We start from the raw sequence: 58,373 nt of genomic DNA, 5'->3' as shown, positions 1-58,373 counted from the left end.
TTGTGTATTTACTAATTATATTTTCCTGCTTTTATATCAGATTAATAATATTAATATATGTTTAATGTAATATTTATATTTCTTATATTGTATGCTTGTTTTTCTTATATTGTATATTTACATATAAAGATATTTAAAAGTAATAAAAATATAAAAAATATAACAAAAATAAATAATAATTAAATATACAATAAAATATATAATATTAAAATTTTCAGATAAATGGTTAATGTAGTTTTCTATTTATTATATTGTATATTACTTATTATTTATTTTTTCTTATGCTGTATAATTAGTTATTTTAATTGTTATTATCTTATATCAAAATTGTAATATTAAAATAGATATTTAATGTAATATTTCTATTTTTCATCTTGTATATTTACTTATTATTTATTTTATTATATGTATATATACTTTTAATTTTTATTTTGTAATAATTTCACGTGTCATCTTTCGAGAGAAGTTTTTTTGGCTGATGTAGACGCTCTATGGAGCCTCAAAAGTCTTTTATTTTAGTATAGATTTTCACATAAATGTTTAATTTAGTTTTTCTATTTCTTATATTGTATATTTACTTATTATTTATATTTTCTTATGTTGTATAATTACTTATTCTAATTGTTTATATCAAAATTGTAATATTATGATAGATATTCAATGTAATATTTTTATTTATCATATTGTATATTTACTTATTATTTATTTTATTATACATTTTCGATTAATATTTAATGTATTTTTGTATTTTTTTATATTGAGTTATTAGGGATTGTTTGATCTTGGGACGACAATGAATCCCGTAAATCCATGTGTTGTATGCTTCCAGCTAGTAAGATTCACTCAATTTAATGAAAACACTAGATCTTGACCCGCGCAACCGCTCGAGTGTTTATTTTCATTTATTTTTATAGAAATATTTTATTTTTAATTCTACATTGGTATATATTAGTATAATATATATGAGATGTGTCTATCACTTTTTAAAACATAATAATTTTATAGTATATTTTTTTTATTGAATTGGTTGTTTTCAGATCACGTTTTTGACTTGGAAAAGATTGATAATTATTTAGTTCCTATAATGTAGTAGACATATTATTTAGTTCCTATAATCTAGAAAGTGAGTTATTTAAATCTATAATAATGATAAGATTATAAATTAACTGTAACATAATTTTCTAGTAATAGGTCCATTAAGTTAATTTTTAAAAAAATCACACATAAGTCAAAGTTGTGACTTCTCTTTTAATATATAAGATTAATTTTTTCTTGAAAATTTTGACCTTTTAGCTTGTCCGTTTAATACTCCATGTTTTCGGATGAATTTTACGTATACTGGAATTATAAAATGTCAACTGATGTAGATTCTATGCATTGTGCTCTTATCATAATCTGATTTTCCTTACTTGTGTACTCTTCTTAATTTACCTTCACACACATGTTTTTGGTTCATGTTAGCAGGTCTAGGAAGCAATAATGATTATGGCTCTGTCTTTTCTCTGATAATACAAATGACAGTTATTCTGCTTTTTTTTGACATGTCCTCCGTAAATATACACTTTCGATCTGACCTCTGTTGGTTGGCAAATACCAAAATTGCGCATGCAAAAACCCATCTCGAAACTATTTTTCCTTTTCTTTTTTACTCTGTTTCGTTCTCTCCACTGCTCTGACATGTGTTTTCTTTAAGCATGGCTTCTTTTCGAATAATGATTCTATAATGATGTGATTTAATGTAATGATAGTAATGATGCCACGTGGCTTTTTTCGAATAATGATTCTATAATGATGTGGACAGACGCTCTATGGAATCTCAAAAAGTCTTGTATATTACCTTTTTAATGTAGTATTTCTATTTTTTAATTGTGTATTTACTTTTTATTATTTTTTCATATATTATATATTTACATATTTAAATGTATATTTACTTGTATTTAATTTTTACATTTTAAGATGGGCAAATCTCCAAAATAGCACCTTTCTAAGTTTATATCACAAAAATAGCACTCAAAAACTAAAATGACAAAAATAACATTTTGGTGATGATTGGTTCGACTGTGGCTTTAAAGTTGTTACTGTAGACTTTTTCTGCAGAGACTTTTGCTGTAGTTAAATTTGTTGTAGCTGTAAGTTATAGGCTGTAGATATTTTAAAATAAAATATATGAAATATGTGTTGTATATATATAATTATTATTTTATATGAATTAAAATAATTTATATTAGTGTTTTTTTATAGATTATAAAAAATTATTGTAATTCAAAATGTGATATGTAAATAATATTTATATTATTTAAATATCTTAATAATTAAAAAACACTCAAATTCAAAATTAAAATATTTATAAAAGTTTTTATTATGATTATATAATTTATTTGATATTATAGATATTTTTTTTCATTTTACAGATTCTACAGCTTATAAAAAGATGATGTAGCATTTTTGCCTAAAATACATAAGAAAAAGTTTTGCTTTATTTTTTTTGCTGTAGCTTTAAAAATAAAGCTAAAACATGATTGGTAAAACTAAATAAAAACTTGATGTAGACTTTAATTTTTAAAAGTAAAGCTACAGCATGATTGGTAAAATTTAGTGATTTAAAAATAAATAAAGCTAAAGTATGGAGATAAAGCCCAACCAATCACCCCCTTTATCTTTTGAAAAATTTAAATTTTTTTATTTTTCAAAATTTGAAATCTTATCCCCAAAACCTCACTTCTCAACTCTAAACCCTAAAACCTAAACTCTAAACCCTAAACCCTAAATTATAAACCCTAAACCTCATCCCTTGAGTACTATTTTTGTGACTTTTGGCCTTGAATGCTAGTTTGGGAACAAAAACTTGATTTAGTGCTATTTTGGTCTTTTTCTCTTTTAAGATAGATGTTTAATGTAGTATTTCTATTTTTTAATTGTGTATTTACTTATTATTATTATTTTCGTATATTATATATTTACAAATTTAAATTTCCATTTACTTACATTTCGTATATTATATATTTATATATATAAATGTATATTTACTTATATTTCGTATATTATATATTTGTATATTTAAATGGTAATAATTTGATTTAATGTAATAATGTAATAATAGTAATGATGTCACGTAGCTTCTTTTCGAATAATGATTATATGCTTATGTGATAGAGTCTCAAAAGATCCATTTTATTAGTATATATTCATATATTATTATAATAAAATTATTAAATTATTGATAACAAAATTTTTAATGGGGGATTCTTAATATGTTTAAAATTTATAATTTTTTCTTGAAAATTCTATAATTTTTCTTGAAAATTCATTGCAATTTTTTTAAAATTAAAATATGAAGTTCTCAATTCTTGTTCAATATAATTTTTTAAATTAAGATATTTTTGTATTTTATATGGTATATGGTATATAGCTATATATAAAAGTATTTATAATGTTTATAGTATAGATTTATAAAACGCCACCTAGTTCACATAAACAATACATGTCATTTAGAGTTTCATATTTATACATTTTACTTTTACATAGATTACTTGTGTCCCAAATAAAGATTTCTCTACAACAGAACTAATACAACTATACAGAGTTTATATATTACGGAGAAAGAGACAGGCGATCGAGTTGTCAGATTTCATCTTCCATCACCATACATGATTGTGTGAGAAATGAACATTGAGTTGTTGGCAGGGGAAGAAAATACGGATGGTGGTGATGCTGATGAGATCCCTGAAGTGGAAGAAATTGCCAGGGAAGGTACTCCCATTAACACTGGCGTGGAAACTCCAATTCCGGGAGTATCTGGAGATAAATCAGGCAACATTTGGTGTCTGTTTATGTATTGCACCACTTGTTCCATTGATGGACGTGAATCAGGTACAATACTTGTACAGAGCAAGCCGAGTTTCAGAACCATTTCGACCTCCCCAGGTATGAATTTACCTCCCAATTTTCTATCTATAGCATGAACCAAAGAGCCCCTTTTCCAGCATTCAACAACCCATTTGACCAAATGTCTCTTCTCAACCGGCATCTGGGGATCAAATGGTCTCCTCCCACACGTTACTTCAAGCATGAATGCACCAAATGCATACACATCGGTTCTAGTTGAAGTTCCTGATGATGTTAGCTCGAGGGCCATGTAACCTATGGTTCCAACAGCTGCCGTTGCTGAGAGGTTAGCTCCACGGTCATCAAACCTAGCCATCCCAAAATCTCCTAAAAACGCTTGTAAGTTTCCATTTAACATGGCATTAGAAGCTTTGATATCTCGGTGCAAAACAACTTGACTAGCTCCCGTATGCAAGTAACATAGCGCAGATGCAATATCTCTCAAAATCGCAAGTCTTTGAGACCACGAAAGAGGTGGTTTATCATCTTGAAACAAATATTGGTCAACGCTACCTCCTTCCATGTACTTGGAGACCAGCAACAACTCGCCTTTTCGCCTGCAATACCCTAGAAGAGGAACCAAGTTCTTGTGCTGTAAACAACCCATCGTCACAACTTCAGCAACGAACTGTTTCATCCCTTGCTCAGCATCGTGTGATAGTCTCTTAACCGCTATATCTCCTACAAGAGGCATAGTTCCTTTAAAGACTTCTCCAAAGCCTCCTTTTCCAAGACGGCTATCTCTTTTAAACCCTCCTGTTGCTTTATATAAAGACTTGTATGTATAGCGAAGTGGACCGTATGGCTTTTCCCATGGCTCTTTGACTTCTGCATACTTCTTTCTCCTGTACACACAAACTCCCACGAGAACAGCCATTACTAGGAGGCCGAGTATAACCAGTAGAATAATAAGCAGAGAAGATGTTTTCTTCGGTATCTTAGGACGAGGGACCGTGGGAAGTTTAGAGAAGTCAAGGCTCTGTAATGAAACTCTGCTTGTGCTGAAACTCCATCCTAAGATGTACTGGTAACTGATCAGTGACCCAGTTGCTGCAGAGAACCCGACAAATGCTTTTCCATCCGGGAAAACTGATGTGAGATTGATGTTTCTTGACAAAAGAGGCTTACTTGGCTTCTCGTTTCTTAGAGGAGCTAATGTAACATTGAGTAGAGTATCTTCGTAGTCAATCCACACCTGGATAGGATCTCCACTCAAGAGTGTCAAGCTTTTGTTCGTTCCTTCTCTGTCGGAATAATAAGAAGCTGGAGCAGACACAACAGAGCGGAGATTGTTTGCGTCTATACCGACATGGTTTTTGTCGATGTCGTCAAACTCTGCGCTTTCGACGGTATCCAGCTCGATGGCTAGAATCTGAGAAGAAGGAGACCCATTAGTTGAGATGTTGAAGAGTCCTAAGTATTGAGTTGGGTCTGCTTGTGTGAGATCCTTTGAAGAGGATAGAACAAAGGCAACCCCGTGACCACCGTCAGCTCCTGGTTTAGGGACTAAAGCGCAAACGAAATGAGTCCAGAAAGATGGAGAAGCTGAACCAAAATCGAACGGACGGTTGAAGAAAGCGTGACCCTTTTGCTGAGCCGTGGCATCGGTTAGCTGCAAAAGTCCACCTGGGAGTTGAATTTTTGCAAGACCGTCAAGGAGAAGATCGCCTTGGCCTTGGTTAAAGCCGTTGTAGACGAAACTTAAGTCTTGTTGATTTGAACAGCGAATCAAATTAACAAACAAGATTATAGAGAGAAGAAGATGCAGTTTTTGAGCCATTGGTTAACGAGACACAAGAGGTAAGCCTTGTTTGATCAGGTCATATAATGCATAAGGGAGAGACTCAACTGACAGTTTCGACGTTCAAAGTTCAGGAAAAATATTCCCTCTAGGCATATATCAGAGAGTGGACTTTAGAATTTTTTTATATCTAACCGTGAGAGTTACTCTACAAATAATATACAAGTCTTCTTTGATTAAAAGAAAAAAAAAATCTACTAAAAACTAAAAAGTCATTAAGAAAAGTATTTGGTCTACTCTCATTTTAATAATATCAAATCGGAGTAAATTAAAGCGAAATACCCTCAAAGGAAACAATTATTGGGCATGAAACGTCTTGAAAAGACAAAGACTCTGCAGCTATACGACTTTTGTTAGAGACGAAGGTGTGTTGTGAACTTGTGAGTAGTTGAGTTGCGAGGCCAAGGGAAGAAGAAATGGTGATAACGTGCTTAAGAAGCATCCGGTAAAGGCCCTGATCTCTTTGTCAAACCCATGCTTGCAGTTAGGCCTGGGACTTTTATCCCAGAGATCCGATCCAAACCGAATCCGAATAGTAAAATGTTAGATTCGTCAAAACCGAATCCGGATCCGGATATCTTGATTTTTTAGTCCGGATATCCGATCCGTAAATTTTATTAATAATTATTTCAAAAATAGTAATATCTATATATAAAAACTAATTTTATTTAATAAATTTTCATTTTTATAATAGTATATATAAATTTTATGTAAATTTTGTAATATTATACATAGAAATAATTAAAAACATTATATATATTTTATTTTTAAAATTTTTCTAATATTTTATATATATATATATTAATATTATTTTTTATTTATTTTAAGGATCCAAATCCGGATCCGGATATCTGCCGGATATTATAATTTTTAAAAGGATATCCGACACCCAGATATCCGCGAACCTCAGATCCAGATAAAAATAGTAAAATTATGGATCCGCCGGATAAGGATCTGGATCTGAATATCTTAAAATTGCCCGGATACCCGATCCGTCCCAGACCTAGTTCTTATTTTATTATAGATTATATATTAATCTTTTATTTGTTAACATGGTTGGTCTTTTTGAGTGTTTATTCAGTTATTATGAGAGGTATTTTTACAATATAATGATTTACTTTGATTAATATAATATATAAAGTTGGGTTTAGGTTGAACATTTTTTTTGCTTTTGATTATTTGAGATTCTGTAGCTTTTGGTAATTGATTACAAATTAATAGAATAAAAAATTGTTTAAAGATAATAACCTATTTTAAAATAATAAAATATTGACATTGTCCAAAATAATGTTTTAAATTAATAAAAGATAAAAATTAAGAAATTTAAATATTCATAAAAATATTATAAAATTTAATGTTTTATTCAAAAAAATTGATCTTTAAGTTTAATAGTACATTTATTAATAAATATTTATAAAAGAATTTACCTAGTAAAAATTAAATATCAAGAAAAAGTGAAAAACTATTCTCGTGGGCTGACCTGATTCTAGTTAGGTGTTGGATCCAAACTTGGTCCCATATTGTTTAAAACATACACATGTAACATGTTATATTTGACAAAAAACTTGGTCCGATCTTACTTTTTGGCAAAAGAAAGTTATTTCGACTTTCAAGTTTTGGGCCCAAACATGGTCCAATCTTGCTTTAGCTACACTAACTATTTCAATAACTGGACTCTGAATTATTGTTGGGTCTACCTTGTACAAAAAAATAAATAGTGGAAAGTAAATAATTACTCTTAGAAAAACAAAACAAAACAAATTAAAAGAGTTAATAATAGGAAAGTTGACGATCCCTGAAGCTCTTAATAAGCACCGTTCCGTGTGTTACTCTCCTCCTTGTCCGCCGCTCCATGAGAGATGAAATTGGTGTCAGAGAGAGAGAAGAACAGTCTGAGCACGCTCTCCCTCCTTATGTGAGCTTAGCTGCGTGTGTTTGATTTCTGATTTCTCTCCCCTTATGGCAATGCCGGAGAAGAACGGTTCCACGATCGGGTACGTAGCCCGAAACTTGCTTCTTTGCCTATTCGTCTTCACAACGGTCCTCTTCGCTCTCTCTTGCTACTTTGTGTTGCGCTCCACCGCTCACAACCGCTTCCTTGGCTCCACATTCCAATCCAAATCATTCGTTCGCGATCCCGGCGCGAAGAAAGATGATTGCAGATGCGTTGAAGATGAGAAGAGAACAGGTCCTCTCAAGGTCTTCATGTACGACATGGATCCGGAGTTTCATTTCGGATTGCTAAATTGGAAGCCTGAGAGAAAGAGTGTATGGCCCGATGTTCACAAGTTCATACCTCCTTACCCTGGTGGCTTGAATTTGCAGCACAGCATTGAGTATTGGCTCACCTTGGATCTTCTTGCGTCCGAGTATCCAAACGGTGCTAGACCCATTGCTGCCAAAAGAGTTTATAACTCTACCGACGCTGATGTTATCTTTGTTCCCTTTTTCTCCTCCTTGAGTTACAATCGGTTTTCCAAGGTGAATCCTCACCAGAAAACAAGCAGAAACAAGGATTTGCAAGGAAAGCTTGTTGCTTTCTTGACTGCTCAGGAGGAGTGGAAGAGGTCAGGTGGTAGAGACCATGTGGTCCTTGCTCATCATCCCAATAGCATGTTGGATGCTAGAAACAAGCTCTTCCCTGCCATGTTTATACTCTCTGACTTCGGAAGGTACCCTCCTACTGTTGCAAACGTTGAGAAAGATGTCATTGCGCCTTATAAGCATGTCATCAAAACGTACGAAAACGATACCTCTGGTTTCGATAGCAGACCCATTCTGCTTTACTTTCAGGGTGCCATCTACAGGAAAGATGTGAGTTCTACTCCCTTTTACTTGCTGAGTTCTTAGATAGTCTTTTTGCTCATATGATGTGTCATATATATACATCTCAGGGTGGGTTTGTGCGTCAGGAGTTGTTCTACCTGTTGCAAGATGAGAAAGACGTGCATTTCTCGTTTGGGAGCGTGAGAAACGGAGGCATAAACAAAGCAAGCCAAGGAATGCACAACTCCAAGTTCTGCCTCAACATTGCCGGAGACACTCCTTCATCTAACCGTCTCTTTGACGCCATTGCAAGCCACTGCGTGCCTGTCATTATCAGTGACGACATTGAGCTTCCTTTCGAGGACGTTATTGATTACTCTGAGTTCTCCGTGTTTGTTCGCACCTCTGATGCCTTGAAAGACAACTTTCTGGTTAACTTGATTCGGGGAATCACCAAGGAGGAGTGGACAAGGATGTGGAATAGATTGAAGGAAGTGGAGAAGTTCTATGAGTTCCATTTCCCGTCAAGGGTTGATGATGCAGTCCAAATGATATGGCAAGCGATTGCACGCAAAGTTCCTGGCGTTAAAATGAGGATTCATAAGTCTCGGAGGTACTCTGGATCTGTTTCTGATGCAGGGAAGGAGTCAAGATGGTTGTCATTGATACCTCGGAGTTTCTGGTGAATAAAGATGAGATCCCTTTTTTGTTCTTCATTTTCTCAGAAGGCCTTGGCACTGACCTCAAATTGCTTCTTCTTTTTTTTTGTGTAGAGAGAAGTTTATGTTTGATTTCTCAACTTTTCTCCAAATCATAGGTTATATAGACAGAGAGATTAGTCGCTTTTCTCCAAAGAAAGATAATAATGTTGTAAGTTGATTTGTTAATTGTTAATTTTCATCTCTTTTTTACGGTAAGCCTAGTTTGTTTAGTACAACAGCATGTAAGTAGATGCATCAATCAGCAACGACATAGTTGGGTCAAGAGTTTAAGATCCAGAGCTTGGATTAGCTTCGTAGATCTAATCTTCCACGTCCGTCCAACAAACATAAAAAGATACATGAATTTCTTAGATTTGGACCCCAATGGCAGATGATGTTGAAACTGGTATAAAAGCCCCCACCATTCCTGGAGAATCCGGCCAGACAAGGGAGTCTCAGGTCTTGATTCTGGCATAGCACCACCCCCACCCCCAAATTTTAGAACCATCTTTGCCTTCTCAGGGGGGAGGGGGGGGGGGGATGGGGGGATTACTTGACAAGATTTTCATAAAAACGACTCCACATAGACAGTTTTGCAGCAGAGGTTGAGGTAGCAACTTCACCAAAAACTGAAATTCTAGAGTTGTCAATCTTTGGGAATTTTGGAAACAAAAAAAAATTTGGACCATTTCTCGATTTGTGCGTGTCATCCTTGTGCAGGGGCCATGCTAATCTTCTCTGTATCGTTCCAATTTTATCGGATGTCCCCGAAGGGACAATCATGTACAAGACTCGAGACCTATATAAACAGAGCTTCTTCTTCTTAGAATGGCGATGTGGGACGTTTCTTACCGTTTAAAGTATCTATCTAATGGGCTCGTTTACACTAAAAGGGGCTGGTGTCTCTTTGATTTCTCTCTGGGCCATTTAACACTGTTGTTGGACTCCTTCGAATAAGACAAGAATTTCGACGCATAGAAAAAGAGGCGACACTGATTAGTTTGAAAACTCTCAGGTTCTGTTTGCTTTAATCTAATTTACTAAGCATACTATGTTTCAGATGAATATGTTACGTGAATACATTGTTATTAGTAAGTGTACAATTTTTTGTACACCAAGAATGGAAACACACAGCAAACTCTACGAGCTCATGTACAAACAAATTCAAATAAACACATTGTTTCACGTCAACAAATACTACGAACAGAGACTTGTTCAAGCCTCACAAGCAAAAAAAGAGTTAACTATCATCTAATACATTCATGTCAACTGATGATCATCTACTAACATAAAAAAAGTTAACCAATATTATACGATCTTATAAACTCTTTTGGCCACTTTCTCACTTGAAAAAAACTATGCACACAAGATCACAGATACAATTATAACCGCCAACACCATTGTTTCTTGGGTAAATACATTTTAAGTAGCTCAAGACATTAGATGCAGAGCACACACAGTTTCATAAATATATCTCTCATCTACCACTCCCTCTCAGGATTGTATGAGTAACAAACATAGGTATTGATGTGCTCCTTGAATTGGAGGCACTAATGGTAGATGATGGTTCCATTGACACTGGCATAAACGCTCCAATACCTGGACTATTCAGCGAGAAATCTGGCAAGGGTAGGTCCAGGTTTAGGTACTGCACCACTTGTCCCATGGTAGGCCTTGCTTCTGGTATCGCATTTGTGCAGAGCAATCCAAGTTTAAGAACCATCTCAACTTCCTTGAATAAAGTTTCTCCTCCCAATCTTGGATCTATGGTGTCAAGTAAAGAAGCCTGTTTCCAGCATACACAGACCCATTTGATCAAGTATTGCTTTTCCACTGGCAGCTCCGGTTCCACAGGCCGCCTCCCACAACTTACTTCAAGAAGGAAAGCACCAAAGGCATAAACATCAGTTTCTGTAGAAGTTCCCATTGTGATTAGCTCAGGTGCCATGTAACCTATGGTTCCCACAGCGGCTGTTGCAGATAAGTTGGCTCTTGGGTCATGAAACCTGGCCATACCAAAATCTCCTAATCTTCCATTGAAATCAGAATCTAACATAACATTAGAAGATTTAATATCCCGGTGCAAAACAGCTTGCGTGGCTCCTGTATGAAGGTAATTTAGAGCCGAGGCGATGTCCTTAAGAATAGAAATCCTTTGCAACCATGAAGGAGATGGGTTTTGGTCATGAAACAAGTACTTGTCAAGACTGCCGTTGGGCATGTACTCAGAGACCAGAAGCAACTCGCCTTTCCTCCTACAATACCCGAGAAGAGGAACCAAGTTCCGGTGCTGTAAACTTCCCATAGTCACAACTTCAGCCACAAACTGTTTCATTCCTTGCTCTGCATTGTGTGACAGTCTTTTCACAGCTATATGCCTACTTAGGGGCAGAGTTCCTTTGTACACATCTCCAAACCCACCTTTCCCAACACAACAATCTTTTCCAAACCCATTTGTTGCTTTGTAGAGAGACTTGTAGGAGAATCTATGTGGACCGTATTCCTTTTCCCACGATTCTCTCACTTCCGCGTACTTGTTTCTCCTGTACCAATAAACTACTCCGAGAACCAGCAGCACTAGGATCACCGATAAGATGACCAAACCAATAAGCGGTGGAGACAGAAGAGGATGTTGTTTTTCTCTAGGAAGAGGAGCCTGAGGGAGCTTAGAGAGGTCCAGGTTCTGTAATAGTTCTTTGCTTCTACTGAAACTCCACCCAAGTATAAATTGGTTACTGGTCAATTGCCCTGTTGCTGCAGAGAACCCAACAAACATTTTATTTTGAAAAAATTCTGAAAGATTGATGGGCCTTGACATAAGAGGCTGATCTGGTTTCTGTATATCTATAGGGGCCAGAGTAACGTTAAGGGAGGCTCCATCGTAATCCACCCAAACCTGGATAGGCAGACCACTCAGGAGATTTATGCTTACATTCTTCCCTAAGGCATGGGAAAAGTAAGACGGGAGAGTGGATTCAATAGATGTTGGGCTGTTCAAATCAATCCCAACATGAGGCTTTTCCACCACATCAATTCCTAATGACTCAATGGTATCAAGCTCAATAGCTATCAGCTGAGGAGGGGAAGTTCCATTTGTGGGGTTGCTGAAGACGCCCAAGTACTGAGCTTGGAGTGCATGAGAGAGATCCATAGAAGGAGATAAAACAAAAGCCACCCCGTGTCCGCCACTAGTTCCCAGCTGAAGAGGCACCAACGCACACACAAAATGTGTATAGAAGGAGATGGTATAATATGGATCAAAATCAAATGGCATGTTGAAGAAAGCATGACCCATTTTAAACTGTGAATCATTTGTCAACTGCAAAATCCCACCAGGAAGGACTCTAGCGATTCCATCAATATGGAGATCTGCTTGATGGAAGCCATTGTAGACAAACCCGGTTTCTTGTTGACCTGACAGGGAAACCAGATGAAGGCAGCAGAACATGATCAAAACTAGATGAAGCCTGCTGCAAGCCGTTACTATTGAAAGAGTGTCTGAATTTAATGGTTCATATTTTTTCTCTTCTGTGAGAACCATCCTCCAAAGCTGCCAAAAAAAAAGACTGCTCATAAATTCAGGAGCTCAATTTTAAACATTCAATGTCTTGTACAATTTCTCCTAAGTAACTGTAGCCAGCCAACGCATATATATATTCCCAATATACAAAAGAAACAAAAGCATGACAAGTACAAGAAGCACTTACATCTAGCAGAAATCTGAAAATGCCTTGGGAGTAGAGCTAGTTATCAACCTCTACTCTAATTAATATCTCTGGTACTTCAGCAAATAACTTGGGCAGTCTCCCCTTTAGCATCTCAAGAGAGACAATAAACCAACTTTTCTTCCTCCACAAATTTTGGATAAGATACATTTAATTTTATGTTACTTTTCCAAGTAAATGAAACGCAAAGAACATAGAAGCTGACCAAGTCTCTCACAGCATGCAGAGTCACAATCACTTACTTAAACGGGACCAGTCTTCACATGGAACAGAGCAGTCCATATCTAAGACTATTCCTTAATTCATCATCCAATGAACATCTTTTTGTCGGTTGGTTACAACTTACAAGTGGTGGTGTTCAGTTAATCCCCCCAAAAAAAGAAAGAATGTACATTGAGTGGAAAAAAAGACAATAGTCACCAGATCACTAGAAAGTTTTCAAAAAAAAAAACATATGCTGAAATACAATGAAGAAGACCTGAAATTGAAACATTCACAAGTTATACATGAGTATCCTCAGCGAATGAACTCCCAATGAGATCATTCACCAATAAGCAGCACCTACGTGTTCAAATTAACATCCAATGGATACTTCATAAACTGTATCAGCAGCCACTGGTTGGCTTGGAGAGGCGAGCCTCGATGTCTTCTGATTCTGCAACTACGTTTAGAGAGTTCTTGGATTCCAATGGTTGCTCATGCTCCTCTGAGTTGTTGGCTGATGAAGAAGATGCCCAAGGAGCAGACCAGTTCCTTGAAGTGTATGTGCCTGTAAGAGAGGCTGCATCCACCACTACTGGAGTAAATGAGCCGATCCCAAGCGTATATGGCGAGAAATCCGGCAACGGCAGGTTCTCGTTTAAGTAAAGAACCACTTGTTCCATTGTTGGTCGTGATTCTGGCACGATGTTTGTACACAGCAACCCGATTTTCATAACCAACTCGACCTCCTCGGGTACGAATTCTCCTCCAAATCTGGGATCTCTAGCATCAAGCAAACAATCTTTCTTCCAGCATTCACAAACCCATTTGATGAGAAACCGTTTCTCAGCTTCCATCCCAGGCTCCACAGGTTTCCTTCCACACGCTACTTCAAGCATAAAAACACCAAATGCATAAACATCGGTTACAGTGGAAGCTCCCATTGTTATTAGCTCAGGAGCCATGTACCCTACAGTACCAACCGCTGCTGTCGTGGCTGCGTTGCCTCCATGGTCATGAAACCTAGCCATACCAAAATCTCCCAACCTGCCGTTCAGCTCAGCGTCTAACATAACATTGGAAGCTTTGATGTCTCGATGCAGCACGACTTGTTCAGCTCCCGTGTGGAGATAAAAGAGCGCAGAGGCTATACCTTTGAGAATGACAAGTCTTTGTGACCAAGAAAGAACAAGACTTTGGTCATCAAACAAGTGCTGGTCAAGACTCCCGTTGGGCATGAACTCGGAAACAAGCAAAAGCTCTCCTTTTCTCCTACAATACCCAAGAAGCGGAACGAGGTTCCTGTGTTTGAGACTTCTCATGCTCACGACTTCAGCCACAAACTGCTTCATCCCTTCCTCACCGTTATGAGAGACTCTCTTCACAGCTATAGGTTTGCTCTCAGGGAGATCTCCTCTGTACACTACTCCAAACCCACCTCTTCCTAGAAACCCATCCCTGTGGAACCCTCTCGTTGCTATGTATAAAGATTTGTATGAGAAGCGGTGTGTACCGTACTCCTCCTCCCAAGGCTCGCTCACTTCCGCAAACTTTTTCTTCCTGTGGTAATAAACTCCTGCAAGAAGAGCTATTACAATGATAGCAAGAGCAGCGGGGAGACCGACGATCAGAGCATACTGTTTCTTATGCTTAACTCTATGCCGAGGAACTCGAGGAAGCTTAGAGATGTCAAGTGGCTGCAGTAGTTCCCCGCTTGTGCTGAAACTCCACCCAAGAAGGTAGTGGTAGCTGATTGCTGACCCCGTTGCTGCAGAGAACCCAACGAACAATCTTGTGCTTCGAAACAAATCTGAGAGGTTCATGGCTCGTGACAACAGAGGCTGACGTGGCTTCTTGACAACATTAAGAGGAGCCACGGAGACATTGAGTAGAGTTCGCTCGTAGTCAACCCAAACCTGTATAGTATCTCCACTAGAGAGGTTAAGACTCACATTCCTCTGTTGCGTCTCGGAGAAGTAAGAAGCTGGTGCTGACTCCACTGAAATGGGATCGTTCTCATCAATCCCGACATGATTATGGTTCGTCTCCTCGAACTCTCCGTTTTTTATAGTGTCGAGCTCAACAGCAAAGAGGCGGGAAGAGTTAGATCCACCCGTTGAGGCGTTGAAGATCCCAAAGTACCGGTTCGGCTGCGCCCGAGTGAAATCCACGGAAGGGGATATCACGAAGGTGATGCCGTGCCCGCTTTCGACTCCTGGCTTAGGCACCAGAGCACAGACGAAGTGTGTTGAGAATGACAGCGGCTTAGAGGAGCTGAACTCGATTGGCTTCTTGGTGAACGCGTGGCCCATTTGATGCTCCGTGTCTTTAGCAAGCTGCAATAATCCACCGCGAAGCAACGTGGCTGACCCATCTACAGAAAGATCCGCTTTTCCAAAGCCGTTGAAGACAAAACTTGTTTCCTTTGTTGTTGAAGTTGACAAAGCTATGAGATGAAAAGAGGAGATTAACCAGAAGAGAAGCAATCCACTAGACATTGCTCTGCCGATGAAGCCAAAACTGCTTTGTAGTAGATCTTTCCTCCTCTCTGATTTAAAGAAAATGTGATTTTATAAAGACACTACGAGCATCCATTTCTTTATTGGTATTAAACAACTGTACTATAACAGCTTGATAACATTATAAAAATCAACATATATCTTCACATGGTTTTCAAATGTTCAAATTCAGATGTTAGTTTAAGAGAAGTAATCCATCCATATTTGAATCCAAAGAAACAAAGGAAAGTGCTAGAAGCGTGCTAACAAAACTATTAAAATTAATCATTACATGTGCCTCGGAATCAATACCCACAATCTTTCACCGGATTTTTCTCAGACGACAGCTACTTGTATTATTATTTATGAAGCTGGGTAAGAAAACAAATAACTACTTACTTACTAAAAGTAATACCAGATCATAAACGATCCACGAGCCATTGGTGCTGATGAATTCGACAGTTCTCTTGTTCTCTGAGCAGATCTCTCTCTCTCTCTCTCTGATCGAAACTTTGCTGGCTGCAGAAAACAAGATGTGAAAAAAAAAATGTGAACTTATTTAGTGGTAATTTGTTTCTTAATGGATATGAACTCTGCATCATATGCATTTACCTTTTATCGGCTTTAGAAAGTACAGCGAAGCCATTTAATATTATATATGTTGTATATTAGTATATTACAAACCGCTCACGTCGTTAAATATTCAATCTAGACGACTAGACATTACTTCAGCGTCGCACAAAAAAAAAAAAAAGACATTACTTTGGCATAAATTATCACAGCATCAGTCAGGAAAAAAAAAAAAAAAAAGACAACTGCTACACGCGGTAGCCACCAACAAAAAAAAAATCATTAGATTAATCATCTTGAAAAGGTACCTTGTGAAGCTTATTCGTGGGGAGGGGAGAAGCACTCAAAAGTAAAAAGGAACCAAATCCTAAGAAAAAGCCAAGCACCCACATTTTGTAGAATTAGACAAGTCAAAACAAAGAAAATGAAGTCTTAACGTTGAAGTCTTCTACTATGTTAAATGATCGCGACCTATGTGAACGCCTTTCTTGGTTTTTCCAGGAGAAAAATCGACAGTTCAAAATTGACTCCATAGTGTGATAAGAATAAAACTACAAATAAGCAGACCACGTTTCTCATACTAGTCTATTTAAGTCCCATATATTCTACCTAAACCAATAATCGCACATGGAATTTATAATAGTGTTGACTTCAAACAAGCAATAGCAAGTTCTTTGACCGTTCCTTGTAAGCAGTACATCCAAACAATAAAAGAACATAAAATATACAGAGCTTTATGAGCACATGTCTGAACTAGCTACCATATATTCAAGGGTGTCATCTCCCTATTACCCCCAGACTTAAGATCAATATGTCCCGGATATCAGAACACAAATTTAGTCTCTAACCGTTTCAATAATAAACCTCTAAGCCTTTACCTGTCATGGATGAAACAATCATCTCTGATTATATGATGATGATGCTCTCTGGTGATCCCACTCAGCTCCACAGATGAAACTGAAATCATTTCAACTAATTACAACCAAGAATGAGATCAAACTAATATACAGAGTCGGTGAAGTGAAGAAAAACTTGCAAACATCTGTATAAACAACTTAGTTACAGGAAAATGCAGTAAAACTAATGTAGAAACAGAAATGCAGATAAGAAGATACAAAACTTCAGTTGCAAACACACATCAAAATTTACAAATCCTAAAAAAAAAGCCATTTCTACAAAAGACTCCAAGCATTACTTTTCAATGCTGGGATGTCTTTGTGTTGTATTAGAATAAGTTTCACAAGTGGAGCACAATGGTACTCCCGCCAACTAGAGTTACTTCACACAACGCTAACATGGCTTTTCTCATTCCAAATAAACTTAATACAATAGAGGAGAAAATTTCCCAAGTTTTTCACCGACCGTGGCCATAGACAATGGAGTGAGTGACAAATGTAGAGTCGTTGGCTGAGGAAGAAGAGTATAGGGATGCTGAGAGCGGGTATGATCCCATAATCAGTGGTACAAAGGACCCTATTCCAGGAGAATTTGGGGTGATATCAGGCAGCTTCAGGCTTTCATTTAAGTATTGCATCACTTCTTCCATCGAAGGTCTCAGCTCCGCCACAGCATTCATGCACATCAATCCAATTTTCAATACCATTTCCACTTCCTCAGCTGAGATTTCACCTCTCATTCTCGGATCTCTAGCTCCGAGCAAAGAAGCCATCTTCCAACATTGGCAGACCCACTTAACCAAAGACCTTCTTTCCTCTGGCAACGCAGGCTCAACGGGTCTCCTCCCACATGTTACTTCAAGTAAAAAGGCACCAAAGCCATAAACGTCGGTTGCAGTGGAAGCTCCCATGGTAACAAGCTCCGGTGCCATGTAGCCAATGGTTCCCACAGCGGCAGTTGTGGCAGGGTCTGCTCCATGATCATGAAACCTCGCCATACCAAAGTCCCCTAACCTTCCATTATATTCAGCGTCTAACATAACATTAGAAGCCTTGATATCCCGGTGGAGAACAACTTGAGGAGCTCCTGTATGCATGTAACTGAGAGCTGAAGCTATATCCTTTATGATTATAAGTCTCCGACGCCATGAAAAGGGAGGTTTATCGTCGTAGAACAAGTATTGGTCAAGACTACCATTGGGCATGTATTCAGATACCAGAAGTAACTCACCTTTTCTTCTACAGTAGCCAAGAAGTGGAACCATATTCTTGTGCTTCAGAGTACCCATGCTCACGATTTCAGCCACAAACTGCTTCATCCCTTCCTCTGCCTCGTGCGACACTCTTTTCACTGCTATTTCTCCATGGGAAGGCAGAGTTCCTTTGTACACTTCTCCAAAGCCTCCTTTCCCGAGAAGTCCCTCCTTGTGAAACCCTTTGGTCGCTTTGTACAGAGTTTTATAGGAAAGGCGGTGTGGACCATATTCTCCTTCCCATTCTTCTCTTACTTCTGCATATTTTCTTCTCCTGTAGGCGAAAGCTGCTCCAAGAACCAAAAACAATATGACTGCCAGTAATATGAGCAGAACAATAAGCAGCGTTGATGGTCTCTCGTTTTTAGCTTTATGAGGAGGGACTCGAGGAAGCTTAGTGACATCCAGGGTCTGCAGTGACTCCCTGTTTCTACTAAAGCTCCAGCCTAGTATGTATTGGTAGCTGATCAATGTCCCTGTCGCTCCAGAGAAACCAAGATATATCATTCTATCTGGGAAAGATTCTGAAAGGTTCAGGGATGTTGACAAAAGAGGCTGACTTGGCTTTTGAATTTTGTGAGGGGCCAGCGAAACATTAAGCACGTTTCCTCCGTAGTCCACCCAGACTTGAACAGGAGCTCCACTCAGAAGCGATATGCTTTCGTTCTTACCTTTTATCTCGGAAAAGTAAGAAGCAGGGGTCGATGCGATAGAGATAAGGCCGTTGACATCGATACCGACATGATTGGCATTGATGTCATCAAACTCAGCGCTGAGGGCAGTATCAAGCTCAACAGCGACTAGATGAGAAGAGGAGGATCCTTGAGTGGAGATGTTAAAAAGTCCCAAGAACTGCGTCGCATCTGCGTGTGTGAGATCCATGGAAGCAGACAGAACAAAGGCGATACCATGACCACCGATAAATCCTGGCTTAGGCACCAGAGCACACACAAAATGTGTTGAGAAAGAGAGTGATTCAGGTGAAGTGAACTCAAAAGGCTTCTTCAAGAAAGCATGTCCCATTTTCTGCCCGGATCCATCGGTCAACTGCAACTGTCCTTCCGGAAGAATCTTGGCAACGCCGTCAGTAGAAAGGTCTGCTTGGCCAAAGCCATTATAGATAAACCCTGTCTCCTCCTGCTGACTCGAGATGAAGATCAGATGAACAAAGAAGATCATCAGAATGAGATGTGATCCTGTGGCCATTTGTGACAAAGGAAAGAAAAAAAAGAGAATCAGACTATCCTGAACGAATCTTGAACTCTGCAAAAATGGTGGATGATAATTTCTCCAGCACGTTCTAAGACAGAAATTCCCATTATATTTATCGAGAAGAAAGCAAACATCTTCATGTCTGAGAGCATATTTTCAGAGTTGACTTAGAAAATGTAATGATAGATTATTAGCCAGACAACAATGACATCCAGCATTAGCATATTCAAAGCCATGACACGTAATATAATTAAAGTAAAAGGTAGCTCTAATAAATACTCTAAAATGAGACTTGTCTATGATTACCTGGTTTTAAGAATATTCTCCACTACTCTCCAATCATCAAGACGAAGCTCCACCATTGTGCAGATCTTAATAAATACTTCCCAACAGAGAAGTATCTCAAAAGTCCATGAACCAAAACTTATGTAACAATCAATCATACCAAGCTGTATCTAAAAAGGCAAGTTCTTAACATTTAACGCCAACGAACACCCTTGATTAGATGTATAGTGAAAGTTATTTAAAGAGTACAAACTATAAAGCCCTAGTGTTCATCAAAGCAAACAATTATAATAAATTAGTCATCAACTGAATGAAAATGTACACCTCTGAAGATCATGTGGTAGCAATCCGAAGCGAGCAGGATTTGACCAAAAGGACTGGTGGCTGCATTTTGGGAAAATATCAGTTATATGGAAAGCGTTTAAGATCACGGAGAAGACCTAAGTGAAAGCTTCCTTCGCCGTGTGGTAAACAATCGCATACGCCATGCGCCGTCCCTGAGAAACAACAATGCGACTTCATCTCCGCCGGGATTTGAGTGGCGATTTGTCTCTACTCTCCCAAGAATCTCGCTCTCAGGAGTAAAAGACAGCTTCATCATGTCGCTCTCGGTACTTTTAATTTCACTGATTTTAGTTTTTATGTAAATTTCAGTAATTGTTTTTTTTTTTTTGACGTCTAAAGATCATTGTATTAGGGGTCTGGATAACCAAACCAGAATATAACAACCAATAAAAATTAACTTTCTATGGAAGGATCTAGTAGTCTTAGCTAAAAAAATCTGAAATCTGATTTCGCATCCGTGGAACATGAATAATGCTGAAGTCTGGGAAGCATATTTGTAGTGTCTTTATCCTCTCCAATTCGGTCGCAAAGCTTGATCACGCCTGAGGATCCTTTATCATTGCAATCAATTCCTTACAATCCGTCTCGAAGCTCTGACATGTTGAGTGTTGAAGCATATTCTCCATCGTCCATCGCAGTGCTTCCACTTCTGAATGCAAGGCTGATTCGCATCGAGTGAAATTTCTTGTTCCCATAAGTTGAATGTTACCACCACTATCCATCCATACTCATCCACATCCACTAAATTGAGCAGAAGATGTCCACGACACTTACGAAGAAGATGACAGAGAAAAGAGAGAGAGAGAAACGAGAGAAGAGAATGCAATCTCGGGTCGGGTTTTTTAATATTCTGGGTCGGGTCTGGTTTTTTTTAATTGGGCAATCAGTGTTTTCTAAACGCGTTTTAATTTCTTCTAATTTGGATTTTGAAATTGATTAGAGAGGGGGATTTAAAAAGTTTGTGGGGAAATTTAAAGAACAAGTATATGATCAGGTGGATTTATAAAGAGGTTGATAGTCTAGGGGGATAAGTAAGGTCAGTGTGTTTTGGAGTGGGAATAGGCAGTCAACCTCATTCCTTTTCTTCTGAAGATCTAAGGGTTCATATTATAAGAGAGATGATCTGATCTAATGGTTCATATTGAGGCATCATTAAAGGCAAAATGGTAAGTTTCCTCTTCTTGGTCCATGCAGATTTTTTTTTGGATGGGTGAAACTTGTTTTTTGTCATTTGGTACATTTCAAATTTTTGTCCAGTTTTAAGGAACTGATTTCGAATGGATTGGTAGCAACGGAAACAAGCCATCAGATATGCTTTCAAAACGATCATTCCCTGCTAACGAGTTATCCTGTTATCAATTTTATGTTCCTGATGTAATAATAACTCATGATCTACCCCAAAACTATGCATCTTCAGACAACCGTTTCCAGTCTTATGTAGTTACAGGTGGTCCGTTTTGGCTCAAGGATTTACTAGCTCAGGAAGCGGCTCGACCTCCTCCATCACTTTGCTCACTTGCTGTCTCCGTCTGCTAGGAGTGTTTACTGTAATACTACCCATTGGTGGTTTTGTGCTTTTGTCTCTCTCTTTATTGTCTTCATCTTTTTGCATTTTGCGTTTGTTTCTCTTTATGGTTGATGTACGTCTGAGACGTTGTTCTCTTGGGCTTTCACCCAAACATATCAATGATAAATCCAGTGTTAAAATTTTTTTTTGAAAAAAACAATATATCTTTTAGTTAATTAAAAAAAACATGAAAAAAAATTGAATTATTGATATGATTCATGATGATGAACTTGTTTGTCAGCTGTCGTAATAAGATTTGGTTGAGTTTCAGTGAGTTTGTTGATCTGTAGGTACTGAGTTGTTAGCTTAACAGACTAAAGCTTGTTCTTCCTTCCCACGCAGTCATTTCTTTGCCCAACATTATAAACCCAAATAGAAGATCCAAAGTAGAACACCAAATTTTTAGATCAGTTTCCAAAACAACAAAAACCGAAGCCTACCGCAAAACAAAAGGCCATAACTAGTGTTTTGATTTTAGAGCTGTCACCAACTCTAACCCTAACAATCTACTTCTTAACCTTTCACGCAACACAAAGACAAATCACCTCCTACGATTCACATTTGTTTCACGGATTATGTTGCGCTCATTCCAGATCGGGCACGCACATGTCGCTTTCTTGTTCTTCCATTCAGCTCCACACGTGTAACAGAACTCATATCCACATCTGCAAGCCACACAATAAAAAACATCAGATCAGCAATAGTAAACAAATGACCAAACATGGTCTCTCCTTTCTTTATCCATGGATTTGTATTGTAGTAACCATAATAAGCAAAGGTACCTGCAGGTTATATGGTAGCACCCAAAAGCAAGCTCAACCATATTGTTACACCTTATGCATTGTCTCCACCGCTTGCTCTGCGCCAGAGACTTGAGCATTCCATCTCCAGCGTTCTGATACCTCTTTGACTTACTGAAGTCATCACAGGTGTCTTTGTAGTGCCACGGTACCTTGCACTGCATGCAGAAAAAGAGCCCACACTTCATGCATTTCCTCGCAGGAGATTGCTCAGTGCCAACGAAGAACTGTTTGGTATACTCAAAAACTTCAGCTTTGGCCATCAGTTCCGAGCACTTAGGATATGGACAGTAAACTTTATCAGAAACATTAATGGAGCCTTCTTTCTTGCGTTGGATCATAACCTCAACGAGCTTGGGATCAAGAAATTTGGCGCAGCAATCCATCTTTACTTCTGATTTGCACCCGTCGCTCGGACAAGTAGCTGTTTTCCCTCCGAGTAGCTTAACTTCAACGTGCTGCTTCATGCAGGAAAAGCAGAAACGGTCGAAACAACCATCAACGGAGAACATTTTGTCAACGGTGATGCCTTCGTAGCAGATCACACAAGTCTCCTTGAAAGTCTTGCCTTTACTAGTCTCCTCAGGCCATTTGATTTGAGACACGATCGCATCTCTTGCGAGCTTGAACACAAACTTAACATCATTTCTTGTCAAAAGAGATGGTTGGCAATAAGAGAACTTTTTCTGGAGAAGAGCCACTTTGTTTACAAGTGTTGCAACAGCGCTCTGCCTAGGTTCCACCCTCCCAGTCACCTAGATTACAGGGCAAAACATGAGCAGCCATATCAAAGATCAATAATATCAACAAAAAGGGAAAACAACCAGAACTAAACTAAACTACAACGGTAAGATAATCCAGATTCACATTAGATGATTCTCAAATGGTTAAATGCCAAATAATTAGGTAAAAGACTGCAAAGACACAGTTATTCAGATTGTAGCAACGGACATAGTAAAAGGTAACAAACAAACAAAACAAAACAAAAGGAGAACAATACCGTAAAACACGCTAATTTAGCAACTAAAAGGAGTAAACTTTTTTAAGAATGGAAGGTCACAATCATTCAGAAATTCACAATCTTTGTCAAAGAAATCTAATTTCTGAGTAAAACTTTCGAAGATATGCAAATGATTATGTAAAATAAGATCGAAGAGCCCAAAAATAAGAATCACAATCATTCAAAAAGTCGAGACCTTTTTCAAAGGAATCTTATTTTTCAGGGAGAGAGAGAGAGCTCACGTAGTTGAAGAGGTTGAAATCATCAATGAAGAAGGTGACCCTTCCCAAATCAAAGGTCAAAGCTTCATCCAAGGCACGAAGAATGGCCTCCAACTCGGCAATTTGAGGGCTCTTAGACTCGTCAGCACCGAGAACCTTGGCCACCTCCCAAATGAGATTATCCGAGGAGTCACAAAGAGCCACACCAACACCCCCAACCGTAACCCTCGTCTCACCAATCATCTCCTCACTCACCAATCCTTTGCAATACACGCGGAAACTTTCAAACCCAATCGCAGGGAAAGGAGGAGGGACCTTGACGGCCGAGGAGGAGGAAGCTTCCTCGAGCGAGTAAGGTTTGTGGAAATAGTCGCCGTCTTTGCTCCAATCAGCGTCAGGGATGTTCATAATCTCTTTAGCAAACCTCTGATCGTGGATCCGGCGGTCGAGATCGACCTTGAGTCTCTTCATCTCCTGAGCGCCAACCTCGTGGTCTCGCCTCTCCTGATCGACTCGCGCAATGTCCTCTAGAATCAGCGACGTGTAGTCAAATCCGTCACCTTCTTCAGCGGTGAAATCGAGTGTCGGAGAGGAGGTGTGGGCTGCTCGAGAAACGGCTAGGGCTTCCTGCATTTGAAGGTTGAAAGCCAGATCGTGGTCCTGGGCTAGGGTTTTAGCGGCCATGATCTCCTCGCGCTGTTCTTCGAGGATCACCGACACATCGTCCTCTTCAATCGCCGCCATTAGGGTTTACTGTGGGAGCAGAGAGTAGAGCAAGTGCGGTTAGCGTGGTTAAGAAGGAAGTTGAAGCGTTCTCAGAAAGACTTGCCTTGACGTGACGTTTTTCGTCTTTTTATTAATTAATTTCCATTAAATAAGATAATTACAAATAAAATCGGATTTCGTAGAATTTACTTTTGACTTTTTGGCTTACGGATATAATCACGGGAATTAACCAATTACTACAACTAGGGCCGGCGTCCGCGTTGCGCGCGGATTACATGTTTAATAAAAATCAGGTGAATTAAAATTGTGTGTTTTTTGGTTTCTGAAAGGATAAGTTAAGTTTTGTTTTTTTATACAGGGGAGAAGTTCGAAACGGTGATCATTTTTTTAAAAAAAACAACTGTAAGTATGAATAATAAATAGTTTTGAGGAATTCGATATTTGAATGAGAAAATAATCTTTGTGTGTGACAATTTAATTGATGTAGGAAGTGGTAACGTAAATGTTTTAAAAGTTGACTGGTGGTGTTTGCTATGAGGCTTAAGATAGCAGTTTATTCCTCTTTTGGAAGCGTTGAATGATATCAATTTCGTTGTTAAAGTAGAAGCGCGTTCCAGGTGTTGCTGTAAGTGATAGTTTTTCTGAAAAAGGCAAATATTTGTTAGCATTTAGTTTTCTGTAAAGTTTATGTTTAGTTTATTACCTTCATGTATCCGTGGAATGATACTTGTGATGATTACGACTTGTTTTTTCCTTGTTGATATGCGATTTAACTCCCTGAAATTAGATGCATCCTTGTCCCATAAAGTTAGACGTACCAATTTCGATCTACAAATAATTATTGTATTAGATTTTGTTTAGTTGTAAACCAATTATTACTTAATAAAAAGTTTGTACCTGTCTAAACGTAATCCAATGATGATTTTTGAATCTGTGTAGTGGTTATATAAATCACTTCCTTGGATGAGGCAAATGCGGCCAACAACATCTGTAGGAATAATTTGGTTGTTTGGAAAAAAATTAGGATTTATTTTTGTGTGAGAGAGTTTTTGTTTTTTTTTTACCTGGTAGGAAGTTGGTTTCACTTGCTAAGCTGATCAACTGGGTGTAGCGTTGTGGCCGGAATATGTATGAAGGAATCGGTGCAATGTTTTCTTGAATCAGTGTAATAGTTGTTGTTTCTTTGATATTGATTATGTATGGTTGATCGGTAAGCCTGTAACGTTGGTTATTGGGGAGGAGATTAAAATATCTAATGTGATAAATTTTCCCTTCTTCGAAGCGTTGGTACATTGTGTCAGACGTAGAAATAGGTACCTTCCCTTCCATTTTTTGTTCCTGTTTAGTGGTTAGAAACAATCATTTGAAATATAGTTGGAATAATTAAAAATATGAATTTTAGACAAACCTGGATGTCAAGACATATGAAAATTGTCCATAGGAAAGCATCTTTATTTTTGTGATTTGTGATGGGCCAGACCCTAAGGATCCTAACGATTATTGGATGAGGTTCGAGGGTGTTGTCCTAATTGCTTTGATCTTGTGGTGCATGTGCTACATAGATAAGAATGAGAATTAGTATTTTTTTGGCAATTTTGTTTAAATTTTTTTTTTTGAAGTGAACATAGTTAGAGTGTGTTTTTTTTAAGTATTGTCATGGTTTTTTTTAAAGTTTAAGTAGGCCGGGCCATAATTATAGGTGGTAGTAGTAAATTTGTTGGGTGGGTTTGATAGTAGAATTTAGTTTTTTATAGAAATTTACAGGGACTGTGTGTGAAATGAGGGGGTTTTGTTATCTTGGGCGTACTATTTTAAGATCAAAGGGAACTTAGGCGGTTTGCACATTGTTATAGAAAACAGTTGAAATAAAAAAAATTGTCTGAAATAATAGAAAATGCAAAAGAAAATAGTTTGACAGTTGAAATAAGTAATGGGATGGGCTGGAAATTTTTTTAATCTGGCCCAACAGCAAAGAGACGGAGACAGCAATTTCGTGAGCGAAACCGGTTAACGGGCTGGGCTGCAATTACGATTTGTTGGTCTGGGTTACCAGTGACGTGGCAGAATGAATGGCTGAGAATATTTTGCCTATGTGGCATCCTTTATAACATCCAAAATTAGTTGCTTTTATATAGTGGGATAGGCGCAAATATACTAAAATAGCCTAAAATGTTTTTAAGCAAATTATGGAAAATGATCAAAAAAGAGGTTTCATTATTAAGGGAAATTATCAATTATACCACTTTTCTAATACTACATTTCACTTATACCATAATCACTTTTACCATTAAAATTTTAATAGTCAAAATACCGGAAAAAGTGCCGATTTTGACTTCAACAGTTTGGATCGTGCCAAATACGATCCGAACAATTGATCTGTGCCAAATACGATCTCAACTCAATTATAATTCAAGAAAACTACCCAAACTTTTAAAAACGTGCTTAAATCTACATTGACTTTAACAGAACTTAGTCAACTGTTAACAAGATAAAACGACGCCGTTTTGATATACGCGGAAAAGTGCAAATTTCAACCCCAACACTTTCAGTCGTGCCAAATAGGACCCGAACAAATGGTCAATGCCAAAACCGACCTCAACTTAATTATAAATTTTAAAAAACTACCAAAACTTCTTAAAACGTGCATAAACCTACATTGACACTGATAGAAGTTAGTCAACCACTAACAAGATAAGACGACGTCGTTTTGATATATATATATATATATCTTTTTTTTTAAAATATGTTCATTCCAGGACTCAATCCCGTGCTTGGATACCCTTTTAAAAGGCACACTAACAACTAGTTAAAAGTAAAATTTTGAAATATTATTACAAATTTGAAATTTTATAAACTACTATTCTTCTTCTTTTTATCCAATTTAAAATTTTGGTGATAATTCTTTCTGATTTATATAAATACATTAACATGTTTTTTATTTATCATATCTTTAATAAATTTATATCTTACTAAATAAAAATAATAATATATAATTATAAGATCTTAAATATTCTTAAAATTTTGAATTTATTTATAAACTTTTCTTATATAAATTCTTTTTAATTTTTAAAATTAAGTGAATTTTTTTAATTTTTCAAAGTTAATATTATATATTTTTGATATTTTGTTCAAAAATGTTAAGAGCCCTTTTACCTTTCTTTCACTAAGACATCTTATACAAAATATTAGACATATTAAAAAATAACTAAAATATACAAAAGCAATCACCAAAGTTTTAAATTGGATAAGACAAAGGAAGAAGAATAATAGTTTATATAATTTCAATTTGTAAAAATATTTCAAAAAGTTAATTTAGTCTAGTTGTTAGTGTGCCCCTTTAAAAGGGTATCCAAACACGGGTTTGAGTCATGGAATGAACATATTTATTTATATATATATATATATATATATCAAAGCGATGTCGTCTTATCTCGTTAGTGGTTGACTAACTTATATTAGAATCAATGTAGATTTATGCACGTTTTAAGAAGTTTGAGTAGTTTTTTTAAATTATAGTTAAGTTGAGGTCGTTTTCGGCACTGACCGAAATGGTTAGGGTTGAAATTGACATTTATTCTCGTATATCAAAATGACGTAGTTTTTATTGTTAACGGTTGACTAATTTCTGTTAGAGTCAACGTAGATTTAGGCACGTTTGAAGAGTTCGGGTAGTTTTCTTGGATTATAGTTGAGTTGAGATCGTATTTGACACTGATTAATTGTTCGGGTTGTATTTGGCACGACCGAAATTGTTGCGGTCGAAATTGACACTTTTCCCTCAAAATACCATTGTACCCCTCATTTCATTAATTTAACATAGATCTATTTCTTCTTCAAATCTCTATCACGAGATCAAATTGAGCTCACTCTTTTTGTCTCATAAAAATAGCCTACATGTCCAATGTCAACAGACCAATGCTATTGTCTTCTTATGAGAAATACATAAATTCATTTAAAACTCACTAAAGCCCAAATACTCAGAATTGTCACTCATTTTATAGTTATTTCAACAAGTCTTCATGTATTTGTTTTAAAGGTCCGGTAAGAGCAACAAATTTAAAAATAAAATAAAAACATATAACAAACATAATAAGGATATTAAAAATTATTACTTAATACACACAACTTACACAACTAAACTGGAGAAAAAATATCCATAAACAAAATGTACTCTCAACAACTTTAATATAATTTATGTACTCTCAACAGTACAGGAAACAAGTTAAAAAGACAAACAAACAATAAATCTCAGTGACACAGCAAACAACAACATGACCGATATCAATCACATTACTAACACAATTTAGTCCTTCATAAGTGCAGAACAATGTATACACAGTTCATCATCACAACTCTAACCCAATAACAATAAAAAAACTTGAAAAACAACTTTAAACGCAAAACTAGATTTTGACCCGCGCGCCCGCGCGGGAGTATGGAACCATTAATTAATTTTTTTTGGTTTGTTGTAAAATTAATGATGATTTTATATGTTAGTAATTTTTGACATTGGTGTTTGGTGTTCATTTTGTTTTGTGTTAAATTTTAGATTATAACGTTGTCTTGTGTTTTTTTTTTGTATTTTTTTTTTTGCACTAAAATTTGGTTTTAAAAATATTATAGGGTAAAATAGTAGAGTGTTTAGTGTAGATTTTAGAAGTTTAATCAAATTATTCAAACATGGGTTGGATTACTAACTCAAGAATTTTATTTTTAACATAATTCAAGAAAATAATATTGTGAGCCAAAAATAAAATTTATTATGTAACCCAACCCACATTTTTTAGATTAGATAAGTGTAGTAATTTTAATATTTAGCCCAAAATATAGTGGACTATAAACAGTTAACAAAGCCCATTTACACTTTTTTTCCGGGAAATAAACAGAAAGACTAAACTTTCTACGTCTTTTTTTTCTTTTCGACGAAAGATCTCTTCATCCAGTCGATCTCTTTGTTGGTGCCTTCCATTAATCTCGTCGACAAATCTCTAAACTGCTGTGAATTTTTCACTCAAAGGATGAAAGAAGATAGATCTATTGATTACTTGTGGAGATCTCAAATATAGGTTCGAGTTTGTAGATTTATGTTTAACTTTCTAAATTCACGGTTAGTTGTTCTAATTTGTGTTATTTGTTATGATTTTCTACAGTTTTGTAATACGAAGACACTACAATTGGATAGATATGTACCGTCTCCTGTTTAATCACGAAGAAATGACCTCAAGTTGTTTCAGATCGGAAAAGAATCAGATGACTTATTAACACTGTTAATGGTGTTGTGATACTTCTGTTTCCTGAGCTCAAGGCTAGTGATGTGTTTATTTGCATGGCTAAAACTAAGGCGGAAAGGTACACTTAGTATGGTAATCTTGCTGCTGATTGTGGAAGACCTTTCTTGTTGTTATGTTTGATATTTTGTTAAGATTTTTTTGTTGTGATGGTTTTTTGGAATCATGATGAAAAGTCTTGTGTGGTTCATGTAGATGGATCTTACAAAGTGAAGAAGAATAAGATATTGGAGTTTCTAGGCAAGAACAAGTTTCCCTTGATTACAAAATCGAGTGAAAGCAATACTGCTTGGGTTTATTCCAGTCCTGTTAAGCTTCAGGTTTGAAGATTTTGTCACTGCAGTTTGTAAAATAATACCAGTTGCAAGTCTATCTTTGTGTGCTTAATCGTAGTTCTGTTTTTCATTTTTCTTCCTTGGTTAGGTTATAATCTTTGCCAAAATTTATGATTTTCAGAGTATGGCTCAGCTTCTTAAAGCCTGCTATGTTTTCAGAGTATGGCTCATCTTCATGATCAAAGAAGGTTTAAATCGAAGGTACTTCTGACGCTGAGTCTAAAAGGGTTAGTAGGATTTAGAACAAACATATACTCTTAAGGTATATTATTTATTTTCTTGCAGATCATGTTTATATACATTGATATAACAAATGAGAACCTTGGGAGCCATTCTTGACCTTGTTCGGAATAGAGGATGCGAACAAAACTGTTGTAAGTTTCTGATGCTTGTTCCAGTCTACGTGATTGACATTTTGTGATCTACTGATAATAAAGCTACAAGCCACTGTGGATTAATCTATTTCTTTCTTAAACAGGTAGCTGCTTTCAATAACAAACTCAACTCCAAGTATTTGGTAGAGGAAGATCCATCACAAAGCAATATAGAAGTAAAATATTTTTTTCTATATATATGTGAAGTGTTGTTCTGATATTTATCCTAGCCTAAGAAAGCTCATGTTTTTCAGGCTCTTCTTTTACCAATGCAAGGAAAATCATGTTGTAATTTTTTTGTCACAGGCTGCAATGCTAAAAGAGAAGTGTAAGATTGACCTGTGTGTTGTGAGGATCACTGCTCAAGTAACATGTTTGAGTAAGTCGTAAGTCAAAGTAAAGTTCTTTGTTGGGAAATTACTTTAATGTTTTTTTCCTTACACAAGAATCATTTCCAGGGGAATCAACTTATCAAGATGGAGTGAACTTATGAAAGAAGAGGGAGAGTCGGCTGATGCTGATATTGCAAGCTGTTACTACCACTGGTTCCTGCGAGGAATCCATGTTGTCACTACGACACAGGACAAATCAGGTAAAGTGTTAGATATTTGCTTTAATGATTTTTCAAGAGGAAGTTAAAAATTTGTTCTTGTTGAGGTCCCATGGTTTGTTGAACAGAGATTAGCCCTGATTTTAAACGTTCTAAATCTGTAGCATGATGTTGGACGTGGAAAGGTCAAAGTATCAGTTATCAAGATGAAAAAGAAGACAACAACCATTGGGGATTAACATCTTATAATACGGTTAGTTATTACTTATCTCTTCTAAGTAAGTCGTAAGGTTTCTGAAGTAGGACAGTGTAGAATAAGGTTTTAGATTAGAGAACCCTGGCTTTAGTCAATATGCTTTGTTTTGACTTGCTTGAGTGTTGCTTGGTAAGGGTATATGTTGATGATAATCTTATAAAACATGCGCTTTATTTCGATATGGTTTTAAAGACCCAAAAACTCATGCATCTATCTAAATCAAAATAATAACAAACTTATTGCATTCCAGATTCGTTGGAAAAGAAAACAAATGTTGTTTGCATAACTATTAGAGAACTTTGTGAACCAGCAAGCATGCTTCCACCATAGAACACGTGAACTTCTGAGATCTGCAAAGAACAAATAGTTTTTATTATATGTAATGGGCGAGTCCAAACACATTTCCTGGTTTTTAAAACAAAGATCACATCCAAACAAAAACTGTATATGGCATCAAAAATATGAAAAGACATAACTTATTACCTCATTTGTTAAAGGTTGTCGAAAACTTCTTTGAAAACTACATTCTTAGTTTGTTTTTGTGGTTTCCCATCTTCGTCTAAAATCAGAATTTTCAATCCCCTTTTGGAAGTCACTCTAGAAACAGCAACATATAACTGACCATGTGAAAATACAGGTCTTGGTAGATAAAGACCTACTTGAGATAGTGATTGCCCTAGACTTTTGTTGATTGTGATTGCGAAAGCCACAGCAAGAGGCAGTTGTCTTCTTCTCATTTTGAAAGGCAATCTGGTGTCAGAAGGGGTTATTAGCAATCTAGGAATATCAACTATCTCCCCAATCCTCTCTCCTGTTATAATCCTAGCTTGAACCATAAAATCCATTAGCTGAGTGATCTGCAGTCTCGTCCCATTCATTAAGCCATCAGAAGGAGCTATGTTTCTCAGAACCATAACAGGACAACCAACCTTTAGTCTAAGACTATGGTTTGGTAAACCAGGAACCTTAATTGTGTTTAGAAAATCCGCACTAAGAGCTTCATTGTTCACAGAACTTGTATCTGCAGGATCAATGCTATCAGCACTGTTATAAGTTTTTTCCTCACCTGAAATAGAAAACAACAGAATTTGGAGAATAAGACTCAAATACAAAGAAAGCAAAATCAATAGATGAAAATAGCCAAATTCACCTTCTAGCTTGTCCAACATATAATCATTAACTGTATTTACATCCTCGTTAGTTGGACAGAGGATAGCTCTCTCTTGAAAAAACTTGGCCTCTTTCTTTTCATGCAATGAAGTTGATGTGCCATAAATCTCTTCGCTGATTGCTTCTATAGGATCATTACAGTCTGTAATCAAAAATTCAGAGGGAATTTCTATCTCTGCCTCACCATCATTAGTCTCTGATAGTTTACCATCACCAACTTTTAATATCCACTCTGAAAATTCTTTAAGATCTTCTGCCTCTGCTTGTGACAATCCTGCTGATAGCAATCTCATATTCTTGGAGAGCTTAAGAACTTTGCAGTGCGTCCAAAGATAGGATGAGTTTAAGTGAGGCCATAACTATTTCAGCTCTACCAGCACCATTTATAACATGCAAAACCTGCCTAAAATCACCACCAAAAACGATAACCTTTCCACCGAATGGTTGGGTGTCGTGTTTCCGAACAATATCAGATAAACTTTTATCTAAAGCCTCAAAACAATGCTTGCTCATCATAGGGGCTTCATCCCAGATGATAAGTGATGATGCTTTCACTAAATTAGCTTGGTCACTTCCATGCTTCATTGTACATGAAGAAAACTCGTCTGGATTTAGAGGAATGCCGAATCTGGAATGTGCTGTCCGACCACCAGGCAACAACAATGATGCAATGCCGCTTGAAGCCACGTTTAGAACAATATCTCCTCTAGATCTGATAGCTGCAGAAAGCAATTTCCATAGGAAAGTTTTCCCTGTTCCACCAAAACCACTCACAAAAAACATTCCACCATCTTCTTTATTAACAGCAGAAAGAATCTCCTCATATATCTTTCTTTGCTCGCATGTCATCTTCGGAAGATCTCTTCGAAGAGTCTCTAACAAAGCAGATCGCTCATAGCTGCGTTCATCTAGCACCAAAACATTTTCATCGTGGCTACTTGTCTTTGGCGGTCTAGGCATATTATCAAATTTGGCGAGAGAAGTTCCAGACCTTTTCAATATTTTTTCAATCTCAAGTAAAGCATACTTCTTTTTGTCGTCATCACTCAACAACAGACCTACAATGAATATGCAAAAGGCAAGAAAGCAAACAAAATTATAAGTCTGGAAACTCAAAAAAAATGTATCTAAATTTAACAATCTCAGGTCATAAACTAAAAACATACCAGGTCTATTAAAATTTATTCTCCTAGAGTGCTCGATATCTTCAGACAAAAACATCCAAGTGTTTTCCCATACAGACTCTGGTTTAGACAAAGTGTTACTCATAAGCATCATAACAAACACTTTCCGCAGCTCACTTGCTGTGCTCTCAAAACTTCTTCTTACTATGTCATCAATGTACTCCTGATCATCATCTAATAACCCACGAGCATAACATGCTTCTTTGTAGCTCGGATAGAGAACATCTAGGTATGTTTTAATGTCCTCATAACTTGTGGGTCCTCTGACAACATTCAACAACTCACGCAAGTAATAAGCATCTTCTTGGCTCCTAGGAGCATAGTTAATCCTCCCCAAAGCAAATCCCCGTTTCCTTATGTTGAACTTCTTTGACCTTTTGTCGTAAGTATAGAAGCTTGGGATCTGAGCATAGGTCAATGTTCTTGCGAAGGAGTCAATCTTGTTCAACTCAAACCAAGCTAAGAACATTGTATTTTGAATGAGCTTCCGGGTGACAACTGCCTTCAATTTGTCTTTTCCTTTGAATGTAATAACTTGCTTTCCGGGTAGATGGAAACTAAGCTTCTCAACAGCAGTTGATCGATAGTGAATAGGAAATTTGAATACTCTCCAAGTTCCTTCACACGTTGACACGTATCTGAAAAAAAAATATGGTTAAAAATCGCAGCTTAATTAATGAACTGGTATATTGTAAAGAAAAACAATGCTAATCTTACCTGCAATCAAAGAATTCCTTGAGTTCATTCCTTTTCTTATCAAGATTCTCTTTATTAAGCTCAACATCTCCTAACTCACTTGCAACAATGTTGTCTGGTGGTTCAACAGCAACTGTGACACGATCCTGTCCTTTATTAATGTATTTGAATAAATACTTTATAGACCCAACTTGGTTGCACCACTCGACGTTGATATGAGCTCTGTAAAGAAGAGATAACTTCCGGTTGTAAGGAATGACACTCCGATTGTCACATCTCACTCCATTCTTCATAACAAAGTTCTCTGACTGCTCACGCCTCTTGTAAACCGGAAATCCTTCCTTATTAATAGTAGTCTTCTCAGAAAATGATTTAGGAAATGACTTAGAGCAACGGCCATTCTCCATACATGGAGAATTAGTATTAGCTCGTCCACATGGACCATGAATCATCATATCTTTAATGACCTCATACAGTTCTGGTTCATCCTTCTTGTTAGGAATCTCAGCGGAAATGAAGTTGTCAATATCGTCTGTTGTAGGCTTCTTTAACTTCTTCATGAATAAGAGAATGTGAGCATGTGGTAAACCCCGTTTCTGGAACTCAATTGTGTACATAGCTGTTTAAAAAAAACATTTCAGTCAAAATATAAATAAACATAAACGTAAGGAATACAATTTTAATATACAGATCAGACAGGTTTAACTTACATGACTGTGTCTCTCCCAAAATATTTTTTTTGGTTAGAGTATCCATCAATGAATCAAGTTTGATCTTGAAAATCCTACAGATAATGTTTGATCTATCTTCAGCCTTTAGCTTCCTTGCCTTAACATATCTTGTGATCTCTGGCCATTTGGGATTACATGTGAAAGTGATGAAAAAATTAGGGAATCCAAAATGCTTACATATTGCCATAGCATCCAAGTAGCAATTCTTCATATATCTAGGACTCCCTACGAATGAAGCTGGTAATGTAAACTCAGTTCCTTGCTCATTCATATCCACTTTTCCTGCGTTCTCAGATTCTTTAATAGAGTCATAGCTATCTGATCGCAAAGAAGGCTGGTTTAACTTCAGATATCGCAACCGATTAGACTCAATTGTTGTGAAGGCATCCACCACAAACTGCTGAAATAGTCTTCTAGAATGTAGGAGAGAATGCGATTCGTTCTTACGCTCATGCAGGCGAAAAGCAAACCATTGCCTCATACTGATATTAGGCTTCTTCTGTTTTTTTGTCTTCTCTGTTGCTCCTTTCTTAATACCAAGTCTGAATTCATCTTCACCATATGTAAACAAAAGAGGATACTGAAGTGCAAGATATGAAGCATGAATCTCGTTTATCCTCAGTAGTTTTCCTGAATTTTTTTGAAGAACAATATCCCTTCTGTCCATATCAAGACTAAAATCTCCAGGAATCAGCGCAACAACCTCAGAGGCTGTGGGTGTGTTATACGTCCTTCCATCCTTTAACCTCTCACTAACAATCCTCATATGAAAAGAATTTTCAGGATCTGTATTGAAGCGGTCTCTGGCTGATCTAAACTTTTTAACATATGGGTTGACTTCATTCAACATCTTCATCAAAGTCTCTATAATATCTTTTCTGAGATGATCCTTTTTCTTGACCTGGAATGGCCGTTTACCCAAGCTATAAAAAAAAATTAAAAGAACAATGTTAGTAATCTAAACTATTAAAAGCACAAGTTTCATAAAAAAAAAAAAAACTTATACCTTAAACATTTTGTTCTGTTCTCAACTTCATTCTCCGTATCAACTATATATAGCTGTCCAAACTTTGGTTCACTCCCCTCAGGTGGTGTGATACCCGCACCCAATAAATGATAATTTTCTCCTTGAAGCTGAAACATATCAGGGCCTCTACCTTTTTTCAGAGACCTCTCTACTCTTCCACCAAGAGAAGTGAAGGAAAAAACCATATTGTACGGCCTTATATGTCGTTGAAAATGTCTGCTTCTTGGATCATCTCCTTGCAAGAGATTTTTTAAAACTGGTGGTGGTTCCTTCAACAACGGCAATTTCACTTGTCCTTGCATACAACATAATGAAAATGTAGGATTCTTTGCGTTTCTCCGCTTGTTTAGCCGTTCTCCTTACCACATGATAGCACCACAATGAGAACAGTTGTAGTCCGGATCACCTTCATCTAAGTACTCTACAAAAATCAAATATCAAAATAGAAACATGCTTAAATTAGACGAAGATGAACACGAAATGTGTTAATGAATCAAGAAAACACACAGAATCAATACCGTTTTCACTAAAACACTTTTGGTTAGGAGGTTTTGGCGCCTTTACAACACCAACAATGTGATCTGAATTAGGTGCCACTCTCTCACTATTGTTTGGCTCAACCTCTGGCTCATAATCCATAGGATCATCTAAATCAGAATCCCCATTTTCAGTATCAGTATTCTCTAGAGAAGAACATTCAAAAACTTGCTGGCTATCTGTATCAATGAACCCTGATAAAAAAAAATTCAATTATTTGTAAGTACCAAAAAGCATAAAAAACCGTACTCTTGATAAAAGATTGGCTACCTCCAAACAAATCAGTTCCGACTAATCCATCTTCTTCTTGTATGGACTGAGCTGATGCATCAAATGTAGATGACGATGATATGCATTTTTTTTCCTCAGATGTGCTATATTAGTAATGTTCAATACATTACTTGAACTTCTGGTTTGATGGCATCCCTTAGTTTTCATAGATTCAAAACTCCTCTTTTGTAGATCCTCTGTAATAATATTAAAGAAAGTTGAAATGAGTTTGAAAAATGAACAGGTTAGAGCATATATACAGATATAACCCAAACAAACACTTACTTGATAATGAGGTCAAGCAACTGCTTAACACTGGGGTGTCATTCACTTGGTCTTTTATCTTTTCGAGACCTTAGAAACATTAGAAATTTAAATACATTTTATAGAACTACCAAATTGTACATGATGACACGTTAATAGGTCATTTTAGATGAATCACTTACCAAGGATACATCTTCTTTTATTTAAAGGTGTTTGTGGTGAAAGCTTGCGTATTTGTTGATATGGAGGAATAGTGTAGTTTGGAACATGTTGATTCTCAATAGTTTCGAAGGGTCTAAAGTAAATTGAAGACAACGGAATCGGCTGGATTGAGATGGGATTAGAAAACCTCTGAATCTCTTCAAGGTTAGGCATATCACTGCATGATGCGGTTTTGTTTTTTTTGGCAGTGTCAATTCCTTCATGGACGTTTCCTCTCTTACGATTCATCAGTTGAGTGTTTGGATCAAGGAATGTTCCTTGTACGACCACAAGGAAGAAAAAATCGTGGGAAGAATGGGAAAGCAACAGATTAGATTTGCATATATTGAGGTAATCTCCTAATTTTCGGGGTGTAATTTAAGATTGACAATATATACTTAGCTTAAAGTTAGGATAATAGTTATAATTAGGAAGTTTAATTAGTAATTGTTATTTCTATACATCTGTAACATTAATTGGGGTTTGTATGACATTTATATAGATTCCTACTCTGACTGCATGATCCTTGATATTGCTTTTGTTAGTAAAAATACAGATGCATGAGTCACAAAGATGGAGCAGATTCGAACATTCATACTCTTTAAGACAGATACACTATTCTAAACAATGTAATTCTTTTGTCAGTTTGAGACATTTAGATTTACGCAAGTTAGTATAGTTTTACTTTAGAACTATAAGAGTTGATTGGTTAGTTAGGTTGTTGTGTGAACTGAATACGATTGTTTTGATTAGTAATTAGTCATTAAATTATATTAGTTTAAATTAAACTTTGAAACATAACCTAAAAATATAAGATGAATCTAATATATCTCATCGTTTTAATGCAATCCACATAAAAACCCAACTTATTATTAAATATAGGAAATTCAAATAACACAAAAAACTAAAAAAAAAACAAAGCCTCAAATAGAAAGTATGGAATAAATCAAAGCATAACAACTTGAAAATAGGGAAAGGAGTTCGATATCGGAAAGAAACTTCTCAGATCTTCAGCCTAATCACTCTTGTTCTTCTCTTGTTTGATGATCTTGATGCATTGTTTCTTAGAAGAAGATGTTAGGTCCTGTAGGTCGTAATTATCTTCCTTGCGCTTTGTTATAGGAGTTGGACACTCATCAGATGAAATTTGGTCCAACATCATGGCCTAAATCCATTTAAAATTTTAGGTTTTGTTAGAAACTATGATAACACACACAGTAATAAAAACATGTAAGGCAAACACTTAATAAATAAAAAAATATACTTACTGATCCAGATGACATGGTGGAAGAAGTAGTGACCATAATCAGAATTAGATTGAGAGTCAGTCTCGATAGTAAGAACTTTATCTCCAGAACAAATCTCTAAAACAACAAAAGTGTCTGAACCATTTGTGACATTGTCTGAGGTTATGGAAATACCAAAACAGAAAGACTTTCCAACCAAACTAAGAATAGGTTCTGGTAGTATCTCTGGATCTTCAATCTGATAGAAAGAAGAAATATAAGGAGTTAAATCTTAACTATTATCGTAAGAAAAAGTAACTGCAAAACACAAATTCATATAAAAATATACCTCCTCATAAGAGCCATCCCATAATTCTTCAGCATCCACTGCAACGATAGACTTACCAACAGAGCCTAGCAACATCAAATTACATGTTGCAGAGTCATCTTTGACAACCAAATGTAGCTTGAATCTATTAAAAAAAAAAACAAAAACTCAGGATATAGAAATAATAATTGGATAAAATAATATACGTAAACTCACAAGAATTAGTTTATGTAAATATCACAACTTACTTGGGTCCAACCGTATTGATATTTGAACGACAATGTTCACAACGAAACAAAGGCTTATCTTTCTTTGTCATCCTTCCATAATCCACATTAGGAATCTTGTTGACACGTTTTTGGTGTCGGTTACAACCAATGTAGAACCAAGACCAATTTGTATCTATTGCTTCAATAGTACATATGATTTTGCAAATCTCCACCTAAACATTTTATAAAATTAAAAACGATTTGTTCTACAATGCTCATAACCAAAATGTACCTGAGTGGACTCAGCGGCTTCTGAAATTGTTTTGATCTCAGCATCATTCCAGTTGTATAAATGCTTTTTACCATCCTTCTTTCCAGATGGTTTTTGGACCAGAGCAACAGAGAGATCGTCATTTGTCAGCCTTAAATGCATTAAGATCAGTAAAATTTAGACATTTTAAAAATTATATATAAAAGATACACATGTAATAATATATAAATCATAAGAAAAGAAAAACCTTTCAGTTAAATGGGTAAGTTCAGGGATCATCGGATCCAGGAACAGACGTGAAGCATCAAAAGCATTAGTGATTTGCAGCTCTCCTATTAAGCATTAAACATAAGCTTTGAATCCGAACAAAAAACAAATTAATCAACTATTGTTATAAGAGTCAAAACAAATACCTCTAAATTCCTTGATTTTTGCAAACCTGATCAAACAAATAATTGTTTGATCTTTGCCAGCAAACGGTTCAAGTTGCTCGGCATATGTTCCCCAGAGACAGCATGCTAGATTGTTTCCTCTGACGAAATCAAAACATGTTCTTTAGTAAACGAAGCAAGCAAAATAAAGTGTATAAGCTAATGAAAACAAAGTGTTCTGAAAACAAACTCTGCATCAACTAAGCGAAACTGAACCCTCTTTCTGTCTTCGCCAGACACTTGAACAGTCTGGACATCACCAAGTTCATGAATTCTTCCTATAACATCTGTAAGAAAAAAAAAGAAACATATGTAACGACTTATATCAACTAACAGACACGATTTTAAACAATGTGAATATAACAGAAAGTGAGATTACCTATGAGGAAAGCTTGCTTTTTTGTTCCATTTTCAATTTCTTCATAATTAGCAAGAGATAGGAAAATTCTATCATCAGCTAAATCTGATCTTGACAGCACAGCGTCTTCTGCTATAACCATCTTGTATTTGTAGTTGGTAGTTCGATATTGACCACCAGCCGGAGTGACGGTAACATGTTCAATAACCCCCCATGAATCTATAGGTAAGACACGTTGAATCCGTTGCATGAGAGATCGTTTGCTAGTAGCATGGATCTTGTTACCCTAAGAAAAACACAGTCATATTAGATAGATTTTAGACATTAGTAATAAGGTGAAAAAAATAAACGTGTATAACAAAACTTACCCATTGATCTGCTATAACAAAACTTACCCATTGATCTGCTAAGACCATCTCGAAAGTATCACCTGCAAAAGGTGTATTTTGCTTCCATGAATGTAAACATTTCACTTGAATTCTCCAGTTGTCTTTGAATGGCCTGAGTTTTGTGAGAGGAACAAATGTCGTCATTTTAGACATAATGAGGTTTTGTGTTTTCTTTGATATGATTTGGAGAATATATGATTAGATATATATAGTTGTGATAGCAAATGGGATCCTGTTAGGTTAATTCGTAATAATTATATGGTAAATCAAGGTAGTTATAATTTAAACGCAGAATCAATGGTAAAATCTTTGTAAAATTATTTAATGTAGATTAATTATTTTTTATCTAATAGGGAAAAGAGAATATTAGATTTTTAGAGATATGGATTACTTGGTTGGCAAGTTGTTTGAAAGATAATTAATGTGATTGCGTTAGTTATTTGATCTCTTTTTAAATACTGACTAACACTAAATTAGGAAACAAATATTCTTTGTTGATTTGTTTTTGAATAATCGTAAATTTAGGAGTCAATTTTGGAATATTTTGTAATATGGAAGGAAGGAAATTTAATTAGCTACGATTTTCTATGTGAAAAATCTTAGCTAATACGACATTTAAGGAGCATCTTTTACATATATACAAAATATACCAAATTGAAATAGGCATGTCTCTGTTGCGATTATCAAATTGCATCATACTTCGGGAACCAAAATCTATACATTGGGTTATTGATTTTTTGTGTTCGGTATAAAATTGAATCATACTTCTGGAACCAAAATTTAAATATACCAATCTGGTACGTTTTGATATGAAAGACATTATATATATGTTCAATCGATTGGTTTGCTCAGGGTAAGCAGATTTTTAAACATTGGGTTATTGATTTTTTGTGTTCGGTTTGCAAAACACTTAATTTAACATTGATTTGGGCCATATAAATTTTGTAAGCCCATAACTATAGTATTACGGGAAGGCAAAAATATTTTAGGAGTAAAAAAAATAAGTCAAACGACAGAGTTTAAGTATAGTAGCATAGGGATGTAATTTTTGTGCAACTTTAAGGAGTAAGTATTATTTGTACTTCTGCCTTAATAGTTTAGATTCACAACTACAATAACCCTAGCAAATATTGAGATGAAACCAAAACTTTGTCCATAACCCCGCGCTTGTATGGGGGCAATGTCTCTAGTAATAACAATAAGAAAGTCTTTCAATTATTAATTCCCCTAAAATTTAGGAACAAAACCATTCTAAAATCTGGAAACAGTAAAAGGTTTGAATTATGAAAGTATTATAGTATGAGATCCGAAGATTAAACGTTAAACCCGACCCAGACACTGAGCCGGACAACTTATCGGATCGTTGGGTCGTTGGATTGACTGCGGGTGAACTGCGGGTTAATAAATGAATTAAGTTTATTATATAATAATATATTAGCTATGAAAAAATATATAAACTAAATTTTAATATTTTCTAAATGTTTTTAAAACATAAAATAATAGTTTGGAGAAGTATATAGTTTATGTTTAAAAACATTTAGAAAATACTTAACTTTAGTTTCTATATTTTTATTTTTATTTGACATACAAATTATCAAAAAATAGTGACTATTTAAAATTTTCTGTAACAAGGTAAGAGTTATGACATCTAAAAAAAATAAGACATAAATTTCATAAATATTTAAATGTCTAATGTTAATAATAAATTAAACTTCAAATCCAAAATAAACCAAAAATGAAAGATCATTGTAATAAATAGTCAATAACAAAAATAAACTAACAACCAAATCACATCAACTAATTTTGGTTATATTGATGACAAAAAAAAATTGGTTCTCTCTACCGTTGTTCATTTCATTTTCTTCAGGTAGCATAGTAAAATCTTCATCAAAATCTAAAAATCAAGAAAATGAAAATGAAAAGGAAAACTGTTTTTTTTGTCATCACTTAACTTCTTAATTGGAAACTTAAAATATAAAACACAATTTTTTTAAAAAAAGCAAAAGTTATTTATTGGTTCAACTGTCGGTTTAGTGTTTTTTTGCTGGTTTTTACGAGTTTCTAAATATTGGGTTTTTCGGAAAACTCAAACCGGATTTTTTTGGGTCGCCGGATTTACCCATTCAACCGTGTGTCCGGGTCGGGTTTCAAAACACTGATCAAACGGTTTTTTATTGTTATTAATATTGTGCAGACAATACTGGTAATACATTTTTTACTTGCATAGCTATCTTATTAAAAGAGAAGTACAAATATAAACTCACCCTTAAAACAACTACTTATTTACAAGTCTATGCCACCAAAGTAATTAATAAACTTATTTTAAGCTTTTCTTTTTCGTAATTTAAATTTCACTGCAAAAAATACTTTATCTTAACTTTCTGTATTTATTATTTCTTCCTAATTTATATTTCACTACAAAAATTACCTAATCATAACTTTCTGTATTTATTGTCTTTTTATCAATTAAAACAACCATAAAACATTCATATCTCTCTATTATTTTATGGTTTTAGTACAAATCTTTATTCTATTACTTTAGTATAAATCTCTCATTATTTTATTTTTATTTAGTTATTTTTGTCATTGAATTTAGTCAAATAAACTTATATAAACCCGACATATATTTATATATAATTTATTTAGAATGTGGACGGGTGTGTCATTATTTAATAAACATGAAAAATGTGGTATAACCTTAAACTTAAAAAAAACTAATTAACTTACATAACGTAAAATAAAAAAAAGTAAACCGATTTAGGTATCCATTTACTAAATTTTGAACATAATATTTTAAAGTTATGTAGTTATATTTCTTATTATTTAATAGTAATAAGTATAAAGTAAAGTTTAAAAGTTACATAAAGTAATCATTTATATATCATATTTAGTAGAATTTAGTCCTTTAATATATTATTGGCAGTATATTTTCATATATGTATTAGTTCACTGAAAATCAAATACCGTAAATTTATATGATGATAAATGAGGATATGATTGACTGTAAAAAAATAAAATATAATCACTCAATGTAATAGATAAAATTATAATATTTAAAATGTCATATTAAATAATTATGTTGTACATGTAGATTGTAAAAATATATTATACGATTTACACAAAACAAAAATTTACTTATTTAAAAATAAAAACAAATATCCACGCCGCACAGATCAATTTCTAGTAACAATTATATGGCAAGACTTGTCTGAAGCCGTTTAAGTGAATGCTTGATTCGGGACATTGTCAAAACTCAGGCAGGACTCAGTGTTAACCAGGCCCGCCTTAAAAAATTAATGGACCCTGTACATATATTTTTTTTCTTTCCAGATAGTAATTGATAGTCAATTTAAAAATCTGACCCTTAAAATGTAAGAATTTCAAAATTGAGAGCCCTAAAACGGTAAAGAAAATTGAACCACAGATGTGGGCACTGCCAGCACACCTATAGAGCCGACACTGGTGTTAACACATTAGTTAGTGTCAAATTGGCATGGTTAGTTCGTCTCATATTGTTATATCCTCACGGTAGAGATAGTTCGTGTACGAATCAGCCATTCCCCTCCCCCTCCACCTCTTTCTTTCTCCTAAAAAAGTTATTTACAGAAATGAAAAAAGGATTAATTCTCAAGGATATCCCGCCAATCTGACAGAGTTTGATCTATATGGGGAAAAAAAAAAAACGCCTCTCTTCGTAACCTCTTTTGCTAATGAAATCGCCTTGATATTTTTGTTCCTGGAAATGTGAAACAGGCTCACGCTCTAAATTTTTTCATATAACTTCTGCAACATTTCAATCTCTAAAACAAATGTCTGGCCAAATTTATCTGATTTGTAATCATGTCCACTAGGTCTGGCAAATCATCTCTTATTTTTAATAATAAAGTAATAAACAGATTAATCTACAAATAAAGAAAACCCAAAAGCCCAGAAGATCCTACAACCCTGAAACTAAATAAAGAGAGACGGAAAAGTGTTTCACAACAACTATTAATTTCAGGCTGATCCAAAGACAGAGACTAAAGAGTATAATAGTCAATGTAAGAGTCGATGTCAATGTCAGAGTGGATGTCGACGCCACCAGAGGGATAATCAAAACCACATCCATAAGCCCATGGATTATTATCTTTATCATCGTCATCATGATCGTCATCGTCAACATGTTTATCACCATCATGACCATCATCGTCGTTGGCATCACTTTTTTCACCATAGGCACCGCTGGTTTGAGAAACAACTGCCTCTCTTGCAAGTTTATAAACAAACTTAATATCGTTTCGGGCAACGAGAGTAGCTTCGCTAGAATCAAATTTTTTTCTAAGGCGTCCGACTTCTTCGGCAAGTACTTGGAGAACACCTTTCTCCTTAGGGTTACTTCTACCGGTTATCTGCCATAAAAGTAAGAGTCAACAAGATATATTTAGCTTTCTTTGAAATTCTCAGGAGGACCGCAACTGTGAAACATTAGTCTTGTGGCTTCTAAAACTTTAAAGGTTATATATATATAAACTCCTAAATCATATACAAAATTTTTATCAAAATTCTTACTAAATATTTATAATTCCACATTAGTTATTAACCATTAACGCCACCTGATAAAATTCCTTTTGAAGATCTTCATGAAAGTGTTCATAAAAGTCTGTTTTTTTGTTCATTAAGTTGCTTTTCACAATAATAACAAGCCACAAACTAGTTACTAACCACATGGTTAAGTACAATAAAATATTTTTTGTTTTTGTCAACTTATAAAATATTTTTTTTTTGCTAAAAAAGCAAACTAGACAAAGCTTAAATCATGCTAATAATACAATCAAATGGTTAATTAGGACTCCTTCCAATAAAGTAACAATAAATTTACTAATAGGAGAATATAAACTATATCTCAGAATATTATTCGACTAGTTAAGAACTAATACAGTTTCAACAATTGCTGCAAATGTTAAAAAGCTACTGAATAAACATGTAAACCCATCCTTTAGTCTCATAAATTATCTCCTAAACATTCGAAGTGATTTGTATGTATCATTACCACATTCATTTTCAGCATTGAAATAATTGTGACATGTACAATTTTCCTTAAGAAGATTTATATTTTGGCAATATTTTGGTAAATATGGTAATAACTATTAACTCTTATCACTAATGTAAATTTTCTATAGAGATATTTTTTTGACATGAATATTGAAATATATTAATATCTAAGAACTCATATATCACCACTAAATTAATATATATATTTATATATCACATTAATAAAAAAACTAAACATAATTAAAAATATATTTCGTACATCAACTTATATATCATATTTTGTATAGATATATACATTTTTAAAAACTTAACTGTAAGTGTGTATTAACAAATACTAAACTAAAGCAACACTAATCAGATAATTATTTTGATAGTTAAATTCTTAAAATTTATTTAAATTTACGGTTCATTTTTTTTTTGACAACAAAAGTATCTACAGACTCATGTGGAAAATTTATGGTTCATTAGATAATTAAAATTTTGATTTTACTAGTTTAAAATATTTAACTAAAATAAAAAAAAATCCGAAGTTTATTAAAATTTATATATTTAGGTATAACATATTTAAAAATAGATGAATAGAGATATCCTACTATATAAAAGGGAATAAATTCAAGGCTTTTGGGAGTATCCACCTCAGCCAAAATATTCCCATCCAAAAAGAATTAGAAATAAATGTCATTTAGAAGATAATTAACTAACATACGGCTTTTGATATTTCTAGAAATTTCAAATTTATAACTGCTAATTTATTAATATAATCATATATCTATATTGAATTATGTTATATTTTTAATCGTTAGACTTCAAGGGTAAATAAATTAATCCTAATATATAAAAGGGAATAAATTCAAGGCTTTTGGGAGTATCCACCTCAGCCAAAATATTCTCATCCAAAGAGAATTAGAAATAAATGTCATTTAGAAGATAATTAACTAACATACGGCTTTTGATATTTATAGAAATTTCAAATTTGTAACTGCTAATTTATTAATAGAATCATATATCTATATTGAATTATGTTATATTTTTAATCGTTAGACTTCAAGGGTAAATAAATTAATAGTTTATAATATATATAGTTTATAACTTTATATTGTAGTTATAAATAAAGAGAAAATAACCGGGGAGGGTGCATAAGTTCATGTAAAATTATGTAATTAAAATGATAAAATGATGAGTATGATGAGGTGAATCTAAGAAAATTTGTTGTACAAATTATGGTACTTTCTTCGTCCATTATAATGATTTAAAATAAAATATATATTCACATAAATAAGTCAATATTTGTTGGTTTTTTTTTGTAAGATGTTAAGATTATCATTTTCTGAAAGGTTACACTGTTGTTTTTAAACAACTTATTACAGCAAGGAAACAAAAACAACCAACAACAACTCAAGGTAAAAAAAATCCTTAAGGAGATCTTATACAAGAAATATAAAAAGAAGTAGAGAAGAGGAGAAAGAAGAATTTGCCGGGTAAGAGAGGAGACGGTCACGCATCATACGGTCGAGAGAGGCAAGGATGACTGATGTAGGTGAGGAGACAGCTGTGAACACACGAGCATTACGCTCTTTCCACAGCAGGTATATGGCAGACTGAAAGTAGAACTTGATGACTGGAGTAGCATGCGCATCTGCGTTGACGCGAGGTTAACTGATCCAGGCTGAAACATAGTGTAGATCAGCCGAAGAAGAAATCCAAACTTTAGCAGCAAAAGGCTCCCATATCAAACGAGAGAAAGAACACTCAAAGAAGAGATGATGGTGAGTCTCTATTTCCAGATTACAAAGGACGCACGTTCCGGAGACATTTAACCCCCAACGCCTCAAGCGATCCTTGGTTGGCAGTCTTCTCCGCAAAGCCAGCCATGATATAAACTTATTACGTTGAATATGTTCCTTGAACCAAATAGTCTTGTGCCAATATTTATTGTTGATAGTGTTTATATTCTTTTCTGACATTAGTATCCATATTTTTTAGTAAACTGATCCAAAGAGATTTGTTTGTGGAGCTAACCAAACAAGGATTATAGTGTTTACTTTGGAAAAAATAATAGGTTGAATGATAGATGGCGTGCGTGCTTTTTCACATGGAAATCTGCACATATATTAAAATTATAAGATTTGAATCATAGAGAAAATATAGTGTATATGACTGAAGTTGGTCTATTCTGAAACTAAAGATGGCTTAAATTTTTCTTTGTCAAAATGCATAGATGTGAATCTTATATGAATATAGTTCTCCATTGCTTATAGCAGTGTAATAAACTCCGTGTGTAAAGGAGAAAAAATGTTATATAAGTGAAAACAAAAATTATGATTTTTTTTCTTGTGCCTATAAGCTCTTCGCAATTTGAAGAAGAAATAACATATTGTGTGAAAATCTTTGGCTCGGTCAAATTTTATCCAGTTGTTTATAAAAGTGTTGTTATCTGATTCATGTAGTTTTTCAGTGTTGATTTAAAAGCCCAAAAAAACCCATTTATACTGACTTTTTTGATATTTTTTTCTGTGATTTAAATTTAAAAAGAGATAATACTTTCGATAAGTTATGTAAACTCAGAACAAGTATTTAGCTTTAGAAAGCATTTACAAGTTTCAAACTTATAATATATACATATATAATGTTTAAAATTATGCATAAAAACCTGTGTAAAATGTGTCTGAATATGTTTCTCTTCTTTAATGTGTTAATCGTACTATATATAACATTATTTTAAAATTTCAAAAAGTTTATGTCACATATAAAAAACCATCAATAAAAAATATAATTCTCTATCTACAACAAGAAAAATGAAAAATTATAAATATATAAATTTAAATTAAGAAAAACTAACAATGGAAAAACAAGAAGTTAATGTAAAAGAAAAAAACCGACAAATAATATTATAAATAAAATAAGTTTATAAGACACAATCCGCGCGAAGCATGGAAAAAATCTCTAGTATTTATTAAAAGAATCAATAAATACTATATATTAAATAAAAATAATTTTTATAAAAATAATTTTTGCTCTTTAATTTAAATATAAAAATCATAATATCCAAATGTAATAAATTATATGTTGTAAAATAAAAATGATATTTAAAATTATTATTTATGTCCATGTCGCAAGAAAACTAGTAGTTTAAAGTAAAACTAGGTAGTTGTCTGCGATTTTGCGGATACAAATATTGTAGAAAATATGTATTAAAAATATTAAGTAAATTAATTTTTAACTCAAACTAATTTGAAAATAAAAAATCTTAGTACTACATTATTAAATTGTGAGATTTAGTAATAATTCAACAACATTAATCTAATTCTTTAAAATTATTTCTTTTACATAATATGATCAAATAATTAACATTAATCTATTACAAATCTTTCATTGTTCTCCAAAATTAGCTTTGGCGATTTTCTTTCGTTATTATTGGATAATCGACTCTCACATCATACAAATTATTAGTCTAATTATCAATATAAAATCAGTAGTCTCTAAATCATCTCAATTTGTTTTAAGAAAATCACCATTTCTTTTGTATTTTTTCTTTTTTTTTATGAAAGATGAATTCTACCATGAAAATTCGATTTTCATCTCTTCTGGTTTTACAAACTGTATTGTGCATCCATTTGACACACACACACACATATATATATATATGTATGTACAGTGGGTAAGTATAAAAAAATTTAGGTTTGAGTCAATTAGTAAGCTGAATATTTATATTTTATTGTAATAATTATTGATACAAATATATTTCAATTTTTTTATAATTTTTTCTATGTATATTCTGACTTTCTATAATATAATGTACAAAATAACTTTTTAATAGTTATAATTACATCAAATTATCTATATTTAAGATTTGTTGGAAAGTTTCAATGATTTTTGCCTTATATGTGGTTAGTTTTATTTTTATATTTTAATTAAATACGACTAACATAGAAATACGACTAACCAATTAGATCAGCCGTTCGACGTAAAAAAAAATACTACTGACCAATTTAATGAAGAAAATTAATTTTTAACTTTCAACTACGAGTGATTCTTAAGAAATAGTCACCTAAATTACTTTTTATGTTAATGTTTATTTTTTTTTGTCAGCCTTATGTTAATGTTTATTAGATGTTTAATATAACTTTATATAATTTATAAATCCTTCAAAATATTTATGCAGATATAAATAGATTTATAAACCTTTACAAATGATTTTATAATTTTATATATTATTAATTATTTTAGAAACTCTTATAAATGACTTACAACCTCTTATAAGCATTTAAAATTTATGATAAGCCAAGATAAATAATTTTATATATGTTTTTTAACTTTTTTATAAATAATTTATAAAGTATGTATGGATTTTATAAGACAATAATAGTTATTATAATATTTTATATATGAATACAGTTTTTATAAAAGAATGTAAAATTGTTATATATGTTTCTATAAACTGTTTTTCGTTCATTATTTTATATAGTATATAAATATATAAAAAATCGATCAAAAATTTTTACTCTTTCGATAATTTTGATAATTAGTTACAATAAATTATTATTTTTAATATATAGATTATTTAGCAAGTATTATTATTTATTGGTTATAAATTTATTTATTTTTATTTGTAGACCTAATTAAAAACTATTGACCAACTAAATTATAACAATTTGTTTAGCATTTACCAATGATAATAGGAAGTAGAGAAACTTAACACTTACATTTTGGTAAATCTCGCAGTCTTTACAATAAATCACGACGTTTATGATCCCCAAATCGAGCGATTCACTTAATCCACGAATAAGAGCCCTAATTTCAACTTCTCTGCGATGAATCATTTACACTTGATTACAAAAATAACCTTCGGATTATGTTTATGGTAAGTCATTTACACTTGATTACATTCCGATTTCAAAAAAAAAAACGGGGATTTAACTAAGGCAGCATATTAACTCCTTCATAAGAGAGACTTTATGGTATGTTCGAAAATTTGGAAGGGTTTCATTTAAATAAGGCAACACAATAAATGTTTCTTTAAACGTGGTACAACTAAGTTTTTACGGTTTGAATTGGTTATTTTAACTTGTACGAAAGTTCATATCATAACCTGTACGAGTGTTCATATTTAATCTGGCAACAAGTAAACCATGTTTATCAAAAAACTAATATCAAATCGTTTATCATAATGTTCATATCATAACATGTACGAATGTTCATATCAAATCGTTTTATGATATTTTCGATTCAATTCCTCGAAAATCCCTTTCTTATTATTTGAGGAGCATTAGATAAAACTAACTTTTACTTTATGTGTTTATTACATATGTGTCATTTCCTACGTGGCATTACCACAAGCTCTCTCACACCTTATATTCAAAAACTCTTTCTTAACTAGACTAATTACAAAATTTGCCATTACTAATTACATTAAACCTTCCGTATATACTATAAGCTTATTGAGTGACAAAAACATTTATATCTCGCCTACTACTCTTCCATTACAAACGGTTTCATATTTAACTACACAGAGATTTTATTGCCATAAACTGAGATTCTTCATAATTATCGATTTCAATATGGCAATTCGTATAACCTGACTTAAATATTAATGCCTTTCTATATAGTTAGACTACATTAAGCATTATTACCCACGTTCGTACGTATGTATCTCCATATATGCTTATATGCGTGTTGCTATATAACGAATTCGTTATATATGTGTTGTCAATCACAATGTTCACGAATTCGTGTTGCTATATAACGAATTCGCAAAATTTTCTAGATATATACGTACACTTTAAAAAAAAATAACTTAAAACGATCCATTATATAGTATTTTTAAAAGTTAATAATAGTTTCAAATCTCCCCATTGTATGTTAACCATGTTTATCATTTCCATAACTATCAATGCAATTATGTAATCGACGACCATTTTAATAGAGTAGAGATTCAAGGCAACACAATTTAATACATTACCATTTCGGGTGTTCCCATAATATATGAATCAAATTTGAATCGTCAATCGCGTGATCGAATCAATTATTGTCAATGGCAATGTTAGCGTGATAATGACAACAAAATATACGTGAAAAGAGTAGTTTTCTATAGAAGTGATTTAACGGATATTTCATCGTTGTTATTCGAATACGGTTTCACCACGCCAAAGTTATTACGAAAACATGATTGTCCATCTTTGATTTATACATAAATTTTGTACCGGAAGAATTTTTACATTAAATTTGCGTGATTGGATATTCATATTGTTGCCTATTTTATGTAAAAACATATTGCATTGCAATACAAGTAGGCAAGTAGTATATTGAGTATTAATTTGATTACTGAAATATCGAAAGAGTCATTAACTTTCTTATGATTTGTTTTGTCTTAAATTCATAATAAATAATTATAAGTTATTGCACACTATTATACATTTTTTTTCTTTATAATATTTCTAATTTATAAATAAATCAATTACACAACCATAAAAAAACAATTAAGTTTACATTATACATACATGCACAATTTTAAAATTAAAAAAAAAAGCTGTTTTTGATCACTCACCCCGCGCAGGGCGCGGGTATCACTTAGTAACCAATTATTCCCAACACTTAATGCTTCAAAATGTTAAGGAAACACAATTGAATTGTTAACGTATTCAAGGAAACAAAATTCAAAGAATTGAAAGACTTACCTTAATCGATAGGAAATATTTCTGATATATTTTTTGCGTGACCATCACTGATTTTCCTTACCTATTTCACGATTGAGGTAATACATGCATTCACATATTTTGTTAAATAATGTTTTTAATTTCTCTAGATGATCTCTTTGCTATTGCTCATAATAGGATTGGAAACGAAGACTTCTGAAGGCATTATTGACAGCAGTTATTTTGTCTCTATTTTTTATTTTCTTTTGTTTTCTTATACATTGTTCCTTTTCTATTTTATTAGACTATTGATTATGTTTCATTTAATATTATATTTATAATTTACCCGCATGCAAACAAATATACAATTTAATTTTAAAGTCCATCGCATATAAATTTATATTGACATACTAAAATTCTTAGCTATAATCCGTACTTTCTTACATATATTTTTTTTACTATGACTTTAACTTTTATTATGTCTACATATTAAAAGTTATAATACTTTAAAAATCTTCTTGCTCCGAGCAGGGCGCGGGTTATCACCTAGTTTACATTATACTGTAAGTGTTTTGCATTTATATGTCTAATATATAAGAGACTATTTTCAAAGAATTTAGGTCAATCATATGTTGATACTTCAGGGAAAATGTTGCTTTAAATCATTTCAAGTCAATCTTTTTTATTTTACAATCAGTGTCTTCTTCGTCTCTTTCTCGATGTCAATTTTTTTTCTACAACATGAATCTATTTCGTCATCCCTGCAAATTTGTAGATGCTTCCTGTACATTTAATAGCATAAATTACATAATCAACGTTTTGACCCTTCGACTCTTCTTCCTATTCATTTAGGTTGATTTACATATAGATCTAGTGACAGTGAATATGATTCTCATTTTTCTCGCCCTCAGGTTTATGGCTTGTGATTTGTTTTTGCTAGCTTATATGTATGATCTTTGTCTTCGATTTTCTTTGGATCGATGGCTTATTCACATTAGGTTATAGAACAACTTCAGTTTTTTTTTTAAAAAAAAGAAGACAGAAATAGAACAACTTCAGCAAATACCTGATCTGAACACAATGTTTCATTCCTTTAGGTTATAAGAAAGACTTGCAACTTGCAAGAAAAAATATGGAGGTTGCTTCATAGAGTAGCAATCTCATGTTGAAGTCATGCATCCTGATGGGTTGGTACTACGTACTTTGGTTGGGTTAGAATCTCAAAACACTATATTGGTTTGTGAGTTTCAGAAAGTATGAGAACTTTGCTTTAAATTTCTATGCATGATGATGAATCTCAAAGTCCACACAGAAATTAAGGTAAGGGTTTATGTTAACGTATGTAACAAGCAACTAATGGAAATAATGAATGTCTACTGATGATTTTGTGTGGAAAGTAAGTGTTTTATTAATATTATGATTTGATACAAGAGTGGCGAGTCTGGGATATCAGAGATAAGAGAGTAAAAGTGTATTGAGCATAGTTTCGAAGTGTTAAGTCTTGGATCCCTTTCTCCTTCTCCTTGGTTCTCTTTTTATAGATGTTGAGGGGTGGATCGTAATTACGACATGGTCTGCGGCGAGTATCAAGTACCTTGAAGATCATCTTTAATGTGTAGATCCTCTTTACATTTGGTTTGACCATGTCAGCTCGGCATGGATTATATTCTAAGCTTGGGATGGGTCTTCAACTTTCGTGGGCTAATCTTGAAACACTCCGACCCATAAATATTTGGAAAGCCTTTGGAAATTCGAAGTAAAGTTGGGATCATCAAGTAAACATACTAAATACATAACCGTTATTAATAAAACCGATTTAAATAACGCAGGCAATAAGAATAAAGTTCGTAAAACTCCCATACAGTCCACAAAGTATGATACCAAGTCCTGATGATCTTCATTGTCCCGCACTCCGGTCCAAACAACTACTCCTTATCTGCATCACAAAAGGAGGCATGGACATACAAAAGTACTCAGTGAGGATATTCAAACCTGCTAACATGCAACCCGTAACATATCTAATATTAACAAATAATTCCATGCTAGAAACCTAACATTCCATTCCGTTCTAGCAACCTAACATTATATTTCCTTCTCCTACTTAACCATTTTCGTTTAACTAGTCATTAAACCATTCTAATATTTAAACATCATTTTAACGATTTTGTTTAACAAGTTTGAAGTTGTTAGTTTTCTGGTGTCAAATTTTCCTTTTAAAAATGTTAATGTATTAATTGGTTATCTAAAAATAAGTTGAGTACTAAATGGGAAGATGAAATATCTTATTTAGTAAAAAAAGTTATAAACTAATAATGTTCGGATTAGGTATTTATTATTTTATACAGCTATCTTATATATTAAAACAGAAGTCACAACTTTGATTCATGTGTGATTTTTTAAAAAATGGACCTAATAAACATATTCCTAAGAAGTCATGTTACATTTAATCTCTAATCTTATCATTTAAATTTTGGACCTACCAGAAATTTTTATTGGGGTATCAAAAATTGGATCTAAAGAATAGATGATCCATTAGATTTATAGATAATATAAATTTAATAGATATAATTTAATGTTGTAATACTATGCCTTCATATATAATATTACATATTTAAATATTTTTTGATGTTAACTTTTAAAATTATAAAGATTTTTTTTAAATAACAAAAATCATATTATCTAAAAATGATTAATATTTACTACCTTAAACCAATGAAAACTAATTTTAAACTATATAGTTTATTTTAAAAACTAAACAAAAACTATATGTTTAATTATTTACTCGATAATATAAATCTATGAAGCGAAATGTTTAATTTTAAAAAAACTTTCTAAATTTTTGAAATGTTACAATATCTTTCAATATGACAATAAAAAAATATTTTACTAATCTTTATATATATAGTTACGATTTTAATAATGAAATAATAATCCGAAAATATATATATATATATAGAAGAAGAAGATACAAATACATGTGAAAATTTAAAACAATCTATTCAATGAAAAAAATATAATAAAATATTTTAAAAATTGATAGACACATATATTATAATATGTACCAATTTAGAATTGAAAATAAAATATTTATATAAAAATAAATAAAAACAAAAACATCTGCGGTTGCGCGGATCGAGATCTAGTTAATTCTTAAAAAGTTTCCTTTTTAGATTGTTCTATTTTCAAATATATTTCTTTATAGATTAAGTAAATAGTTAGCTCTACTCTATATAAATTAATCACATTTTAGAAGTTTTACTTTCATATTATTTTATTATGTATTATTTTGTGTATAAAAATATGTTTCACAGAATTAAGATGTAATTTTTGTCAGAATCTAAATAATATCCATTATTCTTTGTTTAGATTTTTTAGCTTGTGTATCCCTGTTTTGTAGCAACAGCTTGTAACAACTCACGCAATATATTTCAAAGTAAATACAACAGAACAGTCAAGGAAAAATTTCCATTCTTATAATTTTAGATAGAATTTTACTAAATATTATCAATATATATTGAAATTAAAAGAATATAAAAATAATTTCATTGTGGATATAAGCCAATAATACAATGTTTTTGTACTTATATAATATATATATGTATTAATTTATAATTTTAATGAGACATATATTTACCTAAAATATCTCTTAAGATCATTTTTACTATCTTAATGAGTTGTGTCATATTTTGAACCGGTCCAACTCGGAAAATAATATTTATCGAGTTTCCACTGTATATTTTAATAGCAAATAAAAATTATATGAGGTAGTTTTTGGAATTTTTTTCCCTTCCAAATTGGTAAAAAGAAAATGAAACAAACTACAAATCAAATGTGGGTTTGGGACTTGTGATGCGTATGCCGTTTAGAGTGGATAAAACAACAGTACGTCACGGTTCGATTGCCGCAGACGACAGGATGTCCGTGTCGGAGATATTGGCGAAAGGAAAAGCATAGAGAGACTTGCTGACTCGTACAAATGGCGAAAGGAAGAGGAAGCGATGAAGGGTTCAGGGAGATATTCAAGAGGGAGATGGGCTTCTCTCATCCGAGGTCAATCTCTCGTCGAATCTCCGCCTCTGAGGTTCTCGTTTTTCTCTCTCTCTCGGGGAGGGTAAAGTTTGGTTCTTTTATGTCATAAGTATCAGAAAGTCTTGTCATTTTTCTGGATTTCTACTTTGAATTCATGGATGGTAGTGGTCATTTCCAGGTAGAAAGTGTCTAGAGAACGATCTTGAGTCCACACAATGTATTGATTTTGGCTAGTTTCAGGGGATAGTGAAGAAACTCGATGTATACGGGAAGTTAAATGGGCATGAAGGATGCGTCAATGCTGTGGAGTTCAGTTCCACTGCAGATATTCTTGTTTCGGGCTCTGATGATCGACAAATCATGCTCTGGAACTTGTTGAATGGAACCAGGACGCTGACTTATCCTTCCGGCCACTGTGAAAATGTGTTTCAGACTAAGTTCATGCCCTTCACAGATGACCGGACCATCATAACATCTGGTGCTGACGGACAAGTATGTGTCTGTTTTAAAATCATATATAGTATAGTTGATTTAAATCATCTGGTGTTGATTCCATTTTGCAGGTAAGACTTGGTCAGATCCTGGAAAATGGTAAAGTGGAGACGAAAAGACTCGGGAGGCACCGTGGTCGCGTGTACAAGCTTGCTGTTTTGCCTGGAGATCCTAACGTATTCTACAGCTGCGGCGAAGATGGTTTTGTTCAACATGTTGTTCTCTCTCATTCTCTATGGTATACTCATTTCTCAATCTCAGGTTTTCTGAACTTGTCTTTGTTTCTTCATCGGACAGTTTGATATACGAAGCAACAGTTCCACTACGGTTTTGTATTCCTCTCCGTTCACACACGGATGCAGGAGACATCACTCCAGCAGTAGAATCAGACTTAACTCTATAGCCATAGATCCCAGGAACCCACATTATCTTGCGGTTGGGGGTTCCGACGAATACGCACGAGTTTACGACACTAGAAGAGTACAGCTAGCTCCCGTATGTCGCCACATCGTACCAGACGCGCCTGTGAACACCTTTTGTCCTCGTCATCTCCGGGAAACCAACAGCGTTCACGTCACGGGGGTGGCATATTCCAAAGCCAGCGAACTACTGGTCTCTTACAACGACGAGCTCATTTATCTGTTTGAGAAAAACATGGGTTTCGGTTCGTCCCCCGTTGGTATCTCTGCAGAGAAACTACAGGAAATGGAAGAACCGCAGGTGTATACAGGTCACCGCAACGCGCAAACGGTTAAAGGAGTGAACTTTATGGGTCCAAATGATGAATACGTGATGAGTGGTTCAGACTGTGGTCACATCTTTATATGGAAGAAGAGAGGAGGTAAGCTTGTGCGGGCAATGTTGGGTGATAGGCGAGTGGTGAATCAGCTTGAGTCTCACCCGCACATAACGTTTCTTGCGTCCTGCGGTATTGAAAGAAGCGTTAAGCTCTGGACTCCAGTGTCAAACGATGTTATGTCTCTCCCAGAAAACATCGAAAAGGTAATAATCACATCTCCTCTGGACCAATGTGTTTCCAGACACTGAAGATGTGTTGTTTTGGGGAAAGCAGGTAACGGAATCGAACAGGGTAGGAAGAGAAGAGCAGTCGAGGGTGACATTGACCCCTGAAGTAATCATGCATGTTCTGCGGCTACAGAGACGTCAGACATCGGCTTTTACAGAGAGGAGATACGTTTTGACTGACGTGGACGGTGATGAAGAAAATGAAGCTCAGTTTATTTCAGGGTTAGTAGCTGGCGATGTTGACTCTTCAGAAAGAGAGTGTAATGTCAGCTAAAGTCCTAAACTAGTGTGCGATATATATACATAGTAAGAGTACAAGTGTTCTCTTTCATGTGTTTGAAATTTACTTGTGGGAGTATTTTACTTGTGTTTTGTAACTCTTAAGTAATGAAAATAAGAAAGAGGGACGGTTAGTGATCTTGCAAAAGGAAATCTCCTGATTAAGCTGGAAATCAACGGTTAAAACACAAAAGGACGTATCATAATCGTCACTCACAAGTCAAAAACTCGTGATCTACTAAGGAACTAACAACTCTTAATAAAAGGATATTGTCTAAATACTCAGCTATTGCCACTTTTTATTACTAGTACATTTTTGGCTTCGGTTAAGTTTAAA

The 58,373-nt window shown here is 34.2% G+C and overlaps 10 protein-coding genes, 1 long non-coding RNA gene and 1 other non-coding gene across 17 annotated transcripts; 3 read left to right on the top strand and 9 right to left on the bottom strand.

The window, feature by feature from the left end:
* Positions 1-3,620: 3,620 nt before the first annotated feature.
* LOC106351672 (putative L-type lectin-domain containing receptor kinase I.1) lies at positions 3,621-5,904 on the bottom strand. The gene has a single exon (XM_013791440.3). It carries the CDS (start codon positions 5,663-5,665, stop codon positions 3,629-3,631), a length of 2,037 nt encoding a protein of 678 aa, XP_013646894.2. The 5' UTR covers positions 5,666-5,904; the 3' UTR covers positions 3,621-3,628.
* A 1,541-nt stretch (positions 5,905-7,445) lies between these two features.
* On the top strand, positions 7,446-9,369 carry LOC106347505 (probable arabinosyltransferase ARAD1). Its single transcript, XM_013787059.3, has 2 exons — positions 7,446-8,500; positions 8,581-9,369. Exons 1-2 carry the CDS (start codon positions 7,646-7,648, stop codon positions 9,136-9,138), a joined length of 1,413 nt encoding a protein of 470 aa, XP_013642513.2. The 5' UTR covers positions 7,446-7,645; the 3' UTR covers positions 9,139-9,369.
* Positions 9,370-9,827: 458 nt separating this feature from the next.
* Positions 9,828-9,930, bottom strand: LOC125576031. Its single transcript, XR_007314566.1, has one exon. It is a non-coding gene; the product is annotated as a U6 spliceosomal RNA (small nuclear RNA).
* A 507-nt stretch (positions 9,931-10,437) lies between these two features.
* On the bottom strand, positions 10,438-13,165 carry LOC106347504 (L-type lectin-domain containing receptor kinase I.3-like). Its single transcript, XM_013787058.3, has 2 exons — positions 12,861-13,165; positions 10,438-12,703 (listed from the first exon to the last, which is right to left on the bottom strand). The coding sequence occupies exon 2, from the start codon at positions 12,692-12,694 to the stop codon at positions 10,631-10,633; it is 2,064 nt and encodes a 687-aa protein (XP_013642512.2). The 5' UTR covers positions 12,695-12,703; positions 12,861-13,165; the 3' UTR covers positions 10,438-10,630.
* An 89-nt stretch (positions 13,166-13,254) lies between these two features.
* Positions 13,255-16,270, bottom strand: LOC106347506 (probable L-type lectin-domain containing receptor kinase I.5). Of its 3 annotated transcripts, XM_022687462.2 has the most exons (3): positions 16,190-16,270; positions 15,977-16,096; positions 13,255-15,627 (listed from the first exon to the last, which is right to left on the bottom strand). In XM_022687462.2, exons 1-3 carry the CDS (start codon positions 16,221-16,223, stop codon positions 13,484-13,486), a joined length of 2,298 nt encoding a protein of 765 aa, XP_022543183.1. In that variant the 5' UTR covers positions 16,224-16,270; the 3' UTR covers positions 13,255-13,483. The 3 variants fall into 3 exon arrangements, with proteins under 3 accessions (XP_022543183.1, XP_022543184.1, XP_013642515.1); XM_022687463.2 differs by having other exon boundaries at positions 15,981-16,270; XM_013787061.3 differs by having other exon boundaries at positions 15,993-16,270.
* Positions 16,271-17,168: 898 nt separating this feature from the next.
* LOC106347507 (probable L-type lectin-domain containing receptor kinase I.6) lies at positions 17,169-20,433 on the bottom strand. 3 transcript variants are annotated; one of them, XM_013787063.3, is made up of 2 exons: positions 19,815-20,433; positions 17,169-19,650 (listed from the first exon to the last, which is right to left on the bottom strand). In XM_013787063.3, exons 1-2 carry the CDS (start codon positions 19,949-19,951, stop codon positions 17,502-17,504), a joined length of 2,286 nt encoding a protein of 761 aa, XP_013642517.2. In that variant the 5' UTR covers positions 19,952-20,433; the 3' UTR covers positions 17,169-17,501. The 3 variants fall into 3 exon arrangements, with proteins under 3 accessions (XP_013642517.2, XP_048590746.1, XP_013642518.1); XM_048734789.1 differs by having other exon boundaries at positions 17,169-19,436; positions 19,815-20,431; XM_013787064.3 differs by having other exon boundaries at positions 17,169-19,492; positions 19,815-20,429.
* A 1,617-nt stretch (positions 20,434-22,050) lies between these two features.
* LOC106347508 (E3 ubiquitin-protein ligase RSL1-like) lies at positions 22,051-24,643 on the bottom strand. Its single transcript, XM_013787065.3, has 3 exons — positions 23,748-24,643; positions 22,488-23,260; positions 22,051-22,370 (listed from the first exon to the last, which is right to left on the bottom strand). Exons 1-3 carry the CDS (start codon positions 24,468-24,470, stop codon positions 22,247-22,249), a joined length of 1,620 nt encoding a protein of 539 aa, XP_013642519.2. The 5' UTR covers positions 24,471-24,643; the 3' UTR covers positions 22,051-22,246.
* Positions 24,644-24,693: 50 nt separating this feature from the next.
* Positions 24,694-24,909, top strand: LOC125575735. Its single transcript, XR_007314292.1, has 2 exons — positions 24,694-24,745; positions 24,811-24,909. It is a non-coding gene; the product is annotated as an uncharacterized LOC125575735 (long non-coding RNA).
* Positions 24,844-25,818, bottom strand: LOC125575734. The gene is made up of 3 exons (XM_048734788.1): positions 25,517-25,818; positions 25,350-25,440; positions 24,844-25,280 (listed from the first exon to the last, which is right to left on the bottom strand). The coding sequence occupies exons 1-3, from the start codon at positions 25,779-25,781 to the stop codon at positions 25,121-25,123; spliced, it is 516 nt and encodes a 171-aa protein (XP_048590745.1). The 5' UTR covers positions 25,782-25,818; the 3' UTR covers positions 24,844-25,120.
* Positions 25,819-31,746: 5,928 nt separating this feature from the next.
* LOC106350165 lies at positions 31,747-40,691 on the bottom strand. The gene is made up of 17 exons (XM_048781566.1): positions 40,554-40,691; positions 40,180-40,444; positions 39,991-40,087; positions 39,783-39,901; positions 39,617-39,701; positions 39,391-39,520; positions 39,138-39,331; positions 38,911-39,034; positions 38,604-38,820; positions 36,582-36,794; positions 36,427-36,484; positions 35,016-35,959; positions 34,327-34,924; positions 33,592-34,247; positions 32,800-33,483; positions 32,406-32,699; positions 31,747-32,321 (listed from the first exon to the last, which is right to left on the bottom strand). The coding sequence occupies exons 1-17, from the start codon at positions 40,689-40,691 to the stop codon at positions 31,747-31,749; spliced, it is 5,391 nt and encodes a 1,796-aa protein (XP_048637523.1).
* A 3,875-nt stretch (positions 40,692-44,566) lies between these two features.
* On the bottom strand, positions 44,567-50,398 carry LOC106350166. The gene is made up of 2 exons (XM_013790090.1): positions 50,282-50,398; positions 44,567-44,935 (listed from the first exon to the last, which is right to left on the bottom strand). The coding sequence occupies exons 1-2, from the start codon at positions 50,396-50,398 to the stop codon at positions 44,567-44,569; spliced, it is 486 nt and encodes a 161-aa protein (XP_013645544.1).
* Positions 50,399-56,071: 5,673 nt separating this feature from the next.
* On the top strand, positions 56,072-58,176 carry LOC106347510 (protein ALTERED SEED GERMINATION 2). Of its 2 annotated transcripts, none has more exons than XM_013787069.3 (5): positions 56,072-56,291; positions 56,480-56,731; positions 56,803-56,946; positions 57,029-57,733; positions 57,804-58,176. In XM_013787069.3, exons 1-5 carry the CDS (start codon positions 56,187-56,189, stop codon positions 58,029-58,031), a joined length of 1,434 nt encoding a protein of 477 aa, XP_013642523.1. In that variant the 5' UTR covers positions 56,072-56,186; the 3' UTR covers positions 58,032-58,176. The 2 variants fall into 2 exon arrangements, with proteins under 2 accessions (XP_013642523.1, XP_013642521.1); XM_013787067.3 differs by having other exon boundaries at positions 56,121-56,291; positions 56,474-56,731.
* Positions 58,177-58,373: the final 197 nt, after the last annotated feature.

The sequence above is a fragment of the Brassica napus genome, chromosome A6 (genome assembly GCF_020379485.1).
Source record: "Brassica napus cultivar Da-Ae chromosome A6, Da-Ae, whole genome shotgun sequence".
In the NCBI taxonomy this organism is placed as follows: Eukaryota; Viridiplantae; Streptophyta; class Magnoliopsida; order Brassicales; family Brassicaceae; genus Brassica; species Brassica napus.
This window is presented reverse-complemented; position numbering and strand designations above follow the sequence as displayed.

Excerpts from the sequence above, each read along its gene's own strand:
- LOC106351672 (XM_013791440.3), bottom strand. The coding sequence starts at position 5,665 with ATGGCTCAAAAACTGCATCTTCTTCTCTCTATAATCTTGTTTGTTAAT.
- LOC106347505 (XM_013787059.3), top strand. The coding sequence starts at position 7,646 with ATGGCAATGCCGGAGAAGAACGGTTCCACGATCGGGTACGTAGCCCGA. Across the intron at positions 8,501-8,580 it reads GTGCCATCTACAGGAAAGAT|GGTGGGTTTGTGCGTCAGGA; the intron begins GTGAGTTCTACT and ends TATACATCTCAG.
- LOC106347504 (XM_013787058.3), bottom strand. The coding sequence starts at position 12,694 with ATGGTTCTCACAGAAGAGAAAAAATATGAACCATTAAATTCAGACACT.
- LOC106347506 (XM_022687462.2), bottom strand. The coding sequence starts at position 16,223 with ATGGCTTCGCTGTACTTTCTAAAGCCGATAAAAG. Across the intron at positions 16,097-16,189 it reads CTTTCTAAAGCCGATAAAAG|CCAGCAAAGTTTCGATCAGA; the intron begins GTAAATGCATAT and ends TGTTTTCTGCAG. Across the intron at positions 15,628-15,976 it reads TCTGGTATTACTTTTAGTAA|AGAGGAGGAAAGATCTACTA; the intron begins GTAAGTAGTTAT and ends TCTTTAAATCAG.
- LOC106347507 (XM_013787063.3), bottom strand. The coding sequence starts at position 19,951 with ATGATTGATTGTTACATAAGTTTTGGTTCATGGACTTTTGAGATACTT. Across the intron at positions 19,651-19,814 it reads GAGAATATTCTTAAAACCAG|ACATGAAGATGTTTGCTTTC; the intron begins GTAATCATAGAC and ends ATATGCTCTCAG.
- LOC106347508 (XM_013787065.3), bottom strand. The coding sequence starts at position 24,470 with ATGGCGGCGATTGAAGAGGACGATGTGTCGGTGATCCTCGAAGAACAG. Across the intron at positions 23,261-23,747 it reads ATTTCAACCTCTTCAACTAC|GTGACTGGGAGGGTGGAACC; the intron begins GTGAGCTCTCTC and ends CCTGTAATCTAG. Across the intron at positions 22,371-22,487 it reads TGCTACCATATAACCTGCAG|ATGTGGATATGAGTTCTGTT; the intron begins GTACCTTTGCTT and ends TGTGGCTTGCAG.
- LOC125575734 (XM_048734788.1), bottom strand. The coding sequence starts at position 25,781 with ATGGAAGGGAAGGTACCTATTTCTACGTCTGACACAATGTACCAACGC. Across the intron at positions 25,441-25,516 it reads TGAAACCAACTTCCTACCAG|ATGTTGTTGGCCGCATTTGC; the intron begins GTAAAAAAAAAA and ends TTATTCCTACAG. Across the intron at positions 25,281-25,349 it reads ATTGGATTACGTTTAGACAG|ATCGAAATTGGTACGTCTAA; the intron begins GTACAAACTTTT and ends AATTATTTGTAG.
- LOC106350165 (XM_048781566.1), bottom strand. The coding sequence starts at position 40,691 with ATGACGACATTTGTTCCTCTCACAAAACTCAGGCCATTCAAAGACAAC. Across the intron at positions 34,248-34,326 it reads AAGGAATTCTTTGATTGCAG|ATACGTGTCAACGTGTGAAG; the intron begins GTAAGATTAGCA and ends TTTTTTTTTCAG. Across the intron at positions 33,484-33,591 it reads AATAAATTTTAATAGACCTG|GTCTGTTGTTGAGTGATGAC; the intron begins GTATGTTTTTAG and ends TATTCATTGTAG.
- LOC106350166 (XM_013790090.1), bottom strand. The coding sequence starts at position 50,398 with ATGATTCATCGCAGAGAAGTTGAAATTAGGGCTCTTATTCGTGGATTA. Across the intron at positions 44,936-50,281 it reads ACTGCGAGATTTACCAAAAT|ATAACCGGTAGAAGTAACCC; the intron begins GTAAGTGTTAAG and ends CTTTTATGGCAG.
- LOC106347510 (XM_013787067.3), top strand. The coding sequence starts at position 56,187 with ATGGCGAAAGGAAGAGGAAGCGATGAAGGGTTCAGGGAGATATTCAAG. Across the intron at positions 56,292-56,473 it reads GTCGAATCTCCGCCTCTGAG|TTTCAGGGGATAGTGAAGAA; the intron begins GTTCTCGTTTTT and ends GATTTTGGCTAG. Across the intron at positions 57,734-57,803 it reads TCCCAGAAAACATCGAAAAG|GTAACGGAATCGAACAGGGT; the intron begins GTAATAATCACA and ends TGGGGAAAGCAG.